The following is a 72,089-nucleotide window of genomic DNA, read 5'->3' as shown; positions in this document are numbered from 1 at the left end:
GGGCCTGGGCCTCATTCCCTCTGCACGCTCCAGGTCCTGACCCCACTTCCCTCCTTGCACGGCATGGCCCTGCCCCGATCCACTCGCTGCCCTCCAGGGCCTGATCCCATTCCCCTCCATGCCCTCCAGGGCCTGACCCCGCTGCCCTCCCTGCCTTCCAGGGCCTGGCCCAGATCCCCTCGCCACCAACTAGGGCCGGCCCCGCTCCCCTACTCGCGCTCCAAGGCCTGGCACTGCTCACATCCATGCCCTCCATGGCCTGGGCCCCAATCCCCTCACTTCCTTCCAGGGCCTGGCCCTGTTCCCCTCGACACCCTCCAGGGACTGACCCCGCTGCCCTGCTGGCCCTCCAGGACCTGACCCGCTCCCCTCCTCGTTCCAGCGCCCGGCCCTGCTCACATCCATGCCCTCCATGGCCTGGGCCCTGTTCCTTCCTAGCTCTCCAAAGCCTGGGCCCAGTTCCCTCCTCACCCTCCTGGAACAGACCCTGCTCCCCTCCTCACCTCCAGGCCTAGGCCCTGCTGCCCTCCTCACCTCCAGGGCCAGTCCCTTCTCTCCTCAGCCATCAGTGCCCTCCAGGGCATGGGCCCCACTCCCCTCCTCACCTCCAGGGGCAGGCCTGCTCCTTTTGCCAACCTCCAGGGCAGGACCCTACACCACCCCCGCCTCTCTCCTGTGCAGGACGCCACTCCTCTCCTTTCCCCAGAGGGCCAGGCACTGCTCCCCTCCTCGCCCTCTAGAGCCTGGACCCTGCTACCCTCCTTGCTTTCCAGGGAAGGGCCTTGCTCCCCTCCTAGCCCTCCAGTGCTGGGCCCTGCTCCCTTCCATGCCTTCAGGGCCTGGGCCCCGCTCCCCTTACTGCCCAGCAGGGCCTGACCCAGCTCCCCTCCTTGACCCCCAAGGCCTGGCCATGCTCACCTACATACCCTCCATGGACTGGGCCCCGATCCACTCACTGCCTTCCAGGGCCTGACCCTGCTTGCCTCTTTGCTCTCCAGGATGAGGCCCTTCTCACATCCATGCCCTCCATGTCCTGGGCCCCGTTCCTTCCTAGCTCTCCAGAGTGTGGTCTCAGTTTCCTCCTTACCCTCCAGGACTGAACCCTACTCCTCTCCTCACCTCCAGGGCCTGGGTCCCGCTCCCCTCCCTTACCTTCCAGGGCCTGGCCCAGATCCCCTTGGCACCAACCAGGGCCTGACTCTGCTCCCCTCCTCACCCTCAAGGACCTGGCAATGACACATCCATGCCCTATGTGGCCTGGCCCTGTTGCCTACTCACCCTCCAGGGCCTGGGCCCTGATCCTCTCGCCACCATCCAGGGCCAGGCCCTGCCCCCCGCTTGCACTCCAGGGCTGGGACCCCTCCGCTAATCGCACCCAAGGACCAGGCACTGCTCCCCTCCTCACCATCCTAGGCAAGGCCCCACTCCTTTTCTTGCCCTCACGGCCCAGGCAGTTTCCACTCCTTGCCCTCCAGGGCTTGGCCCACATCCCCTCTTGCCCTAAAGGGCCGGGCCACGCTCCCCTCATCGCCCTCCAGGGCCTGACCCAGCTCCCCTCCTCGCCCTTCAGAGCTGGGCTCTGCTCCCCTCATCACAGTCCAGGGCCAGGCCCCACTCACTTCAGGAACAGCCGTCACGCCCTCCAGGGCATTGGCCCCGCTCCTCTCCTCGCCCTCCATGGCCAGTCCCCGCACCTACTGCCACCCTCCAGGGCCAGGCCCAGCTCCCCTTGCTGCCCACCAGGGCCAGGCCCTGCTCCCCTCCTAGGCCTCCAGGGCCTGGCCATGCTCCCCTCCTCACCCTCCAGGGCCTGGGCCCACTCACCTTGACGCCCACAAGAGTCAGACCTGGCTCCCCTACTTATGCTCCAGGGCCCAGCCCTGCTCCCCTCTTTACCCTCCAGGGCCAGGCCCTGCACCCCTCCTTAAAATCCTGGGCTAGGCCCTCCTACTCTCCTCGCCCTCCAGGATCAGGACCCACTGCCCTCAGGCATGGCCATCACTGGCCTCCAGGGTATGGGCCCCGCTCCCCTCGCCCTCCAGGGCCTGTGCCCCATTCCCTCCTCGCCCTCAAGGGCCTGGCCCTGCTGACCTCCCTGCCCTCCAGGGCCTGGGCCTCATTCCCTCCTCACCCTCCATGGCCCTGCCCTACTCTACTCACTGCCCTCCAAAGCCTGACCACACTCCCCTCTTTGCTCTTCAGGGCCTGAACCCGCCCCCCTATTGCCTTTCAGGGCCTGGCCTGGCTCCCCTCCTTGCCCTCCATGGCCTCACCCCTCTCTCCTGCCTAGACCTGCTCACCTCCATGCCCTTCATCGCCTGGGCCCCAATCCCCTCACTGCCTTCTAGGGCCTGGCCCCATTCCCCTCGCCACCCTCCAGTGCTGGATATCACTCCCCTCCTAGCCTTCCAGGACCACGCCCTGCTCTCCACCTCACCCTCCAGGGCCTTGGCTATGCTCCCCTTGTCACCCTCCAGGGCAAGGCCCAGTTCCCCTCCTCACCCTCCAGGGTCTGGGACCTGCTCCCCTCCTTTCCTCCAGGGCTGGACCCCGCTCCCCTTGTTGCCCTCCAGGGCGGGACCCTGCTTCCCTCTATGCCTTCCATGGCCCTGCCCTGCTCCCCTTGCCGAGCTCCAGGGGCTTACCCTGCTCACTTCCTTGCCCACTAGGGCCTGGGCCGTGCTCCCCTTGCTGCCCACCTGGGCCACGCCCCGCTCCCCTCCTCGCCCTCCAGGGCCGGGCCCTACTCCCCTCCTCATTATCCTGGGCCAGGCACTACTCCCCTCCTCACCATCCTGGGCCATCCCACTCCCCTCCTCCTCCTCCAAGGCCTGGGACCTGATCCCCTCGCCGCCCTCTAGGGCAAGGCCCTGCCCTCTCCTTGTCCTCCAGGACCAGCCCCCCTCCCCTAATTGCCCTCATGGACCAGGCCCTGATCTCCTCCTCACCATCCTGAGCCAGGCCCCCCTCTTCTCCTTGCCCTCATGTGCCAGGCCAAATTCCCCTCCTTGCCCTCCACGGCCCTGCCCTGTTCCTTCCTCGCCCTCCAGGGCCTGGCCCTGCTCCCCTCCTCGCCATCCAGGGCCAGGCCCTGCTCCCATCCTCACCCTCTAGGGCCTGGGGCCTGAACCCTGCTCACCCTCCAGGGCCTGGCCCTGCTCCCCTCCTCGCCTTCCAGGGCCTGGGAACTGCTGCCTTCCTCACCCTCCAAGGCAAGGAGGGGAGCGGGTCTCATATCCTGGAGGGCATGATGGCCATGCCTGAGGGGAGTAGTTCCTGACCCTGGAGGGCGAGGAGGGGAGCAAGGCCAGGCCCTGCTTGGTGGCAAGTGGAACGGTCCATGAACTGGAAGTGGAGAGAAAATGGGGCACAGGCCCTGGAGAACAAGAAGGGGAGCAGGCCCATGTCCTGGAGGGCAGTGATGGCCATGCCTGAGGGGAGTGGGGCCTGACCCTGGAGGGCGAGGTGGGGAGGGGGGCCTAGCTTAGGATTTTAAGGAGGGGTGCGGGGCCTGGCCCTGCAGGGCAAAGAGGGAGCAGGGCTGGGCCATGGAATATGAGAGGGGAGTGAGGCCAGACTCTGTGGGCATCAAGGTGAGCAGGCATAGACCCCGGAGAGTGAGCAGGGGAGCATGGCCTGGCCCTGGAGGGTGAGGAGGGGAGCAGGGTCAGGTCCTGGAGGTTGGTGAAGGGAACAGGGACAGGCCCTGGGAAGCAGTGAGAGGAACTGGACCCAAGCCCTGGAGGGCAAGGAGGGGAGCAGGGTCAGTCCCAGGAGGGCAAGGAGGGGCGGGAGTCCCAGACCTTAGAGGGTGAGGGTGGGAGGAAGGGCTGACCCTGTAGAGTAATGAGGGGAGCTGACCTGGCCCTAGAAGTCAAGGAGGAGAGCAGGGCTAGACCCTGGAGGGCAAGGAGGGGAGCAGGGCCTGGCCCTGGAGGGCAGTGATGGACATACCTGAGGGAGTGGGGCCAAGCCCTGGACTGAGGAGGGGAGCATGGCCCAGCCCTGAAGGGCTAGGAGGGGAGTTGAGCCCAGGCCATGGAGGGTGAGGAGGGGAGCAGGTCCTGGTTTGGAGGGTGTGGAGGGGAGATGGGTTAGGCCCTGGAGGGTGAGGAGGGCAGCTGGGCCTTGCCCTGGAGGGTGAGGACTGGAGCAACGCTTGGCCCTGGAGGGCGATGAGGGGTCATGCCCAGGCCCTGGAGGGCAAGGATGGGAGCAGGGCCTGACCCTGTAGGGTGAGGAGGGGTGCTGGGCCCAATCCTAGAGAGCTTTGAGGGGAGCATGGCCCAGCCCCTTAGGGCAAGGAGGGGATGGGGCCCAGGCCCTGGAGGGTGAGGAGAAGAGCAAGGCCCATACCCTGGAGGGTGATGTTGGCTGTTCCTGAGGGGAGAAGGTTCCGGTCCTGGAGGACGAGGAGGGAACTGGGCCCAGGCTCTGGAGAGCTAGGAAGAAATGGGGCCAGGCCATGGAGGGCATGGATGTGAGCAGGGCCAGGCCCTGGAAGGCGAGGAAGGGAATGGGGTCAGGTCCTCTAGGGCAAGGATGGGAGTGGGGGCAGGTCCTGGAGGCTACAGAGGGGAACAGGGCCAGGTCCTGGAAAGTAGTGGGGGGATTGGGGCCCAGGCCGATGATGGCATGAATGTGAGCAGGGCCAGGTCCTGGAAGGTGAGGTGGGGAGTGGGGCCTATGCTCTGGAGGGCAGTGATGCCCTTCCTGAGGGGAGTGGGCCCTAGCCTGGAAGGCAGTGAGGGGAGCAGGACCCAGGCCCTGGAGGGTGAGGAGGGGAGCAGGGCCCCGGACCAAGAGGCCAAGGAGGGGAGTGGGTCCCAGGCCCTAGAGGGCAAGGATGGGAGCAAGGCCTGACCCTGTGGGGTGATGAGGGGAGCTGGCCCAGCCCAGGAGGTCAAGGAAGGGAGCTGGGCCTGGACCTAAAGGGCAAGTCAGGTAGCGGGACCCAGGTCCTGGAGGGCGAGGAGGGGAGCGGGCTCAGGCCCTGGAGGGTGGCGAGGGGAACAGGGCCAGGCCCCGGAAGGCAGTGATGGGAGTGGAACCCAGGTCCAGGAGGGCGAGGAGGGGAGCAGGGTCAGGTCCTTGAGGGTGAGGAGGGTAGAGGGGGCAGGCCCTGGAGGCTGGCAAGAGGAACTGGGCCAGGCCCTGGAAGGCAGTGAGGGGAGTGGAACCCAGGCCCTATGGGCCAGAAGGGGAGTGGTGTCCTGCACTGGAGGGCAGCGGGGTCAGAAGGGTCCAGCCCTGGAAAGCTGCTAGAGGAGCAGAGCCAGGCCCTAGAGGGTGAGGTGGGGAGCGGGGCCCACGCCCTGAAGGGCAGTGATGTCATTCCTGAGGGGAGTGGTGCCTAGCCCTGGAAGGCAGTCTGGGGAGCAGGACCCAGGTCCTGCAGGGTGAGGAGGGGAGCGGGGTCAGGCCCTGGAGGGTGGCGAGGGGAACGGGGATAGGCCCTAGAAGGCAGTGAGGGGATCAGGGCCCAGTCCAATGAGGGCATGGAGGTGAGCAGGGCCAGCCCTGGAGAGCGAGGAAGAGAGTGGGGTCAGGTCCTGGAGGGTGAGGAGGAAAGCGGGGTCCCAGGTCCTGGAGGCTGAGGAGGGGAGCGGGTTCGGGTCCTGGAGGGCGAGGAGAGGAGAGGGGTCAGGTCCTGAAGGGTGGCGAGGGGAACAGGGCCAGGCCCTGGAAGGCAGTGAGGGGAGCAGGACCCAGGTCCTGGAGGGCAAGGAGGGGAGCAGTGTCCTATACTTGAGGACATCATGGGGAGCAGGGTCCAGCACTTGAAAGTGGCAAAAGGAGTGGAGCCTGGCCCTGGAGGGTGAGGTGGGGAGCAGGGTCCAGGCCCTTAAGGTCAGTGATGCCCTTCCTAAGGGGAGTGGGCCCTAGCCCTGGAAGACAGTACGGAGAGTGAGACGGAGGCCCTGGAGGGTGAGGAGGGGAGCAGGGCCCAGTCCCAAGAGGGCAAGGAGGGGAGCGGGTCCCAGGCCCTGGAGGTCAAGGAGGGGATTGGGGCCTGGCCCTGGAGGGCGAGGAGGGGAGTGGAGCCCATGACCTGGAGGGCAGTGATGGCCATTCCTGAGGGGCGTGGGGCCTGGCGCTGGACTGTGAGGAGGGGAGCAGGGCCCAGCCCTGAAGGGCTAGGAGGGGTGTTGGGCCCAGGCCATGGAGGTTGAGAGGAGTGGGTCCTGGTTTGGAGGGCGTGGAGGGGAGTTGGGTCAAACCCTGTAGGGTGAGGAGGGGAGCAGGGCCTGGCCCTGGAGGGCGATGAGGGATCGTGCCCAGGCCCTGGAGGGCAAGGATGGGAGCAGGGCCTGACCCTGTAGGGTGAGGAGGGGTGCTGGGCCCAGCCCTAGAGGGTGTTGAGGGGAGTGTGGCCCAGCCCCTTAGGGCAAGGAGGGGATGGGGTCCAGGCCCTGGAGGGTGAGGAGGGGAGGCTGGCCTGGCCCTGGTATGCAGCATGGGGAGCAGGACCCAGGCCCTGAAGGCAAGGAAGCGAGGAGGGCTAGGAGGGGAGCAAGGCCCTTCCCTGGAAGGCAGGGAGGGTAGCAGGGTCCAGGCCCTAGAGGATGAGGAGGGGAGCACTGCCTGGACCTCTTGGCCAAAGAGGGGAGTGGAGTCCTGACTGGAGGGCAGCGGGGGAAGTAGGGCCCTGCCCTGGTGGGCCAAGAGGAGCAGGCCTGGCCCTGGAGGGTGAGGAGGGTTGTGGGGCCCATGCCCTGGAGGGTAGTGATGGCTGTTCCTGAGGGGAGAAGTGCCTGGCCCTGGAGGTTGAGGAGGGCAGCAGGGCCTAGGCCTGGAGGTGAGGAGGGGAGAAGGTTCCAGTCCTGTAGGGCGAGGAGGGGGCAGGGACTGGCACTTGCAAGGGGATCAGGTCCCAGGCCCTGGAGGCGGAGGTGGGGAGGAGGGCCTGGCCCAGCATGGTGAGGAGGGGAGTAGGATCCAGCCCTGGGGGGCAAGGAGGGAAGGTGGCTCCTGCACTGGAGGGCAGTGGAGAGAGCGGGGCCTGCCCTGGTGGGCAGAAAAGGAGCAGGGCCCAGGCCCTGGAGGGCAAGGAAGTGAGCAGGGTCAGGCTCTGGAGGGCCGCGAGGGGAGCAAGGCAGGGCCATGGAGGGCATAGAGGGAAGCAGGGTCCCGCACTGGAGGGAAGTTAGGGGAGTGGAGTCTGGCCCTGGAGGGTGAGGTTGGGAGCAGGGCCTGACCCTGGAGGGCGGGGAGAGGAACGAGGTCCAGGAGCTAGAGGGCGAGGAGGGAAGCAGAGCCGACCCTCTTGGGCAAGAAGGGGAGTGGGATCTTGCACTGGAGTGGGGCGGGGGGAGTAGGTCCTTGCCCTGGAGGGCAGCAGGAGGAGCAGGCCTGCCCCTGGAGGTGAGGAGGGGAGCAGGGCCCATGCCCTGGAGGGCAGTGTTGGCTGTTCCTGAGGGGAGAAGGTCCTGGCTGTGGAGGGTGAGGAGGGCAGCAGGGCCTAGGAGGGAAGAGGGTCCGGTCTTCGAGGGCGAGGAGGGAACTGGGCCCAGTCTCTGGAGGGCTAGGAAGGAACAGGGCCCAGGCCATGGAGGGCATGGATGTGAGCAGGGCCAGGTCTTGGAGGTCAAGGAGGGGAGACGGGTCAGGTCCTGGAGGGCGAGGAGTGGAAGGGGGCAGGCCCTAGAAGCTGGCTAGGGGAATGCGTCCAGGTCCTGGAAGGCAGTGAGTGGAGTGGGACCCAGGGCATGGAGGGCATGGAGGGGAGCAGCTCCAGGCCCTGGAGGGTGGCGAGGGGAACTGGGCCAGGCCCTGGAAGGCAGTGACACGCTCAGGGCCCAGTCCATCGAGGGCATGGATGTGAGCAGGGCCAGGCCCTGGAGGGCGAGGAGGGGAGCGGGTCAGGTCCTGGAGAGTGAGGAGGGGAGAAGCTGCAGGCCCTGGAGGGTGAGGGGAACTGGGCCAGGCCCTGGAAGGCAGTGAGGGTAGCAGGTCCCAGGCCCTGGAGGGCAAGGAGGGGAACAGGGTCCTGCACTGGAGGGCAGCGGGGGAGCAGGTTCCTGCCCCTGGAGGGTGAGGTGGGGATCAGGACCCATGCCCTGGAGGGCAGTGATACCCTTCCTTGGGGAGTGCGGCCTAACCCTGGAAGACAGCGAGAGAAGTGAGCCAGACTCTTGAGGGCGAGAAGGGGAGCAGGGCCCAGGCCCAAGAGGCCAAGGATGGGAGTAGGGCCCTGGCCCTGGAGTGCGAGGATGGGAGCAAGGCCTGACCCTGTAGGGTGAGGAGGGGAGCTGGCCCGGCCCAGGAGGTCAAGGAGGGGAGGGAGGCCTGGGCCTGGAGGGCGAGGAAGGGAGCAGGGCCCATGCCCCGGAGGGCAGTGATTGCCATTTCTGAGGGGAGTGGGCCCCAGCCATGGACTGTGAGGGGAGCAGGGCCCAGCCCTGAAGGGCTAGGAGGGGAGCTGGGCCCAAGCCATGGAGGGTGCAGAGGGGAGCTGGGCCCAGATCTGGATGGCAAGGATGGGAGCAGGGCCCAACCCTGGAGGGCAAGGAGAGCAGCTGGGCCTGGCCTGGAGGGTGAGGACTGGAGCAACACCTGGCCCTGGAGGGCAATGAGGGGTCATGCCCAGGCCCTGGAGAGCAAGGATGGGAGCAGGGCCTGACCCTGTAGGGTGAGGAGGGGTGCTGGGCCCAATCCTAGAGGGTGTTGAGGAGAGCATGGCCCGGCCCTTTAGGGAAAGGAGGGGATGGGGCCCAGGCCCTGGAGGGTGAGGAGGGGAGGCTGGCCTGGCCCTGGTGGGCAGCAAGGTGAGCAGGGCCCAGGTCCTGTAAATGAGGAAGTGAGCAGGGCTCAGCACTGCAGGGCTGGGGGGGAACAAGGTCTGACTCTGCAGTGTGAGGAGGGCTGTTGGGCCCAGTCCTTGATGGTGTTGAGGGAAGCATGACCTGGCTTTTTAGGGCGAGGAGGGGATGGGGGCCAGGCCCGGTGGGCGAGGGTGGGAACTCCCCATGGCCCGTGAGGGCAAGGAGAAGAGGGGGGCCTGGCCCAGGACTGGAAGGAGGGGAGCTGGGCCTGGTCCTTGAGGACAATTAGGGGAGGGGGGCCAGCCCTGGAGGGCAAGGAGGGGGTAGTGTCTGGTCCTGGAGAGCTGTGAGGGGATCCGTTCTCAGGCACTAGAGGGGGAGGTGGGGAGGGGTCCTGGCCCAGGATGGTGAGGAGAGTAGGGCCTGGCCCTGGAGGGCGAGGAAGGGAGTGGGGCGTCCCTGGTGGGCAGCAAAGAGGAGCACGGCCCAGGCCCTGGTGGGCAAGGACATGAGCAGGGTAAGCCCCTGGAGCTCGGGGAGAGGAACAGGGCGGGGCCATGGATGGCATAGAGGGAAGTGGGGTCCCGCACTGGAGGGCAAAAAGGGGAACAGGGCCCAGGCCCTGGAGGGCAAGGAAGTGAGCAGGGTCAGGCTCTGGAGGGCCGCGAGGGGAGCAGGGCAGGGCCATGGTGGGCATAGAGGGAAGCAGGGTCCCGCACTGGAAGGAAATTAGGGGAGTGGGGTCTGGCCCTGGAGGGTGAGGTTGGGAGCAGGGCCTGACCCTGGAGGGCGGGGAGAGGAACGGGGTCCAGGAGCTAGAGAGCGAGGAGGGGAACAGAGCCCGACCCTCCTGGGCAAAGAGGGGAGCAGGATCCTGTCTGGAGGGCAGCAGGGGGAGTAGGGCCCTGCCCTGGAGGGTGGCAAGAGGAGCAGGCCTGCCCCTGGAGGGCGAGGAGGGGAGTGGGGCCATGCCCTGGAGGGCAGTGTTGGCTGTTCCCGAGGGGAGAAGGTCCTGGCCGTGGAGGGTGAGGAGGGCAGCCGGGCCTAGGCCTGGAGGTGAGGAGGGGAGCAGGGTCAGGTCCTGAAGGGCGAGGTGGGGAGTGTTGTCAGGAACTTGAGGGTGAGGAGGGGTGAGGGGGCAGGCCCTGGAGGCTGGCGAAGGGAACGGGGCCAGGCCCTGGAAGGCAGTGAGGGGAGTGGATCCCAGGTCCTGGATGGGAAGGAGGGGAGCTTGGTCAGGCCCTGGAGGCTCACAAGGGGAATGGGGTCAGGCCCTGGAAGGCAGTGAGGGGAGCGGGACCCAGGTCCTGGAGGGCAAGGAGGGAAGCAGGGTCCTGCACTGGAGGGCGGCGAGGGAAGCAGGTCCAGCTCTGGAGGGTGGCAAGGGGAAAGGAGCCTGGCCCTGGAGGGCAAGGTGGGGAGCGGGGCTCATGCCCTGGAGGGCAGTGATGCCCTTCCTGAGGGGAGTGGACCCTAGCCCTGGAAGGCAGTGAGGGGAGTGAGACCCAGGCCCTGGAGGGCAAGGATAGGAGCAAGGCCTGACCCTGTGGGCTGAGGAGGGTGCTGCTGGGCCCAGCCCTTGAGGGCGTTGAGGGGAGCATGACCTGTCTTTTTAGGGCAAGGTGGGGATGGGGACCAGGCCCTGGAGGGTGACGAAGGGAACTCAGTGGCCCGTGAGGGCAAGGAGAGGATGGGGGCCTGGCCCAGGACTGTGAGGAGGGGAGCTGGGCCTGGTCCTTGAGGGTGATTAGGGGAGGGGGGCCGGCCCTGGAGGGCAAAGAGGGGGCAGGGCCTGGCCCTGGAGGACTGGGAGGGGATCAGGTCCTAGGCCCTGTAGGCGAAGGTGGGGAGGAGGGCCTGGCCTGGATGGTGAGGAGGGGAGTAGGGCCTAGCCCTGGAGGGCGAGGAGGGGAGCGGGGCATGGCCCTGGTGGGCAGCCAGAGGAGCACAGCCCAGGCCCTGGTGGGCAAGGAAGTGAGCAGGGTAAGCCCCTGGAGCACAGCAAGGGTATCAGGGCGGGGCAATGGAAGGCATAGAGGGAAGCAGCGTCCTGCACTGGAGGGCAGCAAGGGGAGCGGATCCGGCCCTGGAGGAAAGGAGGGGAGCAGGGCCCAGGCCCTGGAGGGCGAGGAGAGGAACCGGTCAGGTCCTGGAGGGTGAGGAGGGGAGCGGGGTCAGGCCCCGTAAGGCAGTGAGGGGAGCAGGACCCATGCCTTGGAGGGTAAGGAGGGAAGCGGGTTCAGGTCCTGTAGCACAAGGAGGGGAGCAGGTTCCAGGACCTGGAGGGCGAGGATGGGAGCAAGGCCTGACCCTGTAGGGTGATGAGGGGAGCTGGCCCAGCCCTGGAGGTCAAGGAAGGGAGCAGGGCCTGGGCCTGGAGGGTGAGGATTGGAGCGGGGCCCATGCCCTGGAGGGCAAGGAGGGAAACTGGGCCCAGGCCATGGAGGGTGAGGATTGGAGTGGGGCCCATGCCCTGGAGGGCAAGGAGGGAAACTGGGCCCAGGCCCTGGAGGGCGAGGAGGGGAGCGGGTCAGGTCCTGGAGGGCAAGGAGGGGAGCCGGGTCCTGCACTGGAGGGCGAGGAGGGGAGCAGGTCAGGTCCTGGAGGGCGGCAAGGAAAGCAGGGCAGGGCCCTGGAGGGCGAAGAGGGGAGCAAGGCAGGGCCCTGGACAGCGAGTAGGGGATCCGGGACTAGGCCCTGGAGGGCAAGGAGGGGAGCAGGGCAGGGCCGAGGAGGTGAGGAGGGTACAGGGCCCAGGCCCTGGAGGCTGCAGTGGTGAGCTGGGCCAGGCCTTCAAGGGCAAGGAGGGGAGCTGGGCCCAGGCCCTAAAGAGCGAGGAGGGGAGCAGGGCCGGGCCCTGGAGGGCAAGGAGGGGAGCCGGGTCCTGCACTGGAGGGCAGCGTGGGGAATGGGGCCCAGGTCCTGGAAGGCAACAGGTGAGCTGGGCCCGGCCCTGGAGGTGAGAGATCTGAGCCTGGATCACGGTTCACTTATTTTAGACTGAGCCTCCATCTTGTTATTTGGGCCTGATAGCCACCCTCCAGGCCAGACACCACTCCCCTCCTCACTCACCAGGGCCTGGGCCCTGCTCCCCTCAGCGCCTTCCAGGGCCAAACCCAGCTCCCCTCCTTGCCCTAAAGGGCCTTGGCCCTGCTCCTCTGCTTGCCCTAAAGGGACTGGGCCCTGCTCCCCTCCTTGACTTCCAGGGCCAGAAAATGCTCTCCTAAGGTGCAGGCCTCCTTGCCCTCCAGGGCCTGGGCCCAGCTCAGCTTGCTGACTTCCAGGGCTGGAGGATGCTCCCCTCACAGCCCTCCAGGTCCAGACCCTGCTCCCCTCCTCACACTCCAGGGCCTGGGCCTTGCTCCTCTGCTCGCTCTCAAGGGGCTTGGCCCCACTCCCCTTCTTGCCATCCAGGGAATGGGCCCTGCTCATGTCATCACCCTCCAGGGCTGGACCCCGCTCCCTTCCTCGCTATCCAGATCCTGGGCCCCGCTCCCCTCCTCACTCTCCAGGGACAGCACCACTCCCACCTCACACTCCAGGGCCGGTGCCGTGCTCCCCTCACCGCCCTCCAGGGCTGGGCCCTTCTCCCCTCTTTGCCCTCCAGGGAGTGGGCCCCGCTTCCTTTCTAGCCCTCCAGGGCCTGTGCCATGGTCCTTTGCTCGCCCTCCAGGCACTGGGTCCTGCTCCCCTCGTTGCCCTCCAGAGCCCAGCCGGGATCCCTTCCTCACCCTCCAGGGCCTGGGCCCTATTTCCTCCTCACCCTCCAAGGCCTGGGCCCTGCTCCCTCCTCACCCTCCAGGGCCATACCCTGCTCTCCTCCTCACCCTCCAGGGCCATACCCTACTCCCCTTCTCACCCTCCAGGAAATGGGCCCCACTCCCTTCATCGCCCTCCAGGGACTGGACCCCGCTCCCCTCCTCACCCTCCAGGGCCAAACTCTGCTCCTCCTCTAGCCTTCCAGGGACTGGGCCCCGCTCCCCTTGCCACCCTCCAGTGCCGGACCCTGCTCCCTTCCTCACTCTCCAGGGATGGGTGCCACTCCCCACCTCACACTCCAGGGCCTGGGCCCTGCTCCACTCCTCGCCCTCCAGGGCCTGGGCCCTGCTCCACTCCTCGCCCTCTTGCCAAGCTCTGCTGCACTACTCGCCCTTCAGGGCATGGCCCTGCTCCCCTCCTCACCCTCCAGGGTCTGGGTCCAGCTCCCTTCATCGCCTTCCAGGGCCAGACCCCGCTGCCCTCCTTGCCCTCCAGGCACTGGGCCCAGCTCCCATCCTCCCCCTCCAGAGCCGGACTCAGCTCTGCTCCTCATTCTCCGGGCAAAACCCCGCTCCCCTCTGGCCCTCTAGAGCCTGGGCCCACTCCCCTCCTTGCCCTCCAGGGCCTGGCCCTGCTCCCCTCTGGCCCTCCAGGGCCTGGGCCCCACTCCCCTCCTTGCAATCCAGGGGCAGACTCTGCTCCCCTCCTCAGTCTCCAGGGCCTGGGCCCTGCTCTACTCATGACCTCCAGGTCCGAAGCCCGCTCCCCTCCTCACCCTCCAAGTCCTGGGCCTTGCACCCCTCCTTGCCCTTTTTCCTTTTACCTGCTCTGACCCCCCATACTGAAGGCCTCAATGAACGCCCATGCAAATACAGCCTGTTCAGGCTGCACTGCTTCACTCTGCAATCTGTTCATCAGGAACTCCATGCAGTCACTGCCACAATTCTCCTGCTTCTTAAAGCTGTTCTGACCCACAGCTGATTTTAATTTCCTCCCACTCTACCTCGTTAATGAGCTCTACCCTCTTCCCCTCAGCCCTCCAGCCCACTACTCTCCTAAGATAGAGAATCTGCAACAATCTTGCCTCACTGCCAGCCATTCACAGCCTGTCTTCCTACCAGGTGTGAGAAGAGCGATTTTTAACTAGAAAAAATTATATCCCTCTTAAAACCTATCACTATTCACCAAATCTATCGATTCAGATGCAAGCAATTATTTTATTTCGCTCTCAACCATTCAGAGAACATACAGATGTATGCACATATGACATTCCTGATGGATGTATCTAAAAATAAATTTCTATTTAATATTAACCTATGAAAACAGATCATAACAATATGCTCCTGAATTATTTGGAAACAGAGTCACTAAGTAGTTTCTATACAAGTGTTACCTATTAAATCTCCTTTTTATAATTTCTTTCAGTGCTAGTTGCTTATAGCATTCATAAAAGTATATAATCTTGTGGCCAGCACTGTGATGTAGCAGGTAAACACATCACCTGCAGTACTAGCATCCCATACGGGTGCTGGTTTGAGTCCTGGGTGCTCCACTTCTGATCCAGCTCTCTGCTATGGCCTGGGAAAGAAGTAGAAGATGGCCCAAGTCCTTGGGCTCCTGAACTCCCATGGGAGACCCAGAAGAAGCTCCTGGTTTCTGGCTTTGGATCAGCACAGCTCCAGCTATTGTGTTCATCTGGGGAGTGAACCAGAAGATGGAAGACCTCTCTTTCTCTTTCTCTTTCTCTTTCTCTTTCTCTTTCTCTTTCTCTTTCTCTTTCTCTTTCTCTTTCTCTTTCTCTTTCTCTTTCTCTTTCTCTTTTTCTCTGCCTCTGCCTCTCTGTAACTCTGACTTTTAAATAAATAAATAAATCTTGAAAATATAAATCATCTAATATGGTTTCCTCCTCCTATCATGAATCTGAATAAAATGTGAATGTGAATAAAACATGAGCTGGACAGTGGCCATGGGGTAGGGGATGGAGGGAGAGTTGAAGAGGTCAAGGTGGGAAGGCTAGGTTAACACTGTGACTCGCAGGGTTTTATAGTAACAGATTGCTGGTTTACTCACTGTACAGGTCCATCATTTGTGGCAGGGGACTCTCCTCACAGAAGTGATACTATCTTTGTTACCCAGGCGTGCCAAGCAAGCATAGTAGAATCCTGTCCCATGACAGCACAAGGAAAAGGGAACATGGTAACACAAAACCTATCCCTTTCAACTTCTGCCTCACATGGCTCTCCTTAGTCAACACAAGTTAGTCAAGCCTAACCTACACCTGGGAGGGGAAGTGGCTGCTGATCAAGTGTATCTTTTTAAAATTGAATTTATTTCTTTGTATTGCAGATCAAAAGCAACATTGAGAGAAAAAGGGAGAGAGAGATTTTCCAACTGCTGGTTCACACTCCAAATACCTGCAACAGCTGGGACTAGGCTAGGCCAAAGTCAGGAACCAGGAACTCACTCCACAAGGGTGGCAGGAACTCAAAGACTTGGACCATTTTCTGTGTCTCCTGGGCACATTCATAAAAGCTGGAAAAGAAGAGTAGCAGGGACTCAAACTAAGCATTTGATATGGGACATGGGCACTGTAAGTGTTGACTTAACCTACTGTGCCACTACGCTCACCCTAATAAAGTTTATTTTATGAAAGATTCTATGTGCAGCAAAACTCATGTTCAATTCATATGAATATGAATTATGAGCATGTTCTTAATTTTCGTTGTTGTTTTCACCTGAATCTTTACTGTTTCTGAAGGTAAGTTCTTTCTCTCACTAAATAAAAAGCTTAAAATTTTAAGAAAAAAAAAGACAAGTGCTAAAACTCTTCCCATATTAACCTACGTAAGAATTTAGAATTCTATATCTTCCCACTGATTGATAACTATATCATTATGAAATCTCTCTGAATATATCTAGTAATAGTTCCTGCATGAAAGTCTGTCTTGTCAGATCTCAAGAGAGTCTTCTATTCAAAATGTGTAGGTATATTTTCAACATTTTTAATCTTAAACATTTAAGGATTGTATCCTAAATAGCAAATAATTAACTGGTTTTCCATTAAATAAGAAAATTTTGATTTCTAGCTGGATCACTTAGTTAATTTACATTTAAAATTTTGTGATATGTTTTACCTGAATTTAGCATCTTACTTTGTTTCCTGTTTTAGTAGTTTCCTCTTCTCCCTCATTTTGAATCTATATAGTTTGTTACTTAATTTCCTCTCCATTGGTTTGGTTTTTTTTTTCTTTTTTTTTAACTTTTATTTAATGAATATAAATTTCCAAAGTACGGCTTATGGATTACAATGGCTTCCCCCCCATAACGTCCCTCCCACCCGCAACCCTCCCCTCTCCCACTCCCTCTCCCCTTCCACTCACATCAAGATTCATTTTCGATTCTCTTTATCTACAGAAGATCAGTTTAGCATACATTAAGTAAAGATTTCAACAGTTTGTTCCCACACAGAAACATAAAGTGAAAAATAATAGATGATTTTTTAAATGATGATGAAATCAGATCAGACCTATTGTCATGTTTAATCCCAGTGAGAGTCAAGTTGGGAATCGATAATTTTTTTTTTTTTACAGAAGATCAGTTTAGCATACATTAAGTAAAGATTTCAACAGTTTGCTCCCACACAGAAACATAAAGTGAAAAATACTGTTTGAGTACTATTTATAGCATTAAATCTCAATGTACAGCACACTAAGGACAAAGATCCTACATGAGGAGTAAGTGCACAGTGACTCCTGTTGTTGACTTAACAAATTGACACTCTTGTTTATGTCCTCAGTAATCACCCTAGGCTCTTGTCATGAGCTGCCAAGGCTATGGAAGCCCGCTGAGTTCACTGACTCTGATCATATTTAGACAAGGCCATGGTCAAAGTGGAAGTTCTCTCCTCCCTTCAGAGAAAGGTACCTCCTTCTTTGATGACCCATTCTTTCCACTGGGATCTCACTCGTGGAGATCTTTCATTTAGTTTTTTTCCCCCCCCAGAGTGTCTTGGCTTTCCATGCCTGAAATACTCTCATGGGCATTTCAGCCAGATCCGCATGCCTTAAGGGCTGATTATGAGGCCAGAGTGCTGTTAGGACATTTGCCATTCTATGGGTCTGCTGTGTATCTCACTTCCCATGTTGGATCATTCTCTCCCTTTTTGATTCTATCAGCTAGTATTTGCAGACACTATTCTTGTTTATGTGATCCCTTTGGTTCTTAGTCCTATCATTACGATCAATTGTGAACAGAAATTGATCACTGGGACTAGTGAGATGGCATTGGTACATGCCACCTCAATGGGATTGAATTCGAATCCCCTGGTATGTTTCTAACTCTACCGTTTGAGGTAAGTCAGCTTGAGCATGTCCCGAATTGCACATCTCTTCCATCTCTTATTCCCACTCTTATATTTAACAGCGATCACTTTTCAGTTAAGTTTCAGCACTTAAGAAGAATTGTGTATTGATTACAGTATTCAACCAAAAGTATTAAGTAGAACAAACAAAAAAAATACTAAGAGGGATAACATATTAAGCTGCTCATCAACAGTCAGGGTGAGGGCTGATCAAGTCACCTTTTCTCATAGTGTTCATTTCACTTTAACAGGTTTCCTTTTTGGTGCTCAGTTAGTTGTCACCTATCAAGGAGAACAAGTGGTATTTGTCCCTTTGGGATTGGCTTATTTCACTCAACATAATGTTTTCCAAATTCCTGCTCATCACATGAATTATTACTTTGGTTCATTTTTGGAAAGAAGAATGAGATTTCATAAGATTGGTTTTAATAATATCAAGAGATTAATGTTTCTTACATCAAATTTTATTTGTCACAACAAGAGTTATTGATTTTTTTGTTTTGACAGGCAGAGTGGACAGTGAGAGAGAGAGACAGAGAAAGGTCTTCCTTTTGCCATTGGTTCACCCTCCAATGGCCACTGCCGCAAATGTGCTGTGGCTGGTGCACCACGCTGATCTGAAGCCAGGAGCCAGGTGCTTCTCCTGGTCTCCCATTGGGTGCAGGGCCCAAGCACTTGGGCCATCCTCCACTGCACTCCCTGGCCACAGTAGAGAGCTGGCCTGGAAGAGGGGCAACCGGGACAGAATCTGGAGCCCCGACCGGGACTAGAACCTGGTGTGCGGGTGCCCCAAGGTGGAGGATTAGCCTAGTGAGCTGCAGCGCCAGCCTAAGAGTTATTTATTTTTCAACATGTTATTTATCCATGGCTCACAATAGCTAGTGAGTATTCAGTTTTCTTAAAAGCACGGGGGGGGGGGAGGCACTTGGTGTAGAGATTAAGACTCTGCTTGGGACACCTGCAATCTCAAATTAGAGTGACTGGGTTCAAGTCCTACCTCCATTCTTGATTCCAGTTTCCTGGTTAATGCACATCCTGGGAGGCAGCAGGTGAAATCTCAAGTTGTTGAGTCTCTGCCACACATTTGGGATATACTGACTAATTCTTTGTTCCTGGTTCAACCTGTCCCAGCCTTGGCAGTAGCTAGCATTTGGAGAGTGATCCACTGTGTGGGAGATCCCTCTTTGTTGCCCTCTCCGTATGTGTGTGTTTGAAATAAATAAAAATGCAAAAAAAGTGGGATAGTAAAACTTGTATGACTATATCAAAGAGCCTGTTTTACAAGATTGTTTTGTAAAGGGGAAAACAAGTTTCAGACCTGAAAACTACAGAGACAGAAAAATGATTCATCTATCACCAGCTTTGTGCTCAAATCAATGATAAAGGCAAGAGGCAGCCCAATAAATAGGGTTTCAATTGTTAGTCATGCAATGTATTCTGTCCCTATACCCCTTCCATCAAGCACCCCCAACCTCAATGCACAGCTGCAGATCTGCAGAGCAGAGTTTGCTGGTGGCTTGGAACTAGCTGAGGGACCCCACTGGCAGGCAGACATATGTCTATCCTTGCAGGCAGGAGAAGTGGAGAAGCTTTCTTTTCTTTCTTTTTCATCCTTACCTTAAAGCATTCTTGGTTCGAATTCTGCACTTCAACTCCCCCACTTTGCCGCTGAACAACTTGGTTAAGTCTGCAGGGCCTGTTGACATTGGGTTCTCTACATTAACTGCCAGAGCTGCTTTAGTCACTGGGATATGATTAAATCTGAAAATTGTATTTGTACAATGATTCTTTCCATGTTTTCACATCTTTATGATGTGAATAAATATTTGTTAGACAGTGTCTACAGTGTTTCAAGTGCCCAGACAAAAATGGAAGCAGTTGGAACATTAAATCTAAAAATTCCAGATGTGTAGAGATATCTGGATATGTCACTGAAATTTTCAGATTTCATCCAGATGTTTGGTGTTATGGTTGCTTGTTTCTACAAAAGTCATACATTTATGGTACAATAAATATGGATTATGACATTATATAGATTCAGCTTCCCATTAACCTAATTCACTGTGGCCACCTTCGGAAATTATGAAACACTATAGATTCATATATAATTTGTTTTCTTCTCTAATCTAATGTAAACCTAGGAGACCAGATATTATACACATTAAATGCAAATGTGTTTCTCAAATTCTAATGTATTCATTGAAACAAATTTCAAAGCAAAATTCTCTTGGCTGCTTTCTTCATTAAATAGAGTCAAGATTGAGAACACATATTTTTCTATTTACTTGAGGAGTAATTGGATCATCTAAACAATGTAAATATTAAATACTTAATTGACTAAGGAGACTTCATGGTAGTATGTTCTGAACAGTAAAGTCTATAATTGGGGATTTTAAATATTTACCACTATAACAATCTATTTCATGGTTTAGTTATTTTTATTAGGCAGATTTTGTTGAAAAATACCACCTGCATGCACAGATATTAATAACTTAGAAGGTTTGGCTCGTGTATTTTTGAGTTCATGAATAACAACCTCTCTACATTATTCCTATTTGGATTTGATTTTATCTAATTTGTTAATCACACTCCATAACATGACACATTTTACAAAGTCTTACCTTAAATCCAGTCTTGAAAAAAGGGAATTATTTAAAAACCCTCCTTTATTCAGCACTTTTCAGAAAAGTTGCAGATCAGAAGATATCATTGACTTGAACCCCAAATAAAATCAACATCAGCACTCATAAAATGCATGTACCGTGCTCAAATAGTCTATTTGCTTTGCTGTATGTAATATATTTGGTAAGTCAACTTTCTAGAACCCAAGGTTCTAGTCTAGGTTACTAGAGTAAAAAAAATGTGGAAGGCACACAGGATGCTAACAATGGCAAGGATGTGTGATTCTCAGAGGGAAAATCTCTGTGGTCACAGTCATGTGACAGCTCAACAGTATAGAGTTTTAGGCCACCACTTGGATGGGGGACTTTTAATGACACTCACAGAACAGTGAATGGTTTAGGAACATTCTGTAGAATATGAGTATGGAGCTAACCTTTTACAATTCTCATCACTGATGAAAGCCTCATGCATTGCCAACAACCATCTGTTGTTTACAAGCCTCCCATTTATTCATTGGGAATGCCTTAAGGGCAAGGTCTGCATTTTATTTTCTGTGCATTCCTCACTCAATCCCTCTCATCATGGTTCTACACAGTACTGGTACCTGGACATTAAGTAACATCTTAGAACCTGTGAATGGATGAATAAATAGAGATCACAAGTCATCAAGAAAACATGGATTCTTTTCATTCTATATAGCTTATATGGTTTGTAAATTCAGCATACTGTATATACCATGCTTGTATATTTTCACTAAAAATCATTAGAATACTTATTTTGAAAAGCTGAAGTCTTAGGCATTTGGATGAATATACAAAGGAATTTCAAAAAGTTTGTGGAAAACAAAATTAAAAGTTTATCTTGGTGCAAAAAGTTTTGAACACAGTGAATAATTTTTTTCAAAACACACTCTTTCCCTAAACAGTTTGAAGACACTTCATACTTAAGCTGCCATCAAAAGTAGAAAAATATTTTTTTTTCATTCCAGTCAATGAAGCTGGATTAATAGTCATACTAACTTGAACTATAAAAATTTTTATGTATAAATCTACCATGATGTCATTATTTTAATAGAAATATTTATAATCTGGAATTATTTTTTCAGATTGTGTTTGCTCATCTTGAGATGAAGATAAAGAAACATGTCTCCTCCAAATTTTCCTCTTATTTCAACTCACTCCAATCTTCTTAGTATATTTGAATGGAAATGTAAATGTGTTGACTTTTGGAGTTCTGTACTTGTCCTTCCATTTTCTATAAGATGTGTCCATTATGTATCTGTTGCCTTTTTTGTTCCATTACTAACTTTGTGGAATTTTGGTATCAAATATGCAGTGTAACTCTCAAAGAAAATAGTATATAAGGCATTACAATTACTATAAAATCATCAAAGGTTTTCCCCATATAAATATGTGTATATAAATGTATATGCATATATTTATGTGTAAATGTGTATTAATATTTATAGGTATGTGGCTCTTATTTTCCACTATGATGTCTATTTTAAAAATTGAAATGGAAGTCATTTGTTGTGCTGCACCTGTTAAGCCATTGTTTAGGATGCCCATGTAGTGAAGTGTCTGGATTCCAGTAACACCTCCACTTCCTATACAACTCCCTGCTAATGCTCACCCTGGGAGGCATCAGTTGATAGATGAATTACTTGGGTCCCTACCACCCAGGTGGGAGACAGAGGTGGAGTTCTTGGCTCTTGACAATGGTATGGCCCACTCCTGGCTCCTGTGGTTATGGGGAGTGAACCAACAGATGGAAGATAATCTCTTTCACTCTCACTGTCTCATTCTGCCTTTCAAATGAATAAAAACAAAATAATTTTTAAAAATAAAATGGTAAAATGTCATATGGTGAGAAAGAAAACCAACGGACATACTTTCTTTTAAATACAAAGTGGTATTCCTAAAATCCGCACCTTCTTCTTAGAATTTTCTTACGTGAAATTTCACATGACAGATGGATGCTGGTATTACAGAATTACTGTACCTCCTCTCCTAGAGAAGAACATCAGCATGGATTTCAATAACTCTATTCCTCTCATTTTTTGTTTCCTGTCAAGATTATTTTGCATGAACATTTCAGTCTTGGTGACAGTGATTATGATGATGACTTACGTGTTTTTTTTTTTTTTTTTTTCCAATCTGGAATGGTCAATGGAGAAAATATCCCTATGGAGAATCTTGAAAGCCTCATTATTCCAATATCAGAAATATGAATACTGAGACAGAGAAAAGCGTAGTTTTCCCAAATTCACACAAAAATTTAGAAGTGAAGCCAAGAGTAGTACCCAGCTCATGTGCAACAGATCTAATGCAACCTGCACTGTCAAGCTCACACGGTGATTAGGCTGAGTAGTGTAATTAACTAAAGTACAGGGCAGGAAAATAGCGCCCCATTTACCAACCCATTCACAGCAAGTGGAGGAATTACATGAATGAGAGTCACCATATGGATGGTGCTCACACATTTCACAATCCTGTACTTTACCTTCTTATCCTGAATGCTCTAAAAACAGGAGTTTGAGATAGAATTCAAATAAAAAAAAACCAAACCCCAATTCTGGAGCCAGATAAAGACATAGGTGTTTAAATCCTGCTGATGGATTAAATCCTGGGGTTAGAGTTTCCATCTGTGTCATGTTCATGTAAACTTTACCTCAATTGTCTCATTCATAACATAGAAATAATGTTCACAACGTGAGGGGAAAGTGTATTAGAAATAAAGCACATGTAGCACACATGCTGTAACATGATGCATGTAGTGATCCTTATGAGTAGTAAGCAGTAATAATGTCAGTTCTCATCAAATATTTTTAAAGATTTATTTATTTATTTGAAAGGCAGAGAGTTACAGAGAGGCAGAGAGAGAGAAGAAGAGGGAGAGAGAGAGAAAGAGGGAGGGAGAGAGAGAGAGAGAGGTCTTCCATCCGCTATTTCACAGTCAATGATTATAGGCTGGCGACGTGGCTCAACAGGCTAATCCTCCACCTGCAGCACCGGCACATTGGGTTCTAGTCCCAGTCGGGGCACCAGTTCTGTCCTGGTTGTTCCTCTTCCTAGTGTCTAGCTCTCTGCTGTGGCCCTGGAAGGCAGTGGAGGATGGCCCAAGTGCTTGGGCCCTGCACCCACCTAAGGGACCAGGAGAAGCACCTGGCTCCTGGCCATTGTGGGGGTGAACCAACGGAAAAAGGAAGACCTTTCTCTCTCTCTCTCTCTTTCACTGTCTACTCTGCCTGTCAAAAAAAAAAAAAGAGAGAGAGAGAGAGAGAGAGAAGTCAATGATTATATTAACTTAATACATTTTGTGTCATGCATGGTTGCACATGGATTGGATGCCTAAGACCTACTTACAACTATATCATGTTATTTTTTAACTGTTCCACATTTAACCAGAAGAATTTGGAAACATTACCATCATTCCTCCTTCCTCCATAGAAATAAACAGAAAACTAATTCATAAACATTTCCTAATTACTCATTATTCGATTTTGTTTCAGAATGATTAGATTTACAAAAATATATTGATTCTATTCTAACTTAGTCTAGCAAGACATATATGAGTATTCAAGAAATACAGTAAATTATATTTTTGTATCATTTTCTCTTTGTGAGATACATTTTATCACACTGGTAAACAATCTATCTAATTTAATTTTGGGGAGATCCTGCTCAAATTGAAGGTACAAAACATACTTTTCTATCAATCACTTGAAGGAATAAAAATTATGCTTGTATTGATATTTATTTCTTTTTGTAGAATAACTCTGACTTTCAAAGAAAATAAATCTTAAAAAACAATTCTATAAAAATATTCAGTTAACATTTGAGGTAAGTGATACTTAGGTGAAAATATGATGTTTGCAATATAAATACAAACAATTGGCATAGTTATTATTTGAACCATCTGGGGAACAGTGTATTTTGCTGTCAGTTCCTAATGCTGCATTCTGTTTGTAAAAAGCAATTCAGAAATAGAAAGAAAGCCACTGAGAATTTAGCATGAGAGCGGTAGTCTAAACATTCCAAACCTGAAAACATTTGAAGTCTGCAGAACTGATCTGCAAATGCTCTTGAGAAAGTGGTGTTTGTTGTGGTGGTTGTGGTTGTTTCCTGATTTCTTACCTAAAACTGGCCAGGAAAATTGAGTAATAATTCTCTCACGTGTACCTCAACGTTCACCCTTTGCCAAATAATGCTAACAGGCCTGGACAAAGGAACAAAAGTGGTCCCAGAAAAAATAGATTGCTACATCAAGTTTTGAGAGCCTATAAAAAATTCAATAAGAATTTTTGAAATAAATCTAATAATTCTCTATTACCATGTGTTTTCTCAATAATCTCATTTTGACATTTGATATGCTTAAAGATATAGATACATTTAAAAATTAAAAATAGTTTTTCTTGTATGCCTTATTTCCCACCTTTAGTAACTTTTTAAATTAAATCTGGCTTCAAACTGTGATCAAGAATTCCAGAAAATATTTTATTATATCATGGTTAGTAATTCCCCTTTAAAATATTGTTTACTTTTTAAAAAATATAGTTTTCAGAAACAGTTCTTAAAACGAATTTTCAAAGATAATTATTGTCATATCCAGTTCATGTTAGGGGCTTTATTTTGTATTTCTGCCCTTTTGGAAATGGTTCATTGAGATAAACATTCATTTCCTTTATTTAAACACTAATCACATTATTTTGGAACACATTTTTGTAGAACTATTCAAGCATCCACTGCTTTTGCAAATGTGTAATATTGATGGTTGAAAATATTTGTACATCTTTTTTATGTTCAGTGTATATTGATATTGAAAATCCATCACTTATCTAACCTGATGAAACATGAAACTCAAACTATTATTTTATTCAAGCTAATACTTCTAATTAAATAATTCGTTAGGCTTTCATTTTTTTTTTTTTTTTTTTGTAAGAGCTCCACTTTCATTGGCTTTGCCAACATTGGAATTGGTAATTTTTGTGATCCTGGGCCTATGTAATGTAAGAGAGTGGTGTTTAAAAAGTAGTAAGCAGGAGCGAGCATTTGGCCAAGTGGTTAAGAATCCCCTTGAGACAACCTTGCTACAATGGAATGAGGGCTTCTGAGTGTTGTTTCCATTTCTAACTTCCTGCTAATGCAGAGGCTGGGAGGCAGCACAGGAGGGCTCAAGGAATTGGGTTCCTGCCACACACACACAGTAGAATTACTCTCTGCCTTTCAAATGGATACATGAAAACTAAAATATAGAAATACAAAACCTGGAGAAAGTTATGTCTAAAATTATCAGGCTTTAAAAACACACACCTGTATATTCATTAGACAATCGGCTCCTAACACTGCTACACCTGCAGGTCCAATTGGGACTGTCAGATGGGCCAACATCAGCGTGACCAGTGCCAGTCCTGCCGGCTCAAGAAGTGCTTCCAGGGGGTTGTGCAGGAGGAGGGTGAGTGGCCCCCAGCCCCGCTGCAGCCTAGGGGGGGCGTGCGGTAGGTGGGTGAATGGCACCCCAGCCCGCTGCAGCTGGTGGGGGAGGCCTGCTGAAGGAGGGTGAGCAGCCCCCATTCTCCCTGCAGTCGGCCGGTGGGGCCCGGGGTTGCCACCTGCTAACCACAAGACCAGGGCCATTACATCCTGTACTGGCGCAGGAATCCAATTACAGCTGTGGCCAGGGCCTGGTCCCCTGCCCAGGCCTGGCCACTGCGTCCTGAAGAAATACACAGACACACATACACAGACACACACATACATGGACACACATATACATGCACACACACGCACAAACAACACACGCACATACACACATTTATTTGGTTTCCGTTGCCCCCACCCCTGCCTCTGTTTGCTTAAGGCAGGAGCTGGGCAGCCTGAGCCCGTGGGGACCCCACTCTTGTTCCCTCCCCTAGAAGCCCCAGCCTGGCCCAGGGCAGACACAGTCCAAGCAGCGTGGCCCTAAACGCCAATGCCCTGCAGTTTCTCCAGGCTCCACACAAGGGGGGGGGGCGGCAGTGGTCTCGGGGTAGGGGTGGGGGTGGGGTTCCAGCCTCAGGATAAATGCGCACCCCATACCTGCTTTCTGTCTGCCGGTTCTTCCCAGGGTCTGACCCCAGTCTCTCGCGCTTTCGAAGTCCTCCCCCCTCACTGCGTCTGTGAGGGAAACTGATAAAGTCGGCTCAGAGCCCCTTGGAAAAGCCACTCCCTTCAGTTTGGGGGGGTTCACCTGTGCCCCCTCTTCTCACGTGGCTGATCTGAAATCCCGCTGGCCCGGCCCTCAGGTGGGCGTGCCTACAGCCACGTGCTGCATCCCCCACCCCATGCGCGGCCTCCCACCATCACAGCTCACAACCCCTTACTTTGCTTTGGAACCCAATGACTTCTCCAGGGACTCTCTTTGTCTTGTGCACTGTTGTGCCCCAGGGTCCCTGCATACAGTTGGCCCTCAGTAAATAGCCCATGGCTTCAGTTGCCACCAGGGTAGCCCTTCCTCCATGGCCAATACTGCTCTAAAGCAGATTTGTTAATTCGGGGGTTGGTGTTAAAGAGGGAGTTGTGGGTAGGATTTGAACCCCACGCCCCAGCCTGGGCTGGAGGTGGGAGAGTTGAGGGTGGGGGTTTGAAGAAGGGGGGGTGAGCAGGTGCAAAGGCCCTGGGGTAGGATGGGGGGAGGAGTGGTGCAGGCGGGGCTTATAACCAGGGCAGCACTTTTGGGCCCCATTTGACCACTCCTACTGCACAGCTGACCCCCACCCCCGCAGGACTCAGCCCCACCTCCAGCCCCTAGTCCCCTCCAGGGCTGGTAATGTGCCCTCCGTGAGGCTGGCCTAGGGCTGGAGCTCATGGATTGGATCAGGCCAGGTGGGCGGGCTCATTAAGGCTCCTTAATTTGCCCTGCCTGGCAGCCAGCCCTCCCTGCCTCGGTTTCCCTCCTCCCACCTCACCTGCTTGCTGCGGGCGAGGCCCCAGCTCCCAGTCCCACCTGGGGAAGACCCCAGGCCCCCTCCTCACCCGGGCTCTCCTGGAGCTGGGGTGGGGGGACTCTGAGGGAGCCTCGCTCTGGCAGTCTTCTCCCTGCCCTTCTCTCTCTCCCTCCTGCCGCCCCACAGCGCTGCAGCGCGGCCGCATCCTGTAATCGCTGCCTGGCAGCGCTGGCCGCCTCCTCCGGCAGCCCTCCTGGCTTGTTCGCGGTGCAGCTGTGGGCGCGGCAGGTGCAGGTGGCGGCGGCGCGGCGCTGGGCATGGACCAGGTGAGAATGCTGGCGGCGCGGCTGCTCTTAGCGCTGCCCCTGCCTGCACAGGGCGCCACTGCAGGCCAAGCGCGCGCGGCCTTCCTGGACCAGGAGCAGGTGGAGGAGCTGGGCCGCCTGCAGGGGGACTCGGTGGAGCCCGGTGCCTCAAGGTCATGGCACTCTTGGCCTCTGTGCGCATGGAGAGGCTGGAGGAGCAGGCGCAGGTGGCTCTCATGGAGGATTGTGCGCCCAGTACCCGTCCCAGCCCCAGTGCGCCTGGCCTTGCGCGCGCTCCAGGCGCCCCTCATTGCGCAGCTCCACTTCCTGCGCCTGGTGGGCAAGACGCCCACCGAGACGCTCACCCGGGACTCGCTGCTGGCGGGCAGCCCCTTCAACTGGCCCTAGGGCTCTGGCAGGTGAGCCACCGCGTCAAGAAGACACTCTGCTCTGATTTCGGTATCACAGATTGCACAACACCTGGAAATAGTTTCTTTAAATGTGACTATCGGTTACAACGCAGAGAGGTTAAATGAAAAGGTGTCTAATCACGACCACACTCTTTCTTAGTAACTTCAGGCAGATTTAGCATCTCTACAATATATTAAATAATGGGCACATATTTCCCAGGAACACCATGTTTTTCTGATGGATTTCAAAATTTCATGGGAACTAGAAGTAGAAGATAAAGTTTATGTTGGTGCATAACATTTGAAATATGTATTTCTCATAATACATGTTTTCCATGAACTTTTTAAATAACCCATGTATATATAAATTTCAACATGTTTTGAACCAAAATAAATTTAACTTTTAATTCCATTTCCACAATCTTTTTAAGGTACGCTTATGTGAGTCAAACAGATGGCTTCGCTCACGTAACACAGGCTTGAGGAAATGTATCTGTATAAACATGTTTTGGGGGCTGGTGCTGTGGTGCAGCAGGTTAATGCCCTGGCCTGAAACGCTGGCATCCCATATGGCCTGCAGTTCAAGACCTGGCTGCTGCACTTCCGACCCAGCTCTCTCCTATGGCCTGGGAAAGCAGTGGAAGATGGCCCAAGTGCTACACCCCTTGGGAGACCCAGAGGAAGCTCCTGGCTCCTGGCTTGGGATCGGCGCAGCTCTGGCCATTGCGGCCAATTGGGGAGTGAACCAGTGGGTGGAAGACCTCTCTCTCTCTCTCTCTCTGTGTAACTCTTTCAAATAAATAAATCAATATTTAAAAAATAAATAAGCATGTTTTTGAAAAATAGTGGAGATATATATATATCATACATCCTGCTTTGCAAGGGTTTTTTTTGCTTAATAATGTAAATATATTTTATTGCTAAACAGTATGTTTCTTCATATGGATTTATCATATACTATTTAATGAATACTGTACTGTTAGATATTTACTTTTCTATCCTCAAGTTTCCCTAAGAAAAAGTTTCCATAGACACTTCTGAAACCTATTTTTCCAAAGATTTTTTTAAGAAGTGCTTATTTGGGACAAGAGTATATAATAACATAATCTGTATTGCTAAGACTTTTGGTACACATCACCAATTTCTTTTGCAAATTCACATTCTATTCAATGGCCATTGCCTCATATATGTCAAAATGTCAACAGTTGCAATAATTGTTTTGAATCTGATGAAAAACACATACTTTAATTTGTATTTATTCAATTTTTAAATAAATTAAACATCTTACTGAGTTTGCTGATAATTATATATATATTATACATAGTTATTATATTATATATTATATTATAGTTAAGATATATAATATATAGTCTAATGTGATATATTCTAATATATAATTATATGTTATTATAAATTATATAATTATTATATATGTTATGTAACTATATAACTATGTCATATATTGTATAACTATATAATATAATAATATATGCATATATGTGTATATATATATACACACACACACTCATAGATTTATTTTTTTGACAGGCAGAGTTAGACAGTGAGAGAGAGAGACAGAGAGAAAGGTCTTTCTTCCATTGGTTCAACCCCTAAATGGCCCCCATGGCCGGCAAGCTGAGCCAATTCAAAGTCAGGAGCCCGGTGCTTCCTCCTGGTCTCCCATGCACGTGCAGGGCCCAAGCACTTGGGCCACCCTCCACTGCCTTCCTGGGCCGCAGCAGAGAGCTGGACTGGAAGAGGAGCAACCGGGACAGATTTTTCATTCATTTCTGGAAATATTTTTTAAGATTTATTTATATATTTGAAAGGCAGAGTTACAGAGAGGCAGAGGCAGAGAGAGAAAAAGGTCTTCCATCTACTGGTTCACTCTCCAGAGGGCTGCAACAGCAAGAGCTGCCCTTATCTGAATTCAGGAGTTTCTTGTAGGTCTCTCACATGGGTGCAGGGGCCCAAGGACTTGGGCCATCTTCTACTGCTTTCCCAGGCCATAGCAAAGAGCTAGATATGAAGGGGAGTACCTGGGACTTGAACTGGGGCCCATATGGGATGCCAGCACTACAGGTGGTGGCTTTACCAACTATGCCATAGCATCAGCCCCAGGATATACTTTTTAATTTTAACAAAATTAATAAACTATGAGTAAAAGTAATTGAGGAAACACAAGGAAAAGTAACACTAGTGTCCATTTTCATGTATTAAAACAATTGTTTACAGAGAAAAGAGCTTTGTCAAGATCAGAAAAAAATATTGTAAAACTCTTAGGGGTAAGGCCGGCGCTGCAGCCCACTAGGCTAATCCTCCACCTGCAGCACCAGTACCCAGAGTTCTAGCCCTGGTTGGGGCACCAGATTCTGTCCTGGTTGCTACTCTTCCAGTCCAGCTTTCTGCTGTAGCCCAGGAAGGCAGGGGTGGATGGCCCAAGTCCTTGGGTCCTGCACCCATATGGGAGATCAAGAGGAAGCACCTGGCTCCTGGCTTTGGAATGGTGTATCTCTGGCCATAGCGGCCATTTGGGGGGTCAACCAATGGAAGGAAGACCTTTCTCTCTGTCTCTCTCACCATCTAACTCTGCATGTCAAAAAAAAAAAAAAAAAAACTCTTGGGATAAAAACTTGACTAGAGATAAAAATCCACTATACTTGGAAAATCAAATTCCCAAACACAAACACAAATATAAATTCCTAAAATCCAATATAAGAAGTATAAAATAGGAAAACTCCAAATTAAAACAAGCAAGTTGAATCCCAGTTTGAAGGCCACCAGCCAATAAAACAGTTAGAGAAACAAAACTTCAGTTATAGAAACACAAAATATTTCAAACATTTAAGAAATAAAAAACACCTATATTTCTCAGATGTATCAAAGTATAAATAAGCAAAGCATATTTTCAGATTTCTTTTAGAAAGCCAGCATTACATTGATAATGATGCAAAGTTGACCAGAACTTTCAATATAAATTAAGTATAAACTCTCTTTGATATACAGATGTATAAATCCTTAGTATTTGTATAATAAATGAAATTGCATATGAAAATGTAATGAATAACAAGTCACATATAATAAAAAATACAAGAGGTGGTTAACATTTCTTAACAAGTCATGTAAATTTTCCAGGTAGGTGAAAAATTCAAGGAGAAAATCACATGACAATTTAATGTTCAAAAACATTTAAAAATCAGCATGTAATTTTTAAAAACTGCTTGCAGTATAGTAAAAAAGAGCAATGGCTTTCTTATTCAGATCAAAATTTTTAAAAGGATCCTACAACGAAAACCATGATTAATACAGAATCATTGACAGCTTTTACCCTGGAAGTAAACCTAGACCAGGAAGTCCACTAGTGCCAACTTCTTATTGGAGGAGTAGTTGGGGGCGAGGGGGAGAGCAAAAAGAAATAAAATAAGATGTAAAGATCAATTTCTTAACAATAAATTGCCAATATATTGGAGATATTTATTTAGGGAGAATCCATAAAATCTAAAAACAAATAAACTGATAAATGAATTTAATGTTGTGGGAAAGATCAATGTTTTAAAAATCCATTAGATTACCAAGTGCCAGCAAGAAATAACTAGAAAATATAAAAGATCAATAGGCAGAGTAGAAAACAGAAGAAAAGAAAAAAAAGAGTAAATTATGTTACATCTAAGTGTTATTCAAATCAATAATACAAACGACCCAATAGAATGAGCAGAAATACAAGGAAAACGAAAGCGCCGGAAGCGGATAAACAGAACTGTAACTCACTGCAACAGGTTACCGCCAGCTCCAGGCAGCATCCGCAGGGAGAAGGACGGGGACCCAGGGCGAGGCCAGTGGGTAGCAGGAGCTCGGAGGTGAGAGCCCTCCAGCCGCGGGGAGGCAGAGCCCAGGGGCGGCCATTTCAGACCTGAACCCAGGTCTGTCTCTCGCTGTTCCCATCCAGGACAACTTGAAGTTAGGGGTCCTTGCTATGGGGGACGCTGATTGGCTCCGTGCTTTGTGACGTTCCGTGCACTCAAGGCTGGCAAACTGTCCAATCAGGCAAGGTGACGTCCACAGTGCATCAGCACGCGGGGCCTGGACGTCACAATCTTCTCAGAGTTTTGCCTGCAGAGTGAACTCCTGGGAGACAGCTCCGCCACCAGGAGGCTCCCAAGCGAGGTCGACCTCTGCAGCTCTCCACCTTCACTCACCGGGGACACTGGGCACCTCGGAAGCTGACAACCGCGACATGGTGAGTGTGTGGACCTGGTTGTACCGAGAGGGGAAAACGGAGCCGAAGTCCAGGAGGACACAGGCCTCCGGCATCTGCGGGCTCCATATTGGCGCTGGCACAGGGCTTCCCCTCGGTCCCCTCAGACCCGTGGGTTGGGGGTTTTACCGGCACCCAGCACCCCCGAGGTCCTGCCCCTTCCCTGCTTGGGTGAGACTTCTCAGCCCGGAGCCATAGCAGGCCAGCTGTGTGGCAGTAGCTCCACGTCTCCCCCGATTGTGCAGTGGGGACTGGGTGGTCTCTAGGGAGAATGTGGGCTCTGTGTATGTGGTTCATGCGGGACAGGCGCTGTCGGTTCCTCCTTCCCTCCCCACAGGGACCTGGTTCCCCCGAGTTTTCTCAATATGTGGCCTGCAGGGTACTTTCCAGGGCATTGACCTCTTTACACAGCTGTTTCTAGGATGTCTCACTCCTTCATATGTTTCCAATATCACAGTAACATAGACTGAGTAAGGTAGAAACAGAAGTTTTATTTGGCTTGGGGTTTTCACCCAGGTTTTAGAGAAGCAGAAAGACCCTGTAATTTGGTACTTGGGCAACGTCTTAGCACTTACACTTTCTCTGTACAGGGTGCCATCTCTATGTGCACTTTCAAAATAGAAATTTTGACCACTCAAATTTATGTGTGTTTTAAAAATGATTTCTCTTGCATGAAAGTCTTCCAAATCCTGTAGATATGTCTAGTTTACTAAGTTATTTTGGATTTATATTTTAATATAGGAGTCTGTTTAGTTTTGCTTGTTTTAATTTTTTCAAGATTGTCAGAGTATGACTGACACAATTTGTGTATCATCAAAAACTGATGTTTTGCTATGTGAGGGACGTTAAAAAGTTATGGACAATTCACATTATCTTTTGATTACATTTTTTCATAAACTTTCTGGAATCCTCTTGTACATATACATTGTGAAATGATTAAGACAATCTAACATATCCATCACATTACATCCCTTTGTTATTAAAGAATATGGAAGATATTAACAAGTTGTGAGTATGTGATATCATAACCAACTGTTTACTGTGTTGAATATTAAGGTCTTGAGGTGTTAATTTTGTTAATTTATCTCATAGCTGCAAATGTGTGTTCAGCTAACATTTTCCCATGTCCTTCACTCTCAGCCCATGACAACCACCATTCTATTCTGTGATTAAGTGCGACTTTCTTAGATTACACATATGAGTGATATTGTGTGGCATTTATCTTTCTGTGCCTTATTTCAAATAGCCTAATGTCCACATTCATATTTTTGGATCCACATCCTGACAAAATGGAAGAATTTCCTTATTAAGGTTGTCTGTGATTCCTGTGTATGTGTGTTTATCACATTTTCTTTATTCATATGTTGACAGTGGGGTTGTCTCCATATCTTGTTCTTGTAGATAATGCTGCCAGTAATGTGGAGATAAAGGTATCTATTTGAGATATTGATTTGGTTTCCTTTGGATATACACGCAGTTGTGAGATTGCTTTGTCATATGTTCTATGTTTAATTTTGATTGAAGACCTACATAATGTTTTCTATATTGGATGTACCAATTTACTTTCTCAGCAACAATTTTTATATTCCTTTTTTCCATCCTGGGCCAATGTTATCTTTTTACTTTTGGATAATTATTTTAACATATATGAAATGATAATCACTGTGGTCTTAATTAGCATTGTAGTCTTCATTAGCTGTTTCTGAACCCCTTTTAAGTTACCTGTTGGCTACTTGTATATATTCAATGGAAAACTGATCAATCCTTTGTGCAATTTTTATTACAATATTTGTTTTTGAGTTGTTTGTGTTCAAACTCAGGTTGTCCAATGTTTTCTTCATTTCTTGCTTTATCTGTTCTGTTTTTCCTATCACATGCAGAATATTTCTTAGATTTTTTTCAGTCTTTGCTTTTGTCACCTATGCGTTTAGTGTCATATCTAAACAATCATTGTTGAGACTAATATCAATGAATTTGCTTCCATTTGTAAGGGGTTTTATATTCTCAGCCCTTTTATGTAAGCCTTCAATTCATTTTGATTTGACTTTCATGCCTGGGTAATATAAAGATATTATACTTCAGTTTTTGGCATGTAGATGTCCAATTTTCCTCTGCTTCAGATGTGGTCACTAAACACTAAGTGGCAGGATCCAGGCAGAAACTGTCACAGTCCAGTTTTTCCCTAATCTGCCTTGTCTCCCAGACCCACTCTTCTGTGCTCTGCTGCTCTTCCCTGTCTACATGAATAGACCTCAGAAGTGAGCATGCACAGAGAGAGACACATGAAGCAGTGTGCAATGTTGGGGAGAAGCAGAAACTATGTAGTAAAGGGGCAGGGCCCAGAAGGCTCTGTCTCCTTTCTCTGAAAGCCTTGGATATACAGAGGCACTTCAAAAATTCACTGAGGGATTGACATTTGGCATGTGTTACAACCCTGCTTAGTATGTCCACATCCTATATTGGCATGCCTAGGTTACAGTCACAACTCTCAATTCCAGCTTTATGCTAATATGCACTTTTGGAGGGAGTGATGGCTGAAGTATGTGGGTCCCTGTAACCCACATGAGAGACTCGTATCATCTGAGAAGCAGAGCTGATGGGGTCCTCCATGCAGAGTGGATGAACATAAGGTGTTCCTTTGCTGCAATGTGTGTTGGTGATCTGGAAAATAACACTCCATCATGAACTTTGTATGTCAATGATGCACAACTGAGAAAAGGAGCCCACTGAGGTATTCAGGCATTTTTTCAATTAGTCTATGCTGCTGCCATCCCCACAGGGAAGGGGCCCAACTGGAATAGTCCCAGTCTGACCACATGGATGCAGGAGGTTTATTTAAATTTTGAAAATTAATTTTATTCACATAAAGGCACAGTGATCTCTCATCCACTCTTCTCTCCAGATATTCACAATAGCTGGAATTCAGCCAGGTTGTGATGTGAAAACATCAGGTTTTATGAAGTGAAAATCCCAGAACTCGGTGTGGGTGGCACAGACCCAAGTATCTGAGCTATTATATGCTGCCTCCTAGGGTGCACTTTAGTAGGAAGCTGGATTGGAAGTGGAGTGGGACTCAAACCTACTCTAATATAGGATGTGGGTCTCGAAAGAGCCATCTTACATGCTGTTCCCCAATGCTCACCCCTCTGTTATTTTAAGAGGAGCCCTACAACAGTCCAAACCAACTCTCCTGGCCCTGATGGTCATAGCCCCTGAATTTAAGCTGTGCAGACCCTCAACACTCTAGAAAATACCCAAGTACATCCACGCAATGGAGTGTTCACAGCAGCAGCTTCCTGCTGTGCTTGTCACTCAGAACTATGAAGCTAAAGGTGTGCCATCAGGTGCTGTTCTGCCTGACACCTCTTCATCCACTTTCCACAAGCTGATACCACATCTGGCCATCCACATCAAAGTGGTCACTATTAGATGCTGTGTTGAAGGGGGATCCCAAGTTGTCTCATTTCAGATAAACTTCATGTGTTGCTTCAGACACTCCTCAGCACTGATGTGGCTCATCCCCCCAGATAGTCTCCATAGTAGGTCCCTTGGCACAGTAGTTCATACACCCCACCGGCACCTCTGTGGGTGACACTCATCTGTTTACTGGGCTCATAGCCTAGATAATTGTGACCTGTGGGCACTGAATCAGGTATTACTTCATCAGTGTGGTGAACCAGCCTGCTGGGTCATTGGCAAAAAGGAGGACAAGTCCTTAGTATACCTGCATGGTCAACATATTAAGGCGGGACTCTTCCTTTTACCATGAACCCTGGTATTGTTTCTCCCCACTTCTCATTTACCATTTCTCATCCTTGGTTGGCATGGACAGTCTGGAATATCTCTTCTACACCATGCCTAATGCTTTGTACAGATGGGGTATGCTGATGAAGAGCCTGTGCATTTCCTCAATTACCTCTGCACCATCAACACTCAAGCAAGGCCATAGTAGAATTTGCCTCAGTTAATCACCACATAATGGAAGCATGTGTTTTGAAATTTGTATTTGTAACTTATTGCAGGTGGAAGCCTAACATCCTGCCTCACAATAATAATTCCAACCAGCCTATTTTTACAGGTTAAAAAAAGAAATCATTTTCAGACTGCATTGATTTGCAAAAACGTGATAAAATAATTCTAGTGACATTAGGGTTAGATGTTTAATATGTTGGTAAATTTGTCTAGAGAGAGTGCCTGCCTTCTAATTTTGTATTAGGAAGGAAGGCAAGTTAGGGGTGACAACCATAGCATTATGTAGTGAGTAGTAGACAACTTTTCTGTTTGGTTTAACCCTTTGAACAGTCTAACATGGAATAGAAGCTGCTCAAATGTTTGTTGAATGGGTAGAAATATCCAAGGAACCTGGAAGATATGAGAAATACCCAAAAACCTATATTTTTTCAGTGATTTACTGTATACCCAGCTTTGGCTTCATGCTGTGGGAGCCAGTGCTGTGTCTAGGAATACTGATAGCAGCAGCAATTTATTGTGCTTCTTGTGAGCCAAGCATTCTGCACACATTTGTTTTTCATTCTCTCTGTTACTCTGTGAGTTGGACATTGTGGGTTTTTTTTTTATCCATAAGGAAACTGAGGCAAAAAGAGGCCAAGTAGCTGGACAACAAACAGTAAGGTGTTCCCTTAACTCCTGTATTCTAAGGCCTGCTTGGCTCAGAAAGCATCCTTTCTTGTGGGAAGTAAACATAATTGGGACAATTACAAATTAGCATGCTAGGGAATAATTGTATAGTATGCCTCTCTTTCTACATATTTGTGTGCTACCAGCATTTCATAAAGTGTGGGGTTTTGTCATGATTAAGTCTGTATGCTTTGGAGTTAGATGCATGGATTGGAATCATTCCTGTGTATGTAAAACTGGACATGTAGCCTTGCATTTAAACATTTATTACAACTTCTTATAAAGTATGGATAATAAAGGCATCTGCCTCCTTGTTGTGAGGGATGTGTAACTTGTGTAAAATAATTCAGTGTGTGGTAGGCATTGCATCTCAGCATGTTAAGCTACAGCCTGGAATGCTCACATCTCATATTGGGGTGATGCTTTGAATGCTAGCAACCACCATTAAGCTAGCTATTGATGTACTTGGGAAAGCAGTAGAGGATGGTGCAAGGGCTTGTGTCCTGCCACACCTCTGGGAGGTTTGGATGGAGTTCCTGGCTCTTGACTTTGGACTGATTCAGTCTTAAAGATGGGCACTTGATGATTGATCCAGTGGTTGGATGCTTTCTCCCTCTATTCTCCCTCATCACACTCTCCCCCTTCTCTCTTTACCTCCTTCTTTATCTTTTACTTTGCCTTTTAAATAAATAAAAACAAAATGGTTCAGTGTCTGACAAACTGTGGTTCTCATACAATTCAGTGTCTGACAAACTGTGGTTCTCATACAATGTAGGGTTTACAAAGCCACTGATTTGTATCAGTTTTATTCATCTATCCTACACATCTCAAATGGTGATTTAAAATAGGTAAACAGTAAGTGTTTAATGAATAATATATTTTAATATGTAAATATCTAGGTCCAGTTACATGAGAAAGATCCTCATTCTATTTTCACATGTAAAGCAAGATTGGGATGGACTGAATATGGGGCAACATAAACCCAGAGGCGGAGGGGAACCAGAAGGAATGGAGAAACTTTTGCAAAATGAATTATTGGAAAGTATGCTGGCTAAATAGCTCATTTACATGTTTTCTTACTAGTTTTAGAATGAGTATACTCTCTATGTTTTTCTTGGCAATCACAATATAATGTGACACACGTGTTGTGGCAATAGGACTCCATTCTAATGTTGATCCTACAAAGCTGTTTTACTGTTTCTTAGAATTAACACTGGATTCCACCTCACTTGCAATTTTCATTAGAGAGCTGCTATGGAAAATTTCTATACCTCTCAAGAAAGAGTAATACTGACATGTAAGGCCAGGTGCATCACTCAAATCATCCCAATCAGATTTCTCAATGCTTGATATAATAAGAAAACTGTGTTTTCTTAGCTTCTTTGTAAAGTTCACTCATAAACTCAGAAAGAATTTATTGAAAATATGTGTGTCTATCCATGCCTGTAGTGTAACAAGTGTAGTCTATGAATTCAGTCCTGTACTTTAGGAGTTTATAGGATTATTGAATGAAGCAAGGAGCATAATAGATATCTATTTAAAATGTATGATGGCTTTTGTAGTTAAAATATGTTCTAGGTCTTTCATGTCAGTTAATTGACATTAACTGTTATTTTGTATCCTTGGAACTGCATTATGGAATATTTTCCTTTAATATTTCAAAGTAAATACCACAATTCTCAAAGATGGTTTTGTGATTCTGGTCATTGCTTACAACATGTTGCTGTGAAAATAATAGAATGGTTGCAATCTCATGGTTTTATTGACTGTGGGTTTGGGAGATTCCAAAATGGAGGAAAGAATAAGTTGAAATACTACTGATTTTGCTCTTCATTGGAGCACTGCACAGCATAAAACCACTGCCCTTCCAAGCTTTCTTCAACCACACACCTCATTCTACCAAAGTCTTTTTTTTTGCATAGTCTATAATTCCATTTATACAGAAGAGGCAAATATATATGGAGAGATAGCAGTTTATGACTTACATGGGTCTGCCGGGTAAAATTGGTATAATTGGAGAAAGACTTCAAAAATGCTTGTAAGAACTTTTGGAGTGATGGGACTTCCCTAAAGCTGGATTGTGGTGATGGTTTCCCACCGGTATACTGTGGGGAGCAACTCAGACTAGACTGTTACTCGAATTAAGACTTATTCTATGCATCTGCTCTCCCACAACATGGCGCTGGGAGAGGAGGAAATAGCTTCTACACAGTTGCCTCCAGTTCAGCCAATAAACAGCAGGACCTGCTCCTGATTGGAGGAGAGCAGCATACTCGGCATGTGGGTAGCAGAGTTGGGATTGGTGGAAGAGGACTATAAAGGAGGTGAGAGACAACATGCACCAGGAACATCTAAGAGGAACACCTGAGCAGCCCCCGAGAGAGCCAGCCGGTGGTGTGCCGCTCCCCCGCGGAAGTGGGGAAAGTGGCAGGGGGAACCGCCCTTCCACAGAGGTGGAAGGGACGGTAGCCAACCCGGGAAAAACCAGCAGCAAACCCGGGGAGGGCCGAGCAGACAAAAGAACAGCGCAGGGTCCTGTGTTGTTCCTCCACGAAGAGGGGGAGCAACAGTATACATTTATCAAAAGTCATTGAACAGTATTGTTAGAATGTATGATTATTTTATGCATGTGATATACACAAACTTTAATTTCAATCTAAAAATTAAAACAAATTATGCACAGTATTTTTACCTTTAACAGAAGAAAGAATAATCAGTGTTTTAATTCTATCTAGACAAGTAGTATAAAATATCAAATCATATTATATAATATATATAAATAATATCTGACAATAATCCTAACACTACTACTAGATATGTGCTGTCTATATGTTAATTTGCTTGATCCAACCTGCCTATGAAGTAAAATAATCATCTTCATTTTACATTAGAAGGGCACTTATCATGGTTTTATATTTTGCCTAAGGTAACACAAATTGTAGTTGGTAGAGGTACAATTTGATTTTTTTTGACAGGCAGTGTTAGGCAGTGAGAGAGAGAGACAGAGAGAAAGGTCTGCCTTCTGTTGGTTTACTCCCCTAATGGCCACTATGGCTGGTCCTGTGCTGATCCAAAGCCAGGAGCTGGGTGCTTCCTCCCAGTCTCCCATGCAGTTGCAGGGACCCAAGCACTTGGGCCATCCTCCAATGCCCTCCCAGGCCACAGCAGAGAGCTGGACTGGAAGAGGAGCAACCGGGGCTAGTATCTGGCACCACAACTGGGACTAGAACCTGGGGTGCCAGCACCGCAGGCAGAGGATTAGCCAATTGAGCCACAGCATCAGCCAGTAGAGGTAGAATTTGAATCCTAACAACCTCTAGAGTCTGGCTGGCAGTATCTGATAGGATGATACCATGGATTTGCCATGCACTCTTCTACCTCAGAGCTTTTGCCCATTCTGTTTCCTTTAGAAGAACACACTTACACCCCTTTCTTCTTGTAATAACTCTTATTCATTTTTTGAAGTGGAGCATAACTGTTTTCTGGAGTCTTTTTTACCCTCTTTTTTATTTTTTATTTAGTAAATATAAATTTTCAAAGTACAGTTAATGGATTACAATGGCTTCCCCCCCATAATTTCCCTCCCACTCACACCCCTCCCATCTCCCACTCCCTCTCCCATTCCATTCACATCAAGATTCATTTTCAATTATCTTTATATACAGAAGATCAATTCAGTATATATATTTTTTGTTTTTTTTCTTTTTTATTTAGTAAATATAAATTTTCAAAGTACAGTTAATGGATTACAATGCCTTCCCCCAATAATTTCCCTCCCACTCACACCCCTCCCATCTCCCACTTCTTCTCCCATTCCATTCACATCAAGATTCATTTTCAGTTATCTTTATATACAGAAGATCAATTCAGTATATATTAAGGAAATATTTCATCAGTTTGCACCCACACAGAAACACAAAGTGTAAAATACTGTTTCAGTACTAGTTATAGCATTAATTCACATTGGACAACACATTAAGGACAGATCCCACATGAAAAGTAAGTACACAGTGACTCCTGTTGTTGACTTAACAATTTGACATTCTTGTTTCTGGCGTCAGTAATCTCCCTAGGCTCTAGTCATGAGTTGCCAAGGCTATGGAAGCCTTTTGAGTTCGCTGACTTCAATCTTATTCTGACAGGGTCATAGTCAAAGTGGAAGTTCTCTCCTCCCTTCAGAGAAAGGTACCTACTTCTTTGATGGCTCTGTTCTTTCCACTGAGATCTCACTTGCAGAGATCTTCCATTTAGGTCTTCTTTTTTTTTTTCCAGGTTGTCTTGACTTTCCATGCCTAAAATACTCTCATGGGCTCTTCAGCCAGATCCACATGCCTTAAGTGCTGATTCTGAGGCCAGAGTGCTATTTAGGACATCTGCCATTCTATGAGTCTACTGTGTATCCTGCTTCCCATGATGGATCATTCTCTCCCTTTTTGATTCTATCAGCTAGTATTAGCAAACACTAGACTTGTTTGTATGATCCCTTTGACTCTTAGACCTATTAGTGTGATCAATAGTGAACTGAAATTGATCACTTAGACTAGTGAGATGGCATTGGTACATGCCACCTTGATGGGATTATATTGGAATTCCCTGACATGATTCTAACTCCACCCTTTGGGGCAAGTCCGATTGAGCATGTCCCAAATTGTACATCTCCTCCCTCTCTTATTTCCACTCTTACATTTAACAGGGATCACTTTTCTTTTTTTTTCTTTTTTTTTAACTTTTATTTTATGAATATAAATTTCCAAAGTACGATTTATGAATTACAATGGCTTCCCCCACATACCGTCCCTCCCACCCACTACCCTCCCCTTTCCCACTCCCTCTCCCCTTCCATTCACATCAAGATTCATTTTCGATTATCTTAATATACAGAAGATCAGCTTAGTATACATTAAGTAAGGATTTCAGCAGTTTGCTCCCACACAGAAACATAAAGTGAAAAATAATAGATGATGTTTTTTAAATGATGATGAAATCAGATCAGACCTATTGTCATGTTTAATCCCAGTGAGAGTCAAGTTGGGAGTTGATAATTTCTTTTTTTTTCTTTTTTTTCTTTTTTTTTTTTTTTACAGAGGATCAGTTTAGTATACATTAAGTAAAGATTTCAACAGTTTGCACCCACATAGAAACACAAAGTGAAATATATTGTTTGGGTACTTGTTATAGCATTACATCTCAATACACAGCACATTAAGGACAGAGATCCTACATGAGGAGTAAGTGCACCGTTACTCCTGTTGTTGACTTTACCAATTGACACTCCTGTCTATGGCATCAGTGATCTCCCTATGCTCCAGTCATGAGTTTCCAAGGCTATGGAAGCCCTCTGAGTTCTCCGATTCTTATCTTGTTTAGACAAGGGATCACTTTTCAGTTAAAATTTAAACACCTAAGAATAATTGTGTGTTAATTATGGAGTTCAACCAATAGTACTAGAACAAATCAAAGAGAAAATACTAAAATGGATATAGTATTACATTGTACATCAACAGTCAGTACAAGAGCTGATAAAGTCATTGTTTCTCATAGTGTCCATTTCACTTCAACATGTTTCCCCTTTGGTGCTCACTTAGTTGTCGCCGATCAGAGAGAACATATGATATTTGTCCCTTTGGGACTGGCTTAATTCACTCAGCATATTGTTTTCCAGATTCCTCCATCTTGTTGCAAATGACCGGGTTTCATTTTTTTTGACTGCTGTAGAGTATTCTATAGGGTACATGTCCCATAATTTCTTTATCCAGTCTACTCTTGATGGGCATTTGGGTTGGTTCCAGGTCTTGCCTATTGTGAATTGTGCTGCAATAAACATTAGGGTGCAGACCGCTTTTTTGTTTGCCAATTTAAATTCCTTTGGGTAAATTCCAAGGAGTGGGATGGCTGGGTCGAACGGTAGGGTCATATTCAGGTTTCTGAGGAATCTCCAGACTGACTTCCATAGTGGCTTAACCAGTTTGCATTCCCACCAACACTGTGTTAGTGTCCCTTTTTCCCCACATCCCCTCTAGCATCTATGGTTGGTAGATTTCTGAATGTGAGCCATTCTAACCGGGGTGAGGTGAAACCTCATTGTGGTTTTGATTTGCATTTCCCTGATTGTTAGAGATCTTGAACATTTTTTCATGTGTCTGTGGGCCATTTGGATTTCCTCTTTTGAAAAATGTCTATTGAGGTCCTTGGCCCATCTCTTAAGTGGGTTGTTTGTTTTGATGTTGTGGAGTTTCTTGATTTCTTTGTAGATTCTGGTTATCAACCCTTTATCTATTGCATAGTTTGTGAATATTTTTCCCCATTCTGTTGGTTGCCTCTTCAGTTTCCTGACTGTTTCTTTTGAAGTACAGAAACTTCTCAATTTGATGCAATCCCAAATGTTAATTTTGGCTTTGACTGCCTGTGCTTCTGGGGTCTTTTCCAAGATGGCTTTGCCAGTACTTATATCTTGCAGATTTTCTCCAATGCTCTCTAATAATTTGATGGTGTCGGGTCGTAGATTTAAGTCTTTAATCCATGTTGAGTGAATTTTTGTGTAAGGTGAAAGGTAGGGGTCTTGCTTCATGCTTCTGCACGTGGGAATCCAGTTTTCCCAGCACCATTTATTGAATAGACTGTCCTTACTACAGGGATTGGTTTTGGACCCTTGATCAAAAATAAGTTGGCTGTAGATGTTTGGGTTGATTTCTGGTGTTTCAATTCTGTTCCATTGGTCTATCCATCTGTTTCTGTACCAGTACCATGCTGTTTTGATAACAACTGCCCTGTAGTATGTCCTGAAATCTGGTATTGTGATGCCTCTGGCTTTGTTTTTGTTGTACAAGATTGCTTTATCTATTCTAGGTCTCCTGTGACTCCATATGAATTTCAGCATCATTTTTTCTAGATCTGAGAAGAATGTCTTTGGTATTTTGATTGGTATCATATTGAATCAATAAATTGCTTTTGGGAGAATGGACATTTTGATGATATTAATTCTTCCAATCCATGAGCATGGAAGATTTTTCCATTTCTTGGTATCCTCTTCTATTTCTTTCTTTAAGGTTTTGTAATTTTCATTATAGAGATCTTTAACATCCTTGTTAAGTTTATTCCAAGGTATTTGATTGTTTTTGTAGCTATTGTGAATGGGATTGATATTTGCTGTTCTTTCTCAGCCATGGCATTGCCTTTGTATACAAAGGCTGTTGATTTTTGTGCATTGATTTTATACCCTGCTACTTTGCCAAACTCTTCTATGAGTTCTAATAGTCTCTTACTAGAGTTCTTTGGATTCCCTAAATAAAGAATCATATCATCTGCAAAGAGGGATAGTTTGAGTTCTTCCTTCCCAATTTGTATTCCTTTAATTTCTTTTTCTTGCCTAATAGCTCTGGCTAAAACTTCTAGAAATATATTGAATAGCAGTGGTGAGAGTGGGCATCCCTGTCTGGTAACAGATCTCAGTGAGAATGCTTCCAATTTTTCCCCATTCAATAGGATGTTGGCTGTGGGTTTTTCATATATTGCTTTGATTGTATTGAGGAATGTTCCTTCCATACCCAGTTTGCTTAGAGTTTTCATCATGAAAGGGTGTTGTATTTTATCAAATGCTTTCTCAGCATCTATTGAGATAATCATATGGTTTTTCTTCTGCAGTCTGTTAATGTGAACATTGAACCATCCCTGCATACCAGGGATAAATCCCACTTGGCCTGGTTGGATGATCTTTCTGATGTGTTGTTGCATTCCTTGGCCAGAATTTTTTTTGAGGATTTTTGCATCTATGTTCATCAGGGATATTGGTCTGTAATTCTCTTTCAATGCTGCATCTTTTTTTGGCTTAGGAATTAAGGTGATGCTGGCTTCATAGAAGGAATTTGAGAGGATTCCCTCTTTTTTCAATTGTTCTGAATAGTTTGAGAAGAATTGGAGTTAGTTCTTCCTTAAATGTCTGGTAGAATTCAGCAGTGAATCCATCTGGTCCTGGGCTTTTCTTTGTTGGGAGGGCCTTTATTACTGTTTCAATTTCTGTCTCAGTTATGGGTCTATTTAGGTTTTCTATGTCTTCCTGGTTCAATTTAGGAAGGTTGTGTGTGTCCAGGAATCTATCCATTTCTGATAGATTTCCCTATTTGCTGGCATACAATTCCTTGTAGTAATTTCTGATGATTCTTTTTATTTCTGTGGTGTCTGTTGTTACGTTTCCTTTTTCATCTCTGATTTTATTTATTTGGGTCTTTTCTTTTTTTAGTTAGTTGGGCCTATGGGGTGTCAATTTTGTTTATTTTTTCAAAAAACCAACTCCTCATTTGGTTTATTTTTGTAATATTTTTTGGATTCAATCCTGTTGATTTCTTCTCTGATTTTAATTATTTCTCTTCTCCTACTAGATTTGGGTCTGGTTTGCTGCAGTTTTTCTATATCCTTGAGATCCATTGAAAGCTTGTTTATTTGGTGCCTGTCCTATTTCTTGATGTAGGCACCTATTGATATAAACTTTCCTCTTAACACTGCTTTTGCTGTATCCCATAAGTTGGTATGTTGTGCTGTTATCCTCATTTACTTCCAAAAAGTTTTTGATTTCTCTTTTGATTTCTCCTATGACCCATTGTTCATTCAGGAGCATGTTGTTAAATCTTCATGTATTTGCATATGCCCTAGGGATTCTTGAGTTGCTAATTTCCAACTTCATTCCCCTATGGTCTGAGAAGCTGCATGGTATGATTCTAATTCTTTTGAATTTGCTGAGACTTGCTCTATGGCCTAGTATGTGATCAATCCTAGAGAAGGTTCCATGTACTGCTGAGAAGAATGTAAATTCTTTAAGTGTAGGATGAAAAGCTCTGTAGATATCTGTTAGATCCATTAGGGGTGTAGTGTCGTTTAAGGTTTAGGTCATCACAGTGCTCAGTTTATGTCAATGATAAGTTTATGATATCAGTTCTTTCGTGTGTTCACAATAAACTGTTTATTATATGACAAAGTTTTGCATATTGCATCTAAATATTAGTTTATGACATCCAAAATTTATGACTTCACATTGATTATGGTATCACAATGGTTTTCTATCATCACAATTGGCTAAAATATCACAATAATGGTTAATACATCAAAATTGATTATGTCAACATTTTTTACTTCAAATTTGATTATGATATTACAATGGTTGATTTATGACAATGATAATTTGTGGCATCTCAACATTAGTTTATGACAACAATGTACTATGACATCACAATTGAATAGGACATCACAATGGTATTATGGCACCACAACTGACTTTGGTATTGCAATGATGGTTATGGTATCAAAATTGATTATGATGCCAAAATGGTTTTTATGACAATACATTATGACATCATAGAGGTAGTTTTATGTCATCAGAATGGTGGTTTATTACAAAATGATTTTCACATCAAAATTTTTATTATAATCCAATGGTGTTTAATGATATCAATATTGATGATTTCACGATGGTTCCTTGGTTTTTGACATCAGAACATATTGTGATGGCACAATAGGGCATGATATTATTTTTATGGCAGCACAATTGACAAAGATGGCACAATGGTTTATGATATTATAATGTTGTTTTATCACATAACAACTGATTATGGCTATACAGATTATCATGGTTTATGACAACCACATTGATTGTGATGACAGTTTTTGGTCATTGTAGCTCAGTTCATAATAGCTAAGATATGGAATCAACACAGGTGTCCATCAACTAAAGACTAGATAAATTATTTTATATACACTATGGAATACTACACAGTGATTTAAAATAATGCAACAAAATGGATGAAACTGGAAACCATTATACTTAATGAAATAAGCCAGCCACAAGAGGACAAATACCGTATTTTCTCCATGATCTGTGGAAACTAATAGAGTACCTGAAAGGTAATCTATAGAAGTGAAGTTGCCACTTTTAGATGCAATGGTTTTAAACAGCTCTTGTCACAATTGTTAAGGGATAATTTTTTCATACTATTTGTAGAACTCTTATATATTGTAGGGTTAATCTTATGAGTATAAAGTTGAGGGGCCGGTGCTGTGGTGCAGTATGCTAATCCTCCACCTGCAGCACCAGCATCCCCTATGGGCACCAGTTCTAGTCCCAGCTGCTCCTTTTTCCAATCCAGTGTCTCTGCTATGGCTATGGCCTGGGGCTTCGGATTGGTCCAGCTCTGATCATTGCAGCCATTTGGGGAGTGAACCAGTGGACAGAAGATCTTTCTCTCTGTTTCTCCCACAAACTGTTTGTAACTCTATCTCTCAAATAAATATAATTTTTAAAAAACAAAGTTAATTGAAAATAGATCTTTGTAAAAAATAAGAATAAGAATAGGAGAGAGAGGAGGAAGTGTGGGAATGTGAGTGTGAGGGAGGGTAAGGTTGGAAGAATCACATTACAGTGTTTTATGACAATATAATGGTCATTTATGACATCAAAATTGATTATGATGGCATGAGGTGTCGCTCCCCCCTTCGTGGAGGAACGACACAGGACCCTGCGCTGTTCTTCATCTGCTCGGCCCTCCCCGGGTTTGCTGCTGGTTCTTCCCGGGTTGGCTACCATCCCTTCCACCTCCGTGGAAGGGTGGTTCCCCCTAGCCACTTTCCCCACTTCCGCGGGGGAGCAGCATACTGCCGGCCGGCTCTCTTGGGGGCTGCACAGGTGTTCCTTCAGATAGATGTTCCTCTTAGATGTTCCTGGTGCATGTTGTCTCTCTCCTCCTTTATAGTCCTCTTCCACCAATCCCAACTCTGCTACCCACACGCCGAGTACGCTGCTCTCCTCCAATCAGGAGCAAGATCAGCTCCTGCAGCTCAGTCAATCAAATTGGCGAGAGGCAGCTGCGTAGAAGTTGTTACTCCCTTCTCAGCACCATATTGTGGGAGAGCAGATGCATAGAATAAGTCTTAATTCCAGTAACTTAGTCTAGTCCGAGTTGCTCCCCACAATGAGGTAGCTGTATGTCATCACAATTTGAATATGGCAACAAAAAGGTAGGTTTATGATATTAGAAGGGTGGCTTATCCAAACGAATAGACTGATATCACAATTTTAAAAAATAGTTATTTAATTTTTTGAAAGGCAGAAGTAGAGAAGGATATTCATTTCCCCAAGTGGCTAAAATGGCCAAAGCTGTACCAGTTCAAATACAGGAGCCAGGAGATTTATCCAGGTCTCTCACATGGGAACAGGGACCGAGGACTTGGACTGTCCTCTGCTGCCTTCCCAAGCTCATTAGCAGGGAGACAGATTGGAACTGGGGCAGCCAGGATTTGAACCAGTGCCCATATGAAATGTTGTCTTGCCACATGGCAATTTAATCCATTATGCTACAATGCATGCCTCCACAATTTTTTCTATGATAATGCAAAGAAAGTATATGCCATCAAAATTAGTTATTATGGAACACTGTTTATAAAATCACAACTGATTCACAAAGACAGTTTTACGATAGAAGAATGGTGGGTTTTTTTTTAAAAAGATTTTAATTATTTGAGAGGTAGAGTTACAGACAGTGAGAGGGAGAGACAGAGAGAAAGGTCTTCCATCCACTGGTTCACTCCCCAAATGACTGCAACTCCAGCCGATCTGAAGCCAGAAGCCAGGAGCTTCTTCCAGTCTCCCATGTGGGTGCAGGGGCCCAAGGACTTGAGCCATCTTCCACTGCCTTCGCAAGCCATAGCAGAGAGCTGGATTGGAAGAGGAGCAGCCAGGATTCCAATGGGCACCCATATGGGATGCCAGCACCACAGGAAGATGATTAACATACTGTGTCATAGCGCTGGCCCCCAGAATGGTGTTTTATCACTTAACATTTTATTTCAACATTACATTTTTTGACAAAGCAAGGGTATTTGTGACATCAAATTTTATTATGACACAATGTGTGATGATTTAACAAAAAATTTATGAAAGAAAAATGGTAGCTTTATTACATCAAAATTGATTATGACAAAATGATGTTATGACAATGAGATATTAAAGGTATGTTTTTGATACCAGAATGTATGATACTATATTATTATGGCAATATAAAGGGGTTTATTACATCCAAATTGATTATATGGTATAATGTTTATGACATCACAACTAATTATGGCATCAGAAACATTTTTTTTAACTTTTATTTAATGAATATAAATTTCCAAAGTACGGCTTATGGATTAAAATGTTACAATGGCTTCCCCACCCATAAGGTGCCTCCCACCTGCAACCCTCCCCTTTCCCACTCCCTCTCCCCTTCCAATCACATCAAGATTCATTTTTGATTCTCTTTATATACAGAAGATCAGTTTAGCATAATGTTTTTTGATAATACAATGGCAATTTATGATTTCAAAACTCATTATGATGTCATAAAATTTGGATTATGACATCACAAATGATTAGGACTTCACAATGGAAGGTTTATGATATCAGAATGAATGTTTATCAGAAACCAATCAATTATAACATCAAAATTAACTATGATTTCACAATGTGGATTATCGAATCACAATCATTTAGGACACCAAAATGGTAAGTTTATAATATCAAAATTTATTATGACATCACAACCATATCAGAATCATATCACAGTAGATTTATGAATTCATTAATTATGACATCACAATATATGAGATATGACAACAGATTTGTTGACATCACAATCACAAATGTAAAATTATGGTATCAGAATGATAGCTTATCACAAACCAATAGATTATATCATGATGTTTTATGACAATAAAGGTGGTACATGACATCAAAATTGGTATGAAGGCAGAAAAGATTATATCACTTTTGATGATATCACAAATGTAGGTTTATGATATCAGAATGGTTGTTTACTCAGACCATTTGATTATACTACAATGTTATTATGAAAATATAATGTTGATATGACATCGCAATTTCTTATGATGGCATATTGTTTTCATTATGATAACACAATTGATTATGACATCAATGACAGGATCATGATAACAGAAATGAGGTTTAACATAACAAACATTATAATCTTCCAATGTGTTAAAATACAACAGTGGTTTATGACATCAAAATTGGTAGATGTAGCAAGATGATTGGTTTATAACATCACAATTTTTATGATGGCACAATGGTAGGTTAATGACATAGCAATTGACATCACAATGGTATTGTCGCTCCCCCTCTTCATGGAGGAACGACACTAGACCCTGCGTTGTTCTTTTGTCTGCTCGGCCCTTCCCGGGTTTGCTGCTGGTTCTTCCCAGGTTGGCTGCGGTCCTTCCACCTCCGTGGAAGGGCGGTGCCCCCTGCCACTTTCCCCACTTCCGCGGGGGAGCAGCACACCGCCGGCTGGCTCTCTCGGGGGCTGCTCAGATGTTATCCGGATGTTCCCCGTGCATGTTGTCTCTCCTTTATAGTCCTCTTCCACCAATCCCAACTCTGCTACCCACACGCCGAGTACGCTGCTCTCCTCCAATCAGGAGCAGGATCAGCTCCTGCAGGTTATTGGTCAAACTGGAGGCAGCTGTGTAAAAGTTGTTTACTCCCTTCTCAGCGCCATGTTGTGGGAGAGCAGATGCATAGAATGTCTTAATTCCAGTAACTTGGTCTAGTCCCAGTTGCTCCCCACAGGTATTTTATATCAGAATCAAGGTTTACCACATAGCAATTGATTATAACATGAAAATTTCTTATGATAACAATTGTGATTAACAGCATCAAAATTAATTCTGATGTCAATGCTCTGGCTGATTGCATCATGGTACTTTATTACAGCAACAGCAGGCTTTTACATCAGAATTGATTATATTGGCAAAAGGGAATTCTTATGTTATCAGAATGGTGGTTCATATTTGAAAATTTATTATGATATCATAGTGTGTTTTATGACAGTATGATGATGGGTTATGATGGCACAATGGTAGGACTATGATATCACAATTGATTATGACAGCACAATGCTCATCTATAATACCAGAATCATTTATCACATACCAATTGCTTTTTATTAAGTTTTATTTAATGAATAGGGTCTTTATTTTGTATTTCTGCCCTTTTGGAAATGGTTCATTGAGATAAACATTCATTTCCTTTATTTAAAGACTAATCACATGATTTTGGAACACATTTTTGTAGAACTATTCAAGCATCCACTGCTTTTGCAAATGTGTAATACTGATGGTTGAAAATATTTGTACATCTTTTTTATGTTCAGTGTATATTGATATTGAAAATCCATCACTTATCTAACCTGATGAAACATGAAACTCAAGGTATTATTTTATTCAAGCTAATACTTCTAATTAAATAATTCGTTAGGCTTTCATTTACTTTGTAAGAGCTCCATTTTCATTGGCTTTGCCAACATTGGAATTGGTAATTTTTGTGATCCTGGGCCTATGTAATGTAAGAGAGTGGTGTTTAAAAAGTAGTAAGCAGGAGCGAGCATTTGGCCAAGTGGTTAAGAATCCCCTTGAGACAACCTTGCTACAATGGAATGGGGGCGACTGAGTGTTCATTCCATTTCTGTCTTCAACTTCCTGCTAATGCAGACGCTGGGAGGCAGCACAGGAAGGCTCAAGGAATAGGGTTCCTGCCACACACACACAGAATTACACTCTGCCTTTCAAATGGATACATGAAAACTAAAATATAGAAATATAAAACGTGGAGAAAGTTATGTCTAAAATTATCAGGCTTTAAAAACACACACCTGTATATTCATTAGACAATCGGCTCCTAACACTGCTACACCTGCAGGTCCAATTGGGACTGTCAGATGGACCAACATCAGCGTGACCAGTGCCAGTCCTGCCGGCTCAAGAAGTGCTACCAGGGGGGTTGTGCAGAAGGAGGGTGAGTGGCCCCCAGCCCCGCTGCAGCCTAGGGGGGGTGTGCGGTAGGTGGGTGAATGGCACCCCAGCCCCGCTGCCTGCGGAAGGAGGGTGAGCGGCCCCCATCCTCCCTGCAGTTCGCCGGTGGGGCCCGGGCTTGGCACCTGCTAACCACAAGACCAGGGCCATTGTACCCTGTACTGGTGCAGGAATCCAATTACAGCTGTGGCCAGGGCCCGGTCCCCCTGCCCAGGCCAGGCCACTGCGTCCTGAAGAAATACACACACACATACCCAGACACACACATACATGGACACACACATACATGGACACACACGCACATACACACATTTATTTGGTTTCCGTTGCCCCCACCCCTGCCTCTGTTTGCTTAAGGCAGGAGCTGGGCAGCCTGAGCCCATGGGGACCCCACTCTTGTTCCCTCCCCAGAAGCCCCAGCCTGGCCCAGGGCAGACACAGTCCAAGCAGCACGGCCCTAAACGCTGACGCCCTGATGCCCTGCAGTTTCTCCAGGCTCCACACGGGGGGGGGGCGGCGGTGGTCTCGGGGTAGTGGTGGAGAGGGCGTTTCAGCCTCAGGATAAATGCGCACCCCATACCTGCTTTCTGTCTGCCGGTTCTTCCCAGGGTCTGACTCCAGTCTCTTGTGCTTTCGAAGTCCTCTCCCCTCACTGCGTCTGTGATGGAAGCTGATAAAGTTGGCTCAGAGCCCCTTGGAAAAGCCACTCCCTTCAGTTTGGGGGGGTTCACATGTGCCCCTCTTCTCACGTGGCTGATCTGAAATCCCGCTGGCCCGGCCCTCAGGTGGGCGCGCCTACAGCCACGTGCTGCACCCCCCACCCCATGCATGGCTTCCCACCCTCATGGATCACAACCCCTAACTTTGCTTTCGAACCCAATGACTTCTCCAGGGACTCTCTTTGTCTTGTGCACTGTTGTGCCCCAGGGTCCCTGCATACAGTTGGCCCTCAGTAAATAGCCCATGGCTTCAGTTGCCACCAGGGTAGCCCTTCCTCCATGGCCAATACTGCTCTAAAGCAGATTTGTTAATTCGGGGGTTGGTGTTAAAGAGGGAGTTGTGGGTGGGATTTGAACCCCATGCCCCAGCCTGGGCTGGAGGAGAAAGAGTTGGGGTGGGGGTTTGAAGAAGGGGGGGTGAGCAGGTGCAAAGGCCCTGGGGGTAGGATGGGGGGAGGAGTGGTGCAGGCGGGGCTTATAACCAGGGCAGCACTTTTGGGCCGCATTTGGCCACTCCTGCTGCACAGCTAACCCCCACCCCCCAGAACTCAGCCCCACCTCCAGCCCCTAGTCCCCTCCAGGGCTGGTAATGCGCCCTGCATGAGGCTGGCCCAAGGCTGGAGCTCACGGATTTGATCAGGCCAGGTGGGCGGGCTCATTAAGGCTCCTTAATTTGCCCTGCCTGGCAGCCAGCCCTCCCTGCCTCAGTTTCCCTCCTCCCACCTCACCTGCTTGCTGTAGGCTAGGCCCCAGCTCCCAGTCCCACCTGGGGAAGACCCCAGGCCCCATCCCCACCCGGGCTCTCCTGGAGCTGGGGTGGGGGGGACTCTGAGAGATCCTTGCCCTGGCCATCTTCTCCCTGCCCTTCTCTCTCTCCCTCCTGCCGCCCCGCAGCGCTGCAGCGCGGCTGCATCCCGCAATCGCTGCCCGGCAGCGCTGGCAGACTCCTCTGGCAGCCCTCCTGGCTGGGTGCTGGTGAGAAGGCGGACAGAGGCTTGTTCCCAGTGCAGCTGCGGGCGCGGCAGGTGCGGAGGCGAAGACTCGTTCCCGGGCAACCAGTGTGGGAGCTGATGGCACAGCTGCGGGTGTGGCAGGTGCGGGCGGCGGCGGCGCGGCACTGGGCATGGACCAGGTGAGAGCGCTGGTGGCGTGGCTGCTCTTAGCGCTGCCCCTGCCTGCACAGGGCGCCACCGCCGGCGGAGCGCGCGTGGCCTTCCTGGACCAGGAGCAGGTGGACGAGCTGGGCCGCCTGCAGGGGGACTCGGTGGAGCCCGGTGCCTCAAGGTCATGGCGCTCTCGGCCTCTGCGCGCGGAAAGGCTGCAGGAGCAGGAGCAGGTGGCTCTCATGGAGTATTACGCGCCCAGTACCCGTCCCAGCCTCAGCGCGCCCGGCCCTGCGCGCGCTCCAGGCGCCCCTCATTGCGCAGCTCCACTTGCTGCGCCTGGTGGGCAAGACGCCCACCGAGACGCTCACCCGGGACTCGCTGCTGGCGGGCAGCCCCTTCAACTGGCCCTAGGGCTCTGGCCGGTGAGCCGCCGCGTCAACAAGACTCTCTCTGCTCTGATTTCGGTATCAGAGATTGCACAACACCTGGAAATAGTTTCTTTAAATGTGATGATCGGTCACAACGCAGAGAGGTTAAATGAAAAAGTGTCTAATCACGACCACACTCTTTCTTAGTAACTTCAGGCAGATTTAGCATCTCTACAGTATATTAAATAATGGCCAGATATTTCCCAGGAACACCATGTTTTTCTGATGGATTTCAAAATTTCATGGGAAATAGAAGTAGAAGATAAGTTTATGTTGGTGCATAACATTTGAAATATGTATTTCTCATAATACATGTTTTCCATGAACTTTTAAATAACCCATGTATATATAAATTTCAACATGTTTTGAACCAAAATAAATTTAACTTTTAATTCCATTTCCACAATCTTTTTAAGGTACGCTTATGTGAGTCAAACAGATGGCTTCGCTCACATAACACAAGGCTTGAGGAAATATATCTGTATAAGCATGTTTTTGGGGCTGGTGCTGTGGTGCAGCAGGTTAACGCTCTGGCCTGAAATGCTAGCATCCCATATGGCCAGCAGTTCAAGACCTGGCTGCTGCACTTCCGACCCAGCTCTCTCCTATGGCCTGGGAAAGCAGTGGAAGATGGCCCAAGTGCTGCACCCGTGTGGGAGACCCAGATGAAGCTCCTGGCTCCTGGCTTGGGATTGGCGCAGCTCCAGCCATTGCGGCCAATTGGGGGAGTGAACCAGTGGGTGGAAGACCTCTCTCTCTCTCTCTCTCCCCCTTTCTCTCTGCCTCTGCTCTCTCTGTGTAACTTTTTCAAATAAATAAATCAATATTTAAAAAATAAATAAGCATGTTTTAGAAAAATAGTGGATATATAAATATATATCATACATCCTGCTCCGCAAGGATTTTTTTTTGCTTAATAATGTAAATATATTTTATTGCTAAGCAGTATGTTTCTTCATATGGATTTATCATATACTATTTAATGAATACTGTACTGTTAGATATTTACTTTTCTATCCTCAAGTTTCCCTAAGAAAAAGTTTCCATAGACCCTTCTGAAACCTATTTTTTCCAAAGAAAGATTTTTTTAGGAAGTGCTTATTTGGGACAAGAGTATATAATAAATATAATCTGTAATGCTAAGACTTTTGGTACACATCACCGATTTCTTTTGCAAATTCACATTCTTTTTTTTTAGCTTTTATTTAATGAATATAAATTTCCAAAGTACGGCTTATGGATTACAATGGCTTCCCCACCATATTGTCTCTCCCACCCACATCCCTCCCCTTCCCACTCCCTCTCCCCTTCCATTCACATGAGGATTCATTTTTGATTCTCTTTATATACAGAAGATCAGTTTAGCATACATTAAGTAAAGATTTCAACAGTTTGCTTCCACACAAACATAAAGTGAAAAATAATAGATGATTTTTTAAATGATGATGAAATCAGATCAGACCTATTGTCATGTTTAATCCCAGTGAGAGTCAAGTTGGGAATTGATAATTTCTTCTTCTTTTTTTTTTTTTTACAGAAGATCAGTTTAGTATACATTAAGTAAAGATTTCAACATTTTGCACCCCCATAGAAACACAAAGGGAAATATACTGTTTGAGTACTCATTATAGCATTAAGTCTCAATGTACAGCACATTAAGAACAGAGATCCTACATGAAGAGTAAGTGCACAGTGACTCCTGTTGTTGACTTTACCAATTGACACTCCTGTTTATGGCATCAGTAATCTCCCTATGCACCAGTCATGAGTTTCCAAGGCTATGGAAGCCTTTTGAGTTCACCGACTCTTATCTTGTTTAGACAAGGTCATATTCAAAGTGGAGGTTCTTTCCTCCCTTCAGAGAAAGGTACCTCCTTCTTTGAAGACCTGTTCTTTCACTGGCATCTCACTCACAGAGATCTTTCATTTAGGGTTTTTTATTTTTTTTTTTTTTTGCCAGAGTGTCTTGGCTTTCCATGCCTGAAATACTCTCATGGGCTTTTCAGACAGATCGGAATGCCTTTAGGGCTGATTCTGCAGCCAGAGTGCTATTTAGGACATCCACCATTATATGAGTCTGCTGAGTATCTCGCTTCCCGTGTTGGATCACTCGCCCCTTTATTTATTCTATCAGTTAGTATTAGCAGGTACTAGACTTTTTATGTGCTCCCTTTGACTCTTAGTCCTTTCATTATGATCAATTGTGAACTGAAATTGATCACTTGGACTGGTGAGATGGCATTGGTACATGCCACCTTGATGGGCTTAAATTGGAGTCCCCTGGTATGTTTTTAACTCTACCATTTGGGGCAAGTCAGCTTGAGCATGTCCCAAATTGTACATCTCTTCCCTCTCTTATTCCTACTCTTATGTCTAACAGGGATCACATTTCAGTTACTTTTCAACACTTAAGAATAACTGTGTATTAATTACAGAATTAAACCAGTCATATTAAGTAGAACAGACAAAAAACTACTAAGAGGGATAATGTATTAAGTTGTTCATTAACAGTCAGGGCTATGCTGATCAAGTCACCGTTTCCCATAGTGTCCATTTCACTTCAGGATGTTTCCTTTTTGGTGTTCAGTCAGTTGTCGCCGATCAGGGAGAACATATGGTATTTGTCCCTTTGGGACTGGCTTATTTCACTCAGCATGATGTGTTCCAGATTCCTCCATTTTGTTGCAAATGACTGGATTTCGTTGTTTCTTACTGCGTTATAGTATTCTAAAGAGTACATATCACATAATTTCTTTATCCAGTCTACCGTTGATGGGCATTTAGGTTGGTTCCAGGTCTTAGCTATTGTGAATTGAGCTGCAATAAACATTAGGGTGCAGACCGCTTTTTTGTTTGCCAATTTAAATTCCTTTGGGTAAATTCCAAGGAGTGGGATGGCTGGGTCAAACGGTAGGGTCATATTCAGGTTTCTGAGGAATCTCCAGACTGACTTCCATAGTGGCTTGACCAGTTTGCATTCCCACCAACAGTGGGTTAGTGTCCCTTTTTCCCCATATCCTCGCCAGTATCTGTTGTTGGTAGATTTCTGTATGTGAGCCATTCTAACCGGGGTGAGGTGAAACCTCATTGTGGTTTTGATTTGCATTTCCCTGATTGCTAGTGATCTTGAACATTTTTTCATGTGCCTGTTGGCCATTTGGATTTCCTCTTTTGAAAAATGTCTATTGAGGTCCTTGGCCCATCTCTTAATTGGGTTGTTTGTTTTGTTTTTGTGGAGTTTCTTGATCACTTTGTAGATTCTGGTTATTAACCCTTTATCTGTTGCATACTTTGCAAATATTTTTTCCCATTCTGTCGGTTGTCTCTTCACTCTCCTGACTGTTTCTTTTGCAGTACAGAAACTTCTCAATTTGATGCAATCCCAGTAGTTGATTTTGGCTTTGACTGCCTGTGCCTCCCGGGTCTTTTCCAGAAATTCTTTGCCTGTGCCAATATCTTGAAGGGTTTCTCCAATGTTCTCTAGTAACTTGATGGTGTCAGGTTGTAGATTTAGGTCTTTAATCCATGTTGAGTGGATTTTTGTGTAAGGTGTAAGGCAGGGGTCTTGCTTCATGATTCATCACGTGGAAATCCAATTTTCCCAGCACCATTTATTGAATAGATTATCCTTGCTCCAGGAATTGATTTTAGATCCTTGATCCAATATAAGTTGGCTGTAGATGTTTGGGTTGATTTCTGGTGTTTCAATTCTGTTCCATTGGTCTATCCATCTGTTTCTGTACCAGTACCATGCTGTTTTGATTACAACTGCCCTGTAGTATGTCCTGAAATCTGGTATTGTGATGCCTCCGGCTTTGTTTTTGTTGTACAAGATTGCTTTAGCTATTCGAGGTCTCTTGTGCCTCCATATGAATTTCAGCATCATTTTTTCTAGATCTGAGAAGAAGGTCTTCGGTATCTTGATTGGTATTGCATTGAATCTATAAATTGCTTTTGGGAGAATGGACATTTTGATGATATTGATTCTTCCAATCCATGAGCATGGAAGATTTTTCCATTTCTTGGTATCCTCCTCTATTTCTTTCTTTAAGGTTTTATAATTTTCATTGTAGAGATCTTTTACGTCCTTGGTTAAGTTTATTCCAAGGTATTTGATGGTTTTGGTAGCTATTGTGAATAGGATTGATCTTAGAAGTTCTTCCTCAGCCATGGCATTGTCTGTGTATACAAAGGCTGTTGATTTTTGTGCATTGATTTTATACCCTGCTACTTTGCCAAACTCTTCTATGAGTTCTAATAGTCTCTTAGTAGAGTTCTTTGTGTCCCCTAAATAAAGAATCATCTCATCTGCAAAGAGGGATAGTTTGAGTTCTTCCTTCCCAATTTGTATTCCTTTAATTTCTTTTTCTTGCCTAATAGCTCTGGCTAAAACTTCTAGAACTATATTGAATAGCAGTGGTGAGAGTGGGCATCCCTGTCTGGTACCAGATCTCAGTGGAAATGCTTCCAGCTTTCCCCATTCAATAGGATGTTGGCTGTGGGTTTTTCATAGATTGCTTTGATTGTATTGAGGAATGTTCCTTCCAAACCCAGTTTGCTTAGAGTTTTCATCATGAAAGGGTGTTGTATTTTATCGAATGCTTTCTCGGCGTCTATTGAGATAATCATATGGTTTTTCTTCTTCAGTCTGTTAATGTGAACATTGAACCATCCCTGCATACCAGGGATAAATCCCACTTGGCCTGGTTGGATGATCTTTCTGATGTGTTGTTGCATTCTCTTGGCCAGAATTTTTTTTGAGGATTTTTGCATCTATGTTCATCAGGGATATTGGTCTGTAATTCTCTTTCAATGCTGCATCTTTTTTTGGCTTTGGAATTAAGGTGATGCTGGCTTCATAGAAAGAATTTGGGAGGATTCCCTTTTCTTCGATTGTTCTGAATAGTTTGAGAAGAATTGGAGTTAGTTCTTCTTTAAATGTCTGGTAGAATTCAGCAGTGAATCCATCTGGTCCTGGGCTTTTCTTTGTTGGGAGGGCCTTTATTACTGTTTCAATTTCTGTCTCAGTTATGGGTCTATTTAGGTTTTCTATGTCTTCCTGGTTCAATTTAGGAAGGTTGCGTGTGTCCAGGAATCTATCCATTTCTGATAGATTTCCCTGTTTGCTGGCATACAAGTCCTTGTAGTAATTTCTGATGATTCTTTTTATTCCTGTGGTGTCTGTTTTTACATTTCCTTTTTCATCTCTGATTTTATTGATTTGGGTCTTTTCTTTTTTTAGTTAGTTGGGCCAATGTGGTGTCAATTTTGTTTATTTTTTCAAAAAACCAACTCCTCATTTGGCTTATTTTGTAATATTTTTTGGATTCAATCCTGTTGATTTCTTCTCTGATTTTAATTATTTCTCTTCTCCTGCTAGATTTGGGTCTGGTTTGCTGTAGGTTTTCTAGATCCTTGAGGTGAATTGAAAGCTCATCTATTTGGTGCCTTTCCAATTTCTTGATGTAGGCACCTATTGATATAAACTTTCCTCTTAACACTGCTTTTGCTGCGTCCCATGAGTTTTGGTATGTTGTGCTGTTATCCTCATTGACTTCCAGAAAGTTTTTGATTTCTCTTTTAATTTCTTCTATGACCCATTGTTCATTCAGGAGCCTGTTGTTCAATCTCCATGTGTTTGCGTATGCTCTAGGGATTCCTGAGTTTCTAATTTCCAACTTCATTCCCCTATGGTCTGAGAAGCTGCATGGTATGATTCTAATTCTTTTGAATTTGCTGAGACTTGCTCTATGGCCTAGTATGTGATCAATCCTAGAGAAGGTTCCATGTACTGCTGAGAAGAATGTAAAATCTTTAGCTGTAGGATTGAAAGTTCTGTATATAGCTGTTAGATCCATTTGGGCAATAGTGTCAATTAAATCTACTGTATCCTTGTTGATCTTCTGTCCTGTTGATCTGTCTATTTCTGAGAGTGGAGTATTGAAGTCCCCCAGTACTATTGTATTGGGGTCTAAGTCTCCCTTTAAGTCCCTTAACAAATCTTTTAGATAAACTGGTGCCCTGTAGTTAGGTGCATATACATTGATAATTGTTATATCTTCTTGTTTTATTGATCCCTTAATCATTATATAGTGTCTGTCTTTGTCACTCTTAATAGTTTTTGTGGTAAAGTTTATGTTGTCCAATATTAAGATGGCTATGCCCGCTCTTTTTTCATTTCTGTTGGCATGGTATATCTTTTTCCAGCCTTTCACTTTCAGTCTGTATGCATCTTTGTTGGAAAGATGTGTTTCTTGTAAGCAGCAAATAGATGGGTTTTGTTCCTTAATACAGTCAGCCAGTCGGTGTCTCTTAACTGGACAGTTCAGGCCATTAACGTTCAATGTGACTAATGAAAAGTGGTAACTTTGCCCTGCCATTTGCCAAAGATAAGTTCTAATATATGCTTTGAATTCCCTGTGATCTTTTGCTGTGAGCTTTCCTTCCTTTATCTTCTTTCATATTGATGACCGTGTTTCTGTGTTTCTGTGTGTAATACATCTTTAAGCATCTGTTGCAGGGCTGGACGAGTGGCGACAAATTCTTTCAATTTCTGTTTGCTATGAAAGGTCTTTATTTCACCTTCATTCACAAATGATAGCTTTGCAGGATATAATATTCTGGGCTGGCAGTTTTTCTCTCTTAGTACCTGGGCTATATCTCGCCATTCCCTCCTAGCTTGTAGAGTTTCTGATGAGAAGTCAGCTGTGAGTCTGATTGGAGATCCTCTGAGAGTAATCTGACGTTTCTCTCTTGCACATTTTAGGATCTTTTCTTTATGTTTCACTGTGGAGAGTTTAATTACAACGTGTCGTGGTGAGGATCTCTTTTGGTCGTGTTTATTAGGGGTTCTATGAGCTTCCTGTACTAGGATTTCTCTGTCCTTCTCCAAACCTGGGAAATTTTCTGCTAATATCTCACTACAAAGGCCTTCTAATCCTTTCTCCCTCTCCATGCCTTCAGGAACTCCTAGAACCCGAATGTTGGGTTTTTTAATAGTATCCTGTAGATTCCTGACAATATGTTTTAGATTTCTAATTTCCTCTTCTTTTCTTTGGTCTGACTGTATCCTTTCCTGTTCTCTGTCTTCTAAGTCCGATATTCTCTCTTCTGCTTCACCCATTCTGTTTGTAAGGCTCTCTATTGTGTTTTTCATTTGATCTATTGAATTCTTCACTTCATCACTATCACAGTTTCCTGTTGGACTAGTTGTTTCATTTCATTTTGATTCCTCCTTAATATTTCATTTTCACGAGAGAGATTTTCTATCTTGTCCATTAAGGATTTCTGTAGTTCAAGAATTTGTTTTTGAGAACTTCTTAATGTTCTTATCAATTTTTTGAGATCTGCTTCTTGCATTTCTTCTATCTCATCATCTTCATAATCTTGAATTGGGGTGTCTTTTTCATTTGAGGGCATCATGGTGACTTCCTTGTTTTTATTACCTTGGTTTTTGCGTTTGTTATTTGGCATATTGGAGATATTTGGTTTCTTCACTGTGGTGCTTTTTCTTGTTATACTATGACTCTAGATTAAGTGGACTATCTGTTTTTGATGGAGCCTTAGGGCTTGAGATGGGTGTGGCCTGAGAGCTCTGTTTGTTGTGCCAAAGGTGACACTCCCAGGTTAGGCGTGGTAAATCTCTCTCTCTCTCTCTCTTTCTTTTTTTTTTGATTCAAAAGGGAAGTAATTCTGCACAGCTGAATGAAGTTGGAGGTAGTTAGCAGGCAAATGATATACCCACAGGAGCCAGAGATCAGAAGCTCTTTCCCTAGGACCACACAGGGAATCTGTTCGGCCCTCATAGTGGGCTCAAATTCTCCTTCAGTCTCCCACTGGGTTGCCAAAGTTACAGAATTGTAGCGTCTCTGGAGAGTGCTCACATGAATTCCGTGAGTTCTCTCCCCCACCATCTCTTTTTTCACAGTCTCAGTTCAGTAGCACCACAAATTTACTAGGTCCTAATCTCCTGTTAATTTGCCTCACCCAGAGTCAGTTTTTCTGCTAGACTCAGGGCCGGTGCAGACCTGAGGTCACCCTGCTTATGATGTATGTCCAAGATGGCACCTGCTCTTTGTCTTGCTCGCCCTTGAGAGGTGAGTGGAGAGAGAGAAACCGTGTCCGTACCAGTCACTTTTTTTTTCTCTCTCTCTCTTCCAGTTAGCCTGGTGAACTTTTCCCCCCCGGGGGTCGTTCCCTCTAGTCTCCTCTCTCCGCTTGCCTGCCGGTGTCTTGGGCTATTGAGGTTCGGCTCACCTCGCGTTCCAGCGCTGGTGTGTTGAGTCTGCCGCTGGTGTCCCAAACTGTGGGCTCCCACGTTCTCCACGCAGGTCCTCTGTGAATCACGCCTTCCGAAAGAGTTTCTTCTGCTGTTTCCTCCCCTACTCTTCCTTGAACCTGCAGTATCTCCACTTTTATTAAACTATCTCTCCCCGGACTATCAGTGTGCTCCCTTCCTATTCTGCCATCTTGCCTCCACCTCGCAAATTCACATTCTATTCAATGGCCATTGTCTTATATATGTCAATATGTCAACAGTTGCAATAATTGTTTTGAATCTGATGAAAAACACATATTTTAAGTTGTATTTATTCAATTTCTAAATGAATTAAACATCTTACTGAGTTTGCTGATAATTATATATATTATACATAGTTATTTATATTATATTAAAGATATATAATATATAGTCCAATGTGATATATTCTAATATATAATTATATGTTATTATAAATTATATAATTGTTTATTATATATGTTATGTAACTATATAACTATGTTATATATTATATAACTATATAATATATAATATAATATATGCATATATGTGTGTATATCTATACACACACACACACACTCATAGATTTGTTTATTTTTTTGACAGGCAGAGTTAGACAGTGAGAGAGAGAGACAGAGAGAAAGGTCTTCCTTCCATTGCTTCAACCCCTAAATGGCCACCATGGCCAGCACGCTGAGCCGATTTGAAGTCAGGAGCCAGGTGCTTCCTCCTGATCTCCCATGCGCATGCAGGGCCCAAGCACTTGGGCCATCCTCCACTGCCTTCCTGGGCCACAGCAGAGAGCTGGACTGGAAGAGGAGCAACCGGGACAGATTTTGGTGCCCCAACAGGGACTAGAACCCAGGGTGCCTGCGCTGCAGGCAGAGGATTAGCCTATTGAGCCATGGCACTGGCCACAGAGATTTATTGTATTTGAAAGGCAGAGTTACAGAGAGAAGAGATCTTCCATTCACTGGTTCACTTCCTAAATGGTGGCAACAGCCAGGGCCATGACCAAGCCAGGAGCCAGGGTATTATTCTGAGTCTCCACATGGATGCAGGGGCCCAAGCACTTGGCCATCCTCTGCTGCTTTCCCAGGTGCATTAGCAGGGAGCTGGATGGGAAATGCAGCAGCAGGGTCTCCAACAGTGTCTCAAGTGGAGGCTTAACCAGCTACTCCACAAAGCTGCCCCCAGTGCTAAGCATTTTACAGTCACAAACTACAGTTCCATGAAGGTCCATTCTTCAGGCAGCAGCTCAACCCACTAAGCCACAGTGCTGACCTCTGATAATTTATTTTAAAATTAAAAAAATTTTTTTTCTTTATTTATTTTGACAGGCAGAGTGGACAGTGAGAGAGAGGGACAGAGAGAAAGGTCTTCCTTTTTTTTTTTTTTCCGTTGGTTCACTCCCCATTGGCCGCTATGGCCCGTGTGCTGCACCAATCCAAAGCCAGGAGCCAGGTGCTTCTCCTGGTCTCCCATGTGGGTGCAGGGCCCAAGCACTTGGGCCATCCTCCACTGCCTTCCTGGGCCACAGCAGAGAGCTGGACTGGAAGAGGAGCAACCAGAATAGAATCCAGTGCCCCAACCGGGACTAGAACCCGGTGTGCCAGCACCGGAGGTGGAGGATTAGCCTATTGAGCCGCAGAGCAGGACGATAATTGTATTTTAAACATCATTGATCATATCCTTAATTTTTTTTCAGTAGTGATGTTCAGATTTCTTAGATAAGAAATTTTAAAATATCACATATATTTACTATTTACTTGTTATATATTACACATTTGTAAAATTATAATGTTAAAAATGATCAACTTTCTACTTTGACAAAAAAACTAGGAAAGTACTTAGTTGCATTTTTGTTTAGACAGATAACAGGTCATTGAAAAGTCCACAAAAAATGCTGATTTTTTTTTACTTTTATTTAGTAAATATAAATTTCCAAAGTACAGTTTATGGATTACAATGGCTCCCCCCCCAATAACTTCCCTCCCACCCGCACCCATCCCCTTATCCACACCCTCTCCCATTCCATTCACATCAAGATTCATTTTCAATTATCTTTATATACAGAAGATCAATTCAGTATATATTAAGTAAAGATTTCATCTGTTTGCACCCACACAGAATATAAAGTGTAAAATACTCTTTCAATACTAGTTATAGCATTAATTCACATTGGACAACACATTAAGGACAGAGATCCTACACAAGGAGTAAGTACACAGTACTCCTGTTGTTGACTTAACAATTTGACACTCTTGTTTATGGCGTCAGTAATCTCCCTAGGCTCTAGTCATGAGTTGCCAAGGCTATGGAAGCCTTTTGATTTCGCCGACTTTGATCTTATTTAGACAAGGTCATAGTCAAAGTGGAAGTTCTCTCCTGCCTTCAGAGAAAGGTACCTCCTTCTTTGATGGCCTGTTCTTTCTACTGGGATCTTATTCACAGAGATTTCATTTAGGTCCTCTTTTTTTTTTTTTTTTTTTTTTTTGTCAAAGGGATCACATAAATAAGACTAGTTAATACTAACTGATAGGATAAAAAAGAGAGAGAACAGTCCAACATGGGAAGCAGGATACACAGCAGACTCATAGAAGGGCAGATGTCCTAAACAGCACTCTTGCCTCAGAATCAGTCCTTAAGGCATTCATATCTGGCTGAAGAGGCCATGCGAGGATTTTAGGCATGGAAAGCCAAGACACTCTGGCAAAAAAAAAAAGACCTAAATGATTATCTTTTTTATAAAAACATGATTTATTTGAAAAGTAACCATGCTACAGTTATTTACAGTAGTATATAAACACATGTTTATTATCCTATTATGTGAAATATTACTAGATAGATAATACATTGTCTCTTATAAATAATTTTAAGCAATTTGAGTTGTCTGTATTAATCTTTCTAACCAATAATACAATTAATAATTTAATAATGACTTAAGTACTCTCAATTTTTTTTTTTTATTTGAGAGAAGACAGAGAGAGGGAGGGAGAAATTAACCACCTGCTGGTCTACTCTCCAAATTCCTCAACACTCAGAGTTGGGCCAGGCTGAAGGCGGGAGTCAGAACTCAGTCTGGGTCTCCCATATGGTTGACAAGGTCCCAAGAGATGGGCTATTACCTGCTGACTTCCAGGGTGCAAATTGGCAGGGAGCTGGAATCTGGATCCACAGCCAGAAATTAAATATGAATTGAACTGAATTAAGACACACCTTAACTGGGGTATTAAGTGCTAGGCTAAATGCTCACCCTTGTCCAAGATAATTTTTAATGAAGATGTTCAAAATTAAAGGAAGGTCTTCTGGAGCTGCCATCATAATGCAGTGTGTTAAGCTGCCACTTGCATGCTAGCAACCCATGGAAGACTGCCTGCTGGAGTCCTGGCTGCTCTGCTTTGGATCCATCTTCCTGCCAATGTGCCTGGGAAGGCAGCAGGGCATGGATCTAAGTACAATGGACCTTACCAACCAAGTGGGAGACCAAGATGAGTTCCTGGCTCCTGGCCTTGGACTGGCCATGCCCTCGATTTTGTGGCCATTTGGGGAGTAAACTAGCATATAGAAGATCTCTTTGTTTCTCCCCGTTGACCCCATCCCATTCTGTCTAAAGCTCAACCTTTCAAATAAACATGGAAACCTTTAAATAAAAGAGAAAGCTTGTCTTCAGTTTAAAAAACAAAGTACAAATAAATCTGTATGGACCAGAACTGGAGTTTCTATGGGGATACTTGGGCAGGAGGACACAGGAACCCTGTGGCCCTGGATTAACCTTTAGGGAAAACCAGAGAAGCCAGCTGTTCCTCCTGCTCTCCAGGCCTCTCTTGCAGTGTGTAGTCAGTCCTTCACAATGCAGCCAGAGTGGATCTCTAGATGCAAACCACATTATTAAGTAGCTTGTGGTGACTTTAGCAAATTTAAAACTTACACATTTGTGCCTGTGCCATGGCCCAATAAGCTAATCCTCCACCTGCGGCATGGGCACACCTGGTTCTAGTCCTGGTTGGGGCATCAGATTCTATCCCAGTTGCTCCTCTTCCTGTCCAGCTCTCTGCTGTGGCCTGGGAGTACAGTGGATGATGGCCCAAGTACTTGGGCCCTGCACCCCCATGGGAGACCAGGAGAAGCACCTGGTTCCTGGCTTCAGATCAGCACAGTGCGCTGGTTGCAGCACACTGGCCACAGTGGCCATTGGGGAGTGAACCAACAGCAAAGGAAGACCTTTCTCTCTGTCTCTCTCTCTCACTATCCACTCTGCCTGTCATTTGTTCACCTGTTGGCCAAGACAGAGCATTTCATGGCCCTTCCTTTGCAGAGAAATCCCAATAGTGTAGAATAATCTCCAGATGTTGACCTGGGCTTTAAGATGCTATCAAATGGTTACACCCTGGTCACACATCTTTTCTACACAAAAGTTTTGAAAGCCATATGTAGAAGGATCTCCAAGAAGTTCATGGAGAATGTATGCAATGCACAAACTGCATGGATTTCAACTTTTTTTCTCCAAAGCAGTCACTTCTTAATTGCTTTTTCTATGAACTTTTTGAAGTGCCCTAGTGCAACCATTGACTGTACCTGAGAGTTTGCAGTGATCAGTAAACATTTTTGAATAAATACATGAATGAAAAGATGTGAGATCATCTAAGGAAATTATTTTAAATCCCTGTTAATATAGTTGAAAAATGGAGTGCTACAACATTTTAAATTGGCAGTGTTATAGGCATCACTAAATTTAAACAAAAATGTGGTTATGAGCACAAATTGCAGTAATAATGCACTAAGAAGAGAAGAAATAAAAAAGTAAAGAACAGGTTTTAGCATATGTTCATGTGCAATTTGGAAGAGAAGGAACATTTTCCTTCCACTCCGATGTCTGTCTTGATTTTCTCACAATTTTTGTGGATGATTTGGTTGGTTTCCAACTCCATCATTGCTCGTCTGGTATGAAGAATGCCATCTGTGCCATGTGGATGTGCCTTTGTAAAAAATGCACTACTAATTATGCTCTGGGAAGGAGCTGTTTAAGTGAAATCAGGTGTCAAGCTTACAATTGCCTAAAATGACTATGCTGAGCTGAGAAAGAATGACACACCATATTGTAAAATGGAATTTAAGCATGGTGTGCAAACATTCCATTTTTGGTGAGCTGCAAAGGTCAGATTGAAGAGGAAAGTTGTAAAGATTGCAAATGACTTTTCACCATCAACAGTGTAAGCAAGCTTTACTTTCAACCAAGGATAGACCCAAGATCAATGTTGTACTTCCCTCATTAAAAAATCTTTCCAAGAATGGGCCATCAAAGAATGAGGTACCATTCTCTGAAGGGAGAACTTCCTTTTTTGACTATGCCCTTGTCTAAATAAGATCGGAGTTGGCAAACTCAAGAGGTTTCCATAGCCTTGGCAGCTCATGACAAGAGCCTCTGGTGAATACTGATGTCATAAATAAGAGGGTCAATTGTTAAATCAACAATAGGAGTCACTGTGCACCTGCTCCCCATGTAGGATCTCTGTCCTTAATGTGTTGTACTATGTGAATTAATGGTAAAACTACTACTCAAACAGTACTTTATACTTTGTGTGTCTGTGTGGGTGCAGTCTGTTGAAATCTTTACTTAGTATATACTAAGTTTGATCTTCTGTATATAAAGATAATTGAAAATGAATCTTGATGTGAATGGAATGGGAGAGGGAGTGGGAGATGGGATGGTTGTGGGTGGGAGGCAGATGATGGGGGAAAGCCACTATAATCCAAAAGTTGTACCTTGGAAATTTATATTTATTAAATAAAAGTTGAAAAAAATCTTTTCAATTATATGTATATTTTTTTCTGAAAATGTGAAGGAGAAATAGTGAGCTGAAAAGCATGGCAAAGAATTCCAAAATTCATGAATCAAATTTGAAAAAAGTCAAAATCAGTCCCATTGTTACTAATTCGAATTCATTATATAATTTTAGTATATAGGCTTCAATGGACCAAGAATATTTAGTTCCTTTCAGGACAATATGAACAATTTACTTTCTTTAAGTACATTTATTAGCAGTATTGCAGATTTTGCCATGATGATTCATTTGACACTGTTCTTATTCATATAAAGGTACATAAAGTTTAATTATAAATATTGCCACAATGATAAATCACTCATTATCATTATATGTATTTAACTTTGCTACTGCAAAGTTATGTTTGATCTATTGCTATTTGTATTTTGAGTAATGCATTAATCACTTGATCCTTACAGAAGCTGTGCTAGTTAGATCTGCTAGCTAGGTCTTCAGGTCATCCCAGGCTTGTAAGTTAAAGGATGTTCCATGCTAGTAATCAACAGAGTTGGGACATAAGTCTGCACTGGTGAATCTTGAATCCTGTGTTTAACTATTCCAAAGTTGACCTCTTCTCATAACAAGTATATTAGGTGGAGGCTTTCTCCTCATTAGTCATATAACATTAAGAATGTATAAAATAATGAAACCTGGAGCACAGAGAAGATAGAACATTCTACATGTAAGTCATGAAGTTGGATATAGGAGAGCATTTCAGGCAAAGTGAAAACATTGCCAGGACTTATGAGAGAGAGAGGATAGGGGTGGACATTTGGCCTGGCAGTTATGAAACCTTGAACCATATTCGAGTACCTGGGATAACTGCCTTCTGACTCCAGGTTCTCACTAATTTAGATCTGGGGAGGCAGTGTTGATGGTTCAAATAATTGAGTTCTTGATACCTATTGTATGTGAACTGAATTGAATTCCCTTATCCCTGCTGGCTGGCTCTGGGGCAGTAAACCACAGAATGAGACATCACCTATATCTTTCATGTAAATTGCTGATTTTATCTTAAAATATTCAATTAGGTTGGAATTAGTCTTAACTGTTAAGACAACCACATCCCATACTGGGGTGTACCTGTTTGTGCTCTGAATTACAGATTCCTGCTAATGCAGATAACTGGGTACAGTAGTGATGAACCAGGTAGTTCAGTTCCTGTTTCCCAAATGGGGTATGTGGATTGAGTTCTTGATTCCTAGTTTCAGCATCAGTTGAGGACCGAAATGCAGGCATTTTTGAAATGAACTAGCAGATAGGAGTTTTCTTTTTCTCACTCTCAAACTCAATCTCTCTTCTTCTATCCCTATCAAGTAAGTTTATATTAAAACTCAATTAAAAGGCTGGCACCATGGCTCAATAGGCCAATCCTCCACCTTCAGCACCAGCCCCCCAGATTCTAGTCCCAGTTGGGGCATCAGATTCTGTCCTGGTCACTCCTCTTCCTGTCCAGCTCTCTGCTGTGGCCCTGGAGTACAGTGGAGGATGGCCCAAGTGCTTGGGCCCTGCACCCCATGGGAGACCAGGAGAAGCACCTGGCTCCTGGCTTTGGATCAGTGCAGTGCACCAGCCACAGCATGCTGGCTACAGCGGCCATTGGGGGTGAACCAACTGAAAAGGAAGACCTTTCTCTTTGTCTCTATCTCTCACCGTCCACTCTGCCTGTTAAAAATAAAAAAAACTCAATTAAAAGATGAAGCATTTCCAAGATAAATAAATATTTATTTATTTTAAATGAATTTTCTGTTATTTTATAAAATACTGATATTCATGTTTGCATATAATAGGTTGATATAATTATTTACAGTCATTTTCTAATCACAAATATATTATGCTTATTTTACCACTGTTAATATAGTATTACTACACTATTCTTCAGCAGAGGATATAGTATATTTTTACACTTAAAATAGTGTATTTGTTATCCTTTTACATATTTGAGTTTGCTAAAAAATTCAATAGTTTATTTTTTGGTATAGGTAACTAAAGGATTAATTTTCCAAGAAATTTGCCTTTATTCTTGTTTAAAATTGAGGTTGCTCAAGAATTCAAAAATTTATCTGTGATAGTATCTAAATAAATTTTCAATAATTTTTACTTTATTTTTTAAAAAGAAGCTGAACACTTATAGGTATATATTTGTTTAGTAAAAAACAAAAAAAAGCAAAAAGTAATAACTATAAATAAGAAATATTGACTAACACACAAACCAGTAAATATAACTGTTGATGGGAATAAAGCATGTTTCCTTTCTTCCTAGTGCAGATTGAGATTAAATTAAATCAATGCAATTTAATGACTATCATTTTAAAGTTTCATTGTGTTTTTTGAAATATTTATTTATTTATTTGAAAGGCAGAGTTACACAGAGGCAGAGGCAGAGAGAGAGAGAGAGAGAGGTCTTCCATCCACTGGTTCACTCCCCATTGGCCGCAATGACCAGAGCTGCACGGATCTGAAGCCAGGAGCCAAGTGCTTCTTCCCTGTCTCCTATGTGGGTGCAGGGGCCTAAGGACTTGGGCCATCTTCTACTACTTTCCCAGGCCATAGCTTAGAGTTGGGTCAAAAGTTGGGCAGATGGGAATTGAATTGGCACCCATTTGGGATGCTGGCACTGCAGGAAGCAGCTTTACTCGCTATGCCACAGCACTGACCCCAATTACTATCATATTTTGTCTTAGAATTTTTGTCTGATTATAGAAGAAATAGGTATAGGTGTATTTTTGTAACAATTTTGATGTAATGTAATTATAGCACACATTTTGTTAACATATTTTCAACAAGTGAATCATAGCAGATAAAATGTACATTTAAACAATCATCAGAACTCAAAATATCCATTTCACTCCAAGACATTAGATTTTAGGTTCTCTATTAGATTGTTTACAACCATTGTCTCTACTGGTGAGGAACAATTTTTTCTTTCTTCATTCTATTTGTTGAATTCAGTGTAGGGTTAATCTTATGAATAAAAAGTAAACTGAAAATAGATTTTTGCAAAAATTGAGAGTGGGAATATGAGAGGGAGGAGTAAGTGTTGGAGCATGGTCAGGAGGGAGGCTAGTGTGTGAATTATCACTATATTCCTAAATCTATATATATGAAGCACATGAAATCTGTATACCTTAAAAATGTAAATTTAATTTTTTATAAAGTGACTTTTATTACATGTCATGTAGAATTCATGTATCTATATTTGGTTTTCATTATATCTGAAGATCCCTTGTTTGTTTTTTAAGGATTTACTTACTTAAAGGTATAATAACAAGAAAGTAGAGACAGAAGCAGATATATATTTTATGTGCTGTTTCACTCCCTGAAATGCCTGTGACAACTATGGCTGTGTGAGGCTGAAGCCAGGAGCCAGAAACTCCATTCAAATCTGAGTAGGTAGGGAGGAACCCAAAAATATGAGCTATTCTCTGTTGCCTTTCATGTCCATTTGCAGGAAACCATCAGAGAAATGGCATCTCTAGGACTGAAATCAGGCACAAGGATATATGATACAGGTGTCCCAAGCACTAGCTTAAAACATTGCACCATCATGCCCACCCCATGAGGATCACTTAATCTTAATGCATAACTTAATATATTCAGGATTATAAGCTTATTTCTTTGTATACCTTGTTTTATTTGAGTTACTTTTGTTCCCTATTTTTTGATGAATTACAGTTCTCTCCTATTTTCTTCCTGTATTTTTGGTTTGTTTACATTATTTCAAGCTATGATCCTCTATTGAATTATTATATTCATTGATTTTGTTATTAAAAAGAAAATACAGTAATGACATATTTTACACATTTATTAAATTATAAGCTCAAGAATGATACACTTTAATACTAATGCTGCTCTGTTAGTTTACACTGGTATTTATTTATTACAACTCATGTATATTTTTTAGCATTTACATTTTTCTTCATCTTTCTCTTCATGAATTTTGTCTTATATTTTTTCCTTTCCTCTACCATAAAAATTATTGACATTAATAATGAAAAATTAGGCCGGCGCCGCGGCTCACTAGGCTAATCCTCCGCCTAGCGGCGCCGGCACACCGGGTTCTAGTCCCGGTCGGGGCGCCGGATTCTGTCCCGGTTGCCCCTCTTCCAGGCCAGCCCTCTGCTGTGGCCAGGGAGTGCAGTGGAGGATGGCCCAGGTGCTTGGGCCCTGCACCCCATGGGAGACCAGGAAAAGCACCTGGCTCCTGGCTCCTGCCATCGGATCAGCACGGTGCGCCGGCCGCAGTGGCCATTGGAGAGTGAACCAACGGTAAAGGAAGACCTTTCTCTCTGTCTCTCTCTCTCACTGTCCACTCTGCCTGTCAAAAAAAAATGGAAAATTAGTCCCTCAAATTCATTCCTTACATTTATTGAGTTTCCAATATGTTCTTTTAGATGTTGACATATATATATATATATATATATATATATATAGCTTCCTTTAAGTTGAATATTTTCAGAAGCTCTATAAGAAGTACAACCCTAGTTTTGCATAATTCTTATATTAAACTTTCTTTTGATATGGATGATTGTTCCTATGAACCTCCTTCCTGGACCTGATTTTACCATTCTGAATTTCCAATCTTACGTCTTAAGATGATTTTGAATATCTTTTTATATGGTTGGCCTGGTCATTGGGAACACTGGTGGTATTGGTTCACCTTGGGTGACTAGCCTATACAGCATCATTCCTGACCTCTATTTGCCTACAAAACATCTTGGAGATGGGTCTTCCATGGGACTCTGCAGTTGCTATGGGCATTTGGAAGTCTTCTGTCCAAAAGTATTCAGCTCTGAAAAGTCTGGAATATTTCATCAGGGAAACAGCCGTAAGTATGATAGGAG

This window comes from Oryctolagus cuniculus, chromosome 19 (assembly GCF_964237555.1).
Source record: "Oryctolagus cuniculus chromosome 19, mOryCun1.1, whole genome shotgun sequence".
Classification (NCBI taxonomy): Eukaryota; Metazoa; Chordata; class Mammalia; order Lagomorpha; family Leporidae; genus Oryctolagus; species Oryctolagus cuniculus.
This window is presented reverse-complemented; position numbering follows the sequence as displayed.